Source organism: Cynocephalus volans, chromosome 14 (genome assembly GCF_027409185.1).
Source record: "Cynocephalus volans isolate mCynVol1 chromosome 14, mCynVol1.pri, whole genome shotgun sequence".
NCBI classification, from domain to species: domain Eukaryota; kingdom Metazoa; phylum Chordata; class Mammalia; order Dermoptera; family Cynocephalidae; genus Cynocephalus; species Cynocephalus volans.
In genome coordinates this window covers 70,645,065-70,706,012 of record NC_084473.1, presented here as the reverse complement: position 1 = coordinate 70,706,012, position 60,948 = coordinate 70,645,065, and the positions used below count along the sequence as shown (strand labels likewise).

The 60,948-nt window shown below is 40.7% G+C and overlaps 2 protein-coding genes across 4 annotated transcripts; both read right to left on the bottom strand.

Annotated features, from left to right (window-relative positions):
- Positions 1-1,403: 1,403 nt before the first annotated feature.
- On the bottom strand, positions 1,404-35,697 carry STAMBP (STAM binding protein). Of its 3 annotated transcripts, none has more exons than XM_063078201.1 (10): positions 35,643-35,697; positions 33,486-33,703; positions 17,895-17,970; positions 17,518-17,613; positions 15,950-16,316; positions 13,400-13,524; positions 12,336-12,473; positions 5,031-5,143; positions 4,343-4,442; positions 1,404-2,641 (listed from the first exon to the last, which is right to left on the bottom strand). In XM_063078201.1, exons 2-10 carry the CDS (start codon positions 33,686-33,688, stop codon positions 2,585-2,587), a joined length of 1,275 nt encoding a protein of 424 aa, XP_062934271.1. In that variant the 5' UTR covers positions 33,689-33,703; positions 35,643-35,697; the 3' UTR covers positions 1,404-2,584. The 3 variants fall into 3 exon arrangements, with proteins under 3 accessions (XP_062934271.1, XP_062934269.1, XP_062934270.1); XM_063078199.1 differs by lacking the exon at positions 35,643-35,697 and adding an exon at positions 34,502-34,927; XM_063078200.1 differs by lacking the exon at positions 35,643-35,697 and adding an exon at positions 33,801-33,932.
- Positions 35,698-52,893: 17,196 nt separating this feature from the next.
- On the bottom strand, positions 52,894-59,202 carry LOC134362756 (uncharacterized protein C2orf78-like; the record flags this gene model as incomplete). Its single annotated transcript, XM_063077999.1, has 3 exons — positions 59,106-59,202; positions 55,468-56,232; positions 52,894-54,626 (listed from the first exon to the last, which is right to left on the bottom strand). Coding segments are annotated over exons 1-3 (2,595 nt in total), but the record flags the coding sequence as incomplete, so codon positions are not given.
- Between the last annotated feature and the right edge of the window lie 1,746 nt (positions 59,203-60,948).

Genomic DNA, 60,948 nt, shown 5'->3' with positions numbered 1-60,948 from the left:
TATTCAGTTCACTTTGGTTCAACAAACATTTGCTGAATGCTATGATGTACAGAGATTGATGAAAGCTCACAATTATTAGGTACAAAATGGCTGGTGCAGTGGTTTTCAACTCTGGCTGAGAGAATTTTCTGGCTGCAAACTTGAGAATCCTAGCAGCTTAAAAGACAAAATCAAAAACAAAACAAAAGCAATGTCTGGAGCCCCACCCCAGAGATTCAGATTTAATTGGTGTAGGGTGGGGTCTGGGTATTAGTATTTTTTTAAAACCTCTCTGGGTATTTGAATGTGTAGCCACGGGTGAGAACTTTACGTGTCCATAGGTGGAAAGTTCTGAATAAAGGCTGTATTAGTCAGGGTTCTCAAAAGAGAATCAATAGGACATGTTATAAATATATGAGAGGGGATTTATTAAGGGAATTAGCTCACACAATTGTGAAGTCCCACAATAGGCCATCTGCAAACTGGATGCTGGTAGCATGGCTCAGTCCAAGTCCAAAGGCCTCAAAACCAGGGATGTAGATGGTGTCCTTGGTCTAAGTCCTGGAACCCAAAAGCTGAAGAGTCTTGAGCTCTGATCCCCACGGACAGGAGAGAAGAATATATCCCAGATCCAGTAGTTACAGAGAGAGATTCACCTTTTTTTCTGTTTTTTGTTCTCTCCGGGCCCCCAATGGATTAGATGGCTCTCACCCATATTGAGGGCGGGTCTTTCCCACCCAGTCCACTCAGACTCTCATACTAATCTCTGCTGGAAACACCCTCATGGACACACCTAAAAAGATAGCTTTACCAGGTCTCTTGGCATTCCTTAATCTAATCAAGTTGACACTTAGAATGAACATTCGCAAAAGCTAAATCTAGAATTTAGCCAATGGAAAGCTATTGTAGGTTTCTGAGCAAGAGAAGAAACATGAGGATGGCTGTAAAGTGGGAAGTATCTCTTCAGAGTAGTGTGCAGAATGGAGTGAAGAAACAGTGAAAACAAAGAGACCTGGTAAAAACCTATTGCAATAGTCCAGGTAAAAGGTAATAAAGACCTAAACTAAGTGGTAGCCTGGAGAATGGAAAGGAGACAGATTTCTGGGAAAAGTAAAGAAATGGGCAATTTTACAACTGTTTAAGGAAAGGTGGAAAAGCCAGGCTGCCTCTGGGCCACAGTGGGGAAAGGAGGAAGTGACTGGGCCACAGCAGGGAAAGGAGGCACCCTTCCCCTTGCCAAACCCACTTGGCCTCCTATTCTGATCTATACCAAAAACTGCAAGAAGAAATAATTTCTGCTATATAGGAAGTTTAAAAACCCAAGAGAAGAAAAAGAATATAGAGGCTTGGCTCTTTCAGGGGTAAGGTTCAAGGACCACTAACCTAAGCATTAAAGCATATTCAGGACACAATATTTTAAAATGAAGCAAAACTTTATACATTCACAGATTTTTCCCCCACAGAATTTTGATATAGAAAGAAATCATTCTTCTCCTATCCAAGGTATTTACTCTTACCCTAAACTGAGGTGTCACCAATAAAACCATTACTTCTAGGCTATCTTAGAATAATACTAGGCTAAGTTCATACAAAGAAAAATACAGTATCAACTGCAGCTTCAAACACCTTCCTAGGTATTGCCTATGTCAGAAAAGAATAGCCAACACAATGAAATTGGTAGGGAGGGGTGGCTAGGGACTGTAATCATTTATTTGGAGTGTAACATGGTACTCCAAACAAAGGCTCGATTATCCTCAGCTGAAAGCTTGTAGGACAAAATGAGGAAGTGAACAGGATGACCCACTTGAGACAGTGCCAAAAGAACAGAGGTGACTTCACACCCCTGAAAACAGCAACAGGTAGAGAAAAAACATTGGATAATTAAAAGTGAACTGGGACACACCTTCAGTGTTGGAACATCTCAAATTCCATTTCCCCCTCACCTTTCTCAAAACAACCAGACCTTTCACTTAACCTGTTTTTACAATGCTTCATCAAACGAATCACTCTAGAGCACAAAAAATAAGTCAACTGTTATTTTATTGCAGAGGAAAAATATCCTGAAATATGTGTTAAATAATTCCTGACAAAATTATTCTTCAGGACATGTAAGTCTCACCATATGGTCAGATGCAGTGAACTGTCCCCTCACCCTTGAAATAAGCTCCATTAATATTGCCGTAAACCACAGGAAAACCCAAAAGATTTTCTAAATGGCTTCCAAATTTCTACGTAGATGCCCTTATTTAGTCCAAAGGTAAATAATAAACAAGTTGGCAGGAAATTAGAATAGTTGAGAGGAAAAAATGTTAACAATTGGTGAATCTAGAATGAAGGGTATATGGGAGTTCATTATACCATTCTTTCAACTTAATTTTTGAGTTACAGTTGCTTTAGTGTGATCATGCTCTTTTCCAGCTTGCCTAAAAAATGTATTCAATTATTTCTTTTCAAACCAGACACAGAGTATCAGCTCTTCTCCAGATGATGCCCCTTTTCTATTCTGTTTAAGAAACCTTCCAAAGCTTTCTGGGAAGCTTAATTTAAGGGGCTACAGTACACTGATACAGTTTTATAGTTCTTGCAAGGTGTTCAAGTCAAATTTTCATCGAAGGTCTGTGATGGTCACTGCTCTGTCCACAACAGTCACATGGCTGCAGTTCTGCAATAGGGAAAAAGAAAGAAAGGTAAAATCCTAGAAAATTCTCAAGTCATTTTTTAGAACCCCTTTTTATTTTTATTTTATTTTTTAAAAGATGATCGGTAAAGGGATCTTAACCCTTGACTTGGTGTTGTCAGCACCACGCTCACCCAGTGAGCTAACCGGCCATCTCTATATGGGATCCGAACCCGTGGCCTTGGTGTTATCAGCACCACACTCTCCTGAGTGAGCCATGGGCCGGCCCCTGAAACCCCTTTTTAAAAATATTCATTCTAGGCCAGTGGTTCTCAGTCTGGAAGCCACACTGCTACTTAAGTGGCAGTTATGGGGTCTGGGAATCATTACTTCCACCTATCCCTACCTGAAGACTGAATCAATGTCTGCCCATATATTTTCATTTATTTTTCAAATGTATGTATATTCTAGAGTCATTCTTTTGTTTGTTTGGTTTTGGTTTTTGGTGCCAAAATCCAGGAATGAATACAGTCATTCTTAAAATATACATTTATTTAAAAGAATTACTGAATTCATTGCAATTTCTTGGGTCATGATGCCAACCTGATAATAAATTATACCTATCACATGCAGGAATGCTCACTTTTGGCACACAAAAGAGGTCTTTATAACTGAGAGTCTGGGCATTGGTGTCCCAGACTTTTTTCTGATTATGTAGTTTCTGTTTCACATCTTGGTACGTAAATATTTATTAGAATCCAAGGCAGACCACTTTATATTTGAACAGATCTGCCTGAAAGTTCTTCCTCATACTCAGCTGAATACTGTCATTCCATGAGATCTTAGTTGTAGTGCTGGCAGTGATATGAAATATACCTAGCACCTTTTTTATATATCACTTCTTTAACACTTAAAGTCAGTTCTCAGATCCGTCCTGGGGTTTCTCTTCTAAACATCCCCAGTTCCTTTTATGTGACAAGGTTCTGAGTCCCTTTCCCATATTGGTCACTTTTCTCTGAACCCAAAAAGAAATAATAATACTCCACTGCCAGCATGGAATAGAGACTATCCACATTAGATTTGAGGAGTGAATTAAAACATACTGATCTTATTATCAACTAATAATTCACAGATCATAACTCAGGAAAAAAACAACTTCCTAGGAAGTTCATAAAATCCCCATTAACTAAGCAAAATTCCAGAATCAAATATACAAGGGTACTTCAAAAAGTTCGTGGAAAAATGGAATTAAAAGATAACATGAATCTTCCCATGAATTTTTTGAAGTACCCTTGTATTTAATTTACCTATCTTAAGAGGACTTTTCCCTTTGCATTCAAACCTCTTATTGAAGTACAGGCTTAGCAACTGACACTGATGCAGAAAAAACTAACATTTAATAAGCCAGTAACTACATTAGGTACTTTTTGCACATCACTACATTTAATCATCTCCCTAACCCTATAAAGTAGGTGTTATTATGATTATTCTCATTTTACACATGTGAAAGTTGAGGCCCAGGAAGGGTAAGTCATCTAATCAAAGACACACCATCATTAAGTGGCAGAGCTAACATTCAAATCTGTTCCCATCCCACACTGCTTCCCATGTATGTTCTCATTATGGAGATCTGGAAAGATAAGTGACAAGGCCGGTCCTCTATATGAGTCAGAAAGGATGAGGCACTGCATCAGCTTTGATTGTCCTCCCTGCTTGAAGCACAATTCCTTCTACATAAACACATACACAGAACAGAGGTGGGTCCTTGCTGTGTGGATGAAATCCTTTCTGGCGACAGGAAGAAATCTCTTCTAGTCCATGGTCAGTTAGTTTAAAGAATCCAGTTCTGAAGTAAGAAAAGGCAGACTCAGAGTCAAGCAAAGGTGTCCCCCCATCCCTACACATGCACACACAGGCATGCACACTCACACAGCTGGGCAGAGGGCATTTTGAGACAGCTTCCGTAGGATGCTGGCTCATAGGTCTCTTCTCTGGTGAATGAATCATAGTTAGAGAATGATTCATCATTGCCACCACACTGGTTTTGCTGGGAGAATTCATAGTAAATAACAGGATTTGGAATGAAAAAGAAGTAACGCTTTGAGACAATCTGTTTGATTTTGAAATTCTCTAATCTAACAGCGTACTCTTGAAATTCCTATTGCTTCGAGTCAGGCACTTCAAATCCCTTGCAGATGTTCTTAGAAAAGCAACTAAGTCCTTGCTCAAACATCTTTTTAAACAAGCATAGTAGGTTTATCAGGATACGGGGCTTAAAAGAATGCCTTTTATAATAGCCAATTAATACTACAATCTAAAATAGTACAATTATATTTTAAAAAGAACAAGTTCTAAAGAATAGAGAACTTTTCCTCTGAGGCCTTCTTCCCTACTACCTTCTTGTAACACCCAGAACCATGTTCTGTGTACTCACTCCTGGAACTTGGGGGAGCAAACAATGGCTATTGATTCTGGCAACATCATTTGGTAGGAGCAGTGAGTGTGTAGGTCAACACTGGAGAGAAAGGCGGTCTGCGTGGGATGAGTCTGAAAAGAGGGGAAAAAAAGAGAACTCTCAGTGAGGATGTACAGCCACGCCTGGTCCGTGAAGGAAGGTAGAGCCCCAAAACTGGCCACAATTTCCTTTTCAAGCACAAAGCCATGTAACCATGAGAGGTACACGTGAAGTTCATATTAAGTAAGGATGTTCCTTTCCAGCATCGTAAACAAGTACAGTTTAACATAAATATGTGAAGAGACTCAACATTTCAAGTTCAAGAGATTTATTGTACAACATGGTGACTACAGTTCATAACAATATTTATATACTTGAAAATTGCTGAGAGTAGATTTTAAGTGTTCTCATCAACAAAAAATAAGTATATGAAGTAATGCATATATTAGTTTGATTTAGCCATTCCACAATGTATACATATTTTAAGACATCGTGTTATGCAACATACATATACGATTTTTATTTGTCAATAAAAAGAGAAAAAAATGGATGTGTCTATTATAAAGTCCTAGAAAACAATGAATAAAATGAATAAAAGAGCTCAAGGAAATAGGGGGAATAAGCAATTTTTGGAACTTGAAAGAGTTGTCTGTGGTGAGGAATACAAAGAGAGAGGGGAAGGGGATGAAAGTGATTAAGAAAATAAAATAATTTAGATGGATTCAGCCCCAGTAGAACAAAAGCTAAATAGTTGGGGATTTTGTTTTACACATTGTGGGGAAATGTCACAGTGGATGGGAGATTCACACTTCAGTTTCTGGGTAGCTGAATGTATGAGATGCCCTAACACACACTCTGCAGAACCATGATTCTGGGATTCCGTAGAGGGTCTGACTGACTGGGTGATTTCCGTCTAACAGAAAGCAATGCAGTGTTAAGCCCAGGCAACTGCATACCATCCTACCTCACAGTTATAGACTACATGCAAAATAACCCACCATATTTCACTTAATTCACTCATATGACTTCTCAGAGAGAGGGCTGGGTGGCAAGGCTGTGTTGAGTAAGAGTAAACTGAGCACAAAGAGGCTTGAAACTTCCTGACTTCCCATGTCTGAAAACAGTGGAAGAGGTTAGGCAGCCTGGGAGGGTATGCAGACAAAAAGAGGGGAGCAAATGGAAGGAGGAAAACCTTTCTCTCTGGCCCTCATAAGGGGAACTCTGATACTGCTGGTTCCCGAGGGTAGGCCTGATGGGTTCTGGAATTCCTGGTTGGATGGAAAGCTGTAGGCTGCAGAGCTTTGAGGGTAGAGGGGTATCAAGGCAGTGGGCAAATGGGAAACCATTAACTAGTGGAGTGTGGAGAGGGCCTGAAGACAGAACTCAAACCTTCCATCTGGGGCATCATGGGGGAAAGATACTGATATCAGTGCTGAAACTCAAAGACCTCTGCAGAGGGGGCGATGGGCTGCATTCCAAGGTCAGAATAGACAAGAGAGAAGAATTTGACATTGTGTCATATTCCAATTAAACTAGTTGTGACCTCTAGAAGGGAAATCAAGCTCTAGGTTCAAGGTGTCCAGAAAAGGTTTCCCTGGGGTTGGTGTGTGCAGGCCAGGAGAACAGCGTGGTGGGCCTTGAGAGGTGGGGGGACGGGCATGGTGATCAGCATCGGGGACAATGTTGCATGGAAACTGGCTAAGACACCTAGGTCAGAACCGCTCTGGGGGCTGCATGGAACTGAAGACTAGACTTCCATTCAGGGCATGCAGGAGTCAGGGCTGTGGAGACGTATGACGACACTGGTGTCATCCAGGGTGTGGAAACTGACATCAGGGGCACGTAAATGTGCAAGACCTGCCTTGGAGGCCTAGCAGGCAAGGAGATGGGTGAGGAGCTGTACCTCAGGCTCTGCGGGTACAGAGACAGGACAGGAGCCCTCTCTTGTGGCAACTGCAGGCAAGAAGACTGATGTTGCAGGAGTTGGGGGTGTGGAGACAAGGAGAGCACACCAGTGTCTCAGCTGTGCAATGGAGACACCTGCGTCCCAGGTGTCACAGGTGAGAAGATAAGTGAGCATACCTGCCTCTCTTGGGCAGGCCTGGAGACAAGAGGGGAGACCAGTGCCCGTGGGCACTGGGGGAATGGGGATGGTCGAGGCTACCTGCCATGCAGAGATCACAGGCATAGTGGGAGCAGAGGCAGGCAGAGACATCTGCATCTCAGGCTTGGAGACAGGAGAGGAGACTGTTTGCTGATGTTTACTGCTCTGGCTCTCCTGCTCTTGAACCAAACTGGAAGAATTTAAGGACTTTGAGGTTGGGTCCACCCTAGGATCCATAGAACCAAAGGTGTTAGTGGGGTGATCATGACGGGTATCTATGGACAAGGTAGGTGGGTGTCCTCAACAACTGTGGCATGACAGTGGCCCTAGGAACTTCCTCTGGAAATTTTTCCTTTTTATCTTCTCTAAGAAGTGTGAGTATCTCTGGATGATTCAGGCTTTTGTTGTTCAAGAGACTCATAATTTCTAGTTGATTGTCAAGACTTATCTGACTCTCTGTACATCATGGAGAGTCACCCATTCTGGAACAGATGATACATGCTTCCCAATACTGCAACATGGTAGAAGTCAAGGACTTAATAAACCACAATCAGATGAATGATTCTTCTTCTCAACAGAGGTGTTAAAAAGGTCAAGTATGAGTCTGGGGCTCTACACGCAAATGCTGTCCTGTGGTTACAGCATCATCTAAGGAAGATATGGGAGGTAGGGGGCTACTCCAATTTTAGTGGATGGTTACATCATACAGAAGAGCCTTTCTTGTTTAGAAGTAGAAGATGATGTTGAAATTTGACAGTAATCAGTTAAAGCACTATCTAAATGTGCGTTCAGTTTATTTCATTTGTTTCCAATTACTTTACATATTATTAAGCACATTTTTTTGTATACAAAACAGACAACTATATAATGACTTATGTTCATCTTAGAGAGGGTGTGATCTTAGGCCACAAAAATGGAAAAAGAAAGATCCGATATGACTCAAAAGACCACCAGTCACTGACAGAAAAGCACAGAAAAGAAACAAATGCAATTAACTAGTGTTTTCAAACCTGCTGTGCAAAAAACATGTCTCCTGAGGAGCTTGTCAAAAGAACAGACTCTTGTGCCCCACCCTTGGAATTATCCATCCTGAGAGGGAACTTTTTTTTAAAGCTCACTAAATGATTCTTATATGCAACGTCATCTGAGAAGCACCACTCCACTGAATGCCGTGACAAGCTCACTGTGGAAGAGGTCTTCAGGGCAGAAACACGTTAGCTGAGTGCTGGCAGCAAATCCACACCCAGATCCTCATTGGGCATGTGACAACTTTAATGACCACAAGGAAAAATCAGTTTCTTTTTTTTTTTTTTTTAAAGATGACCAGTAAGGGGATCTTAACCCTTGACTTGGTGTTGTCAGCACAACGCTCACCATCCCTATATAGGGATCCCTTTTTTTTTTTTTTCCTCTGACCAGTAAGGGGAGTGTAACCCTTGGCGTGGTGTCGCCCGCACTGCACTCAGCCAGTGAGTGCACCAGCCATCCCTATATAGGATCCGAACCCGTAGCCTCAGCGCTCCCAGCACCACTGCACTCCCAGCACTGCACTCTCCCGAGTGAGCCATGGGCCGGCCCTAGGAAAAATCAGTTTCTACATGATGACAACATAATCCTTTAGAATATTAGGGAGCAATGGCCTGTGCCAGCACCTTTCATCCCACAGTTAGAGCCTAGAATTCTAACTGACAGCCAACTAGGCCTGCAATCTAAAGTTGGGTGGCTAGAAAAACAAAAAGACACACAGCAGGGGCTCAGTAAATAATTGTTAAATGGAACCAAAAAGCCTTGCCTTGATCCCCTGCTCCGGTATAAACTACTGTGTCTTCTCTCCCTCCTTCCTTTCACAGTCAAGTTTCTTGAATGAATAGTTTTGCTCACTATGTCCACCCTGCTGGGGATAGAAGAAAGCACTTTCATGAAGAGAAAACAATATGCCAAAGGAGCAGAACTGAGTGAGGAGAATGAATGCTGAGGGCAGCCTGGGTGCCCAGATGGGAGCAGGAGGGCCACCTGAGAGAGCAATGAGGGCTAGGACAAGGCTGAGACAAGGTGAGTTCCTGGAACACTGGGTTGGGGGTTTGACAGTAGTTGGTGATCAATACATGACCACTCTCAGATTTTTTGCTCAGATTTTAACATCTGAGCAAACCTTATGGTCTGCTTTTTGTTTGTTATTAATCCAAAATTAGGAAGGAATGGTGCAGAAATATCATGAGAGGAAAGAAAGCTGAACTATTATCAATTCAGGCTGTAAATATGTTCCTAGATGGGCCTTCATTGATATTTAGGAATCCCTTTATTCATTTGTGGCTAAGTTCTACCTGAAGTCTAAACAGTAACTATTCCAAACTTTCCCCATCTCTTCCAGTTTCTAAATCCACCTTTTTCTCCCTCTTGTTTGACAGCAAGATTGTCTAAAATGAGTTCTCCCAACCCCTCTAAACATCATTTTAAAAATCTGTCTGTATCTTCCATCTCTCTTTCTTTAATCCTGTCTTGGAGGAATGGGCGTTTTTCCGCCCCCATGAAGATGAGCCCGCTTTTGCACTTCTGATTTAATACTTTCCTACAGCCACATTATCTTGTTTCTCTTGCCCTTTTACATCTCCTCCACTGGCTAATTGTGCATAAAAACACATTCAGACAACAATACACACAATGTGGATAAACTTTCAAAATGTTAAGTAAAAGAAGCTAGATACAAAAGATACATATTGCATAATTCCACTTACAAAAATGGTGAAAACCAGGCAAAACTAAATTATAACATTTAGGAATACACATTTAGGTGGTAAATCTGTAAGGATAGCAAGGAAAGGATGACCAGAAAAGTCAGGAGAGGGGTTATCTTTACCAGGGAGGAAGTATGACTGGGGGTGGGAGTGTGCTTCTGGCAGTATTTGATTTCCTGATCTAGCTAGTGTGTGTACATAGATGTTTTGCTTAATGATTCATTAAAATGTTCATTTCATTAATGTATGAGAGGTCTTCAAAAAGTTCATGGAAAGATGTGCATTATCTTTTAATTCCATTTTTCTACGAATTTTTTGGAGTACCCTTGTACTTATATATGGGTTATATTTCAAAATATAAAGCTTTTGAAAAAACAAAATCAAAACAAAACTCACGTTCAAGTCTTCTCACATCAAGTAAACATCTTTCAACACAGCTACTCCTCAAGCCACCATCCTGTCTCTCTCCTTTCTTCTACAGTGAAGCTCCTCGGAATGGTAGCATACTCTTAACTATCGCCACCACCTCAATCCCCATGACTTCCTAAACCCTTACAATCTACTCCCACCACTGCCTAAAACCCACTAAATTGAGGTCCTCAATGACCTCACCAAATCCAACAGGCTAATCCAAGTCTTCTCCATTCTGGGGCTCTCTATAGCATGTGACATGGTTAATACCCTGCAATTCCTTTTTAAAACATTCCTCCTTCTGTGGCTTCTGTGCTGTAACACTACCCTTGCCTTTCTCATTTGTCTCTTTGCTTCCTTACTGTCTACTTTCTGTGCTCTCCTAGGTCACCTGTCCCTCAAGTTGCCAGTGAATCTCTTCTTGCTCTTGACACTCCCCCCAACTTCCAAGGCTTCCAAGGTCAGCTCTATGCAGAGAACTCCTAGATCTCTCTCTCCTGCTTTGACCTTGCTCCCAAGTTCTAGCCTAACATTTCTAACTGCCTGATAACTACCTCCAACAATTTGATGTCTCATCAGTACCTTAAATTCAACATGCTCAGAACTGAATCCCACCTACAAAGCAAGTCCTCCTGGATCCCGTCTCTGCTTATGAGATGATCACTGCCACCTCCCTGAGCCAGGCTTGAAATCTCTGAGTCAGCATGGACTCTTACTCATCATCCTTTGTTACTCATTCCCTAAATCCTTTAAAATCCTATATTTATCCCCTCCCTCCCCAAAACACTACCATCACCCTAGCCCTCATTATTATCAGATTTTAGTAAGTTCTTCACTTACTAAAAAGCAGAACTATTCTGCCTGTCCGCTCAAGACCCTGCAGAACATGGCTCCAACATATCATGTTTACAACATATCTTCCACCATTTACTGGTATGAATCATAAATCCCAGCACACTGGACCCTCAATGCTCCAGGAACACAGACTGCTTATTCCTGAAGCTGTCCCCTCCATATGGAACTCTCCCTTGGCCCATCTTATCAAAATTCTAGTAAATCATACCAGGTATGATCCCTCCTTCCTCTGAATTTCTTGAGGCCCTTAGCATATCCTGCCTCACATGAAGAGTTATTAAATGTCTATTTGTTTAATCTCCACTATGAGACTAAAATTATACCTTACTCAAATTTGTATACTTTGGCAAACAGGGAACAAGTTTTCTATCCCCCATCTACTGCAATGGGAGGATACACAGTAGCAAGCAAATCAGTCAATATTTATGTAATTGAACCAAAGAAAGGACAGAAGGCACATGGGACTGCCTCCCAGGCCAGTATTTCCCAAATTCTGACATACAAGTATGTGTCATCTTCCCAAATCCAATAAAACACCGATTTATTTGTACCTCTGTCACACAACATGAAAAGCAGCTTGGTCTGTGAGAGTGAGAGGTTGAAAAGAAATAAAAAAAGAAATTAAGAAATAATCTTTAGGGAAGGAATATATATTACCTGAACATTACCAGAAGACTACACAAGATATGTAGACACTTAAAAACCAGATATATTGGTGGCCCTTCTTTATTGGTACATAAAGTTACACGCTGATTTAAGAAAGACCAAATGCAAGCATCTGAATTAACTTCCTTGGCTCACTTAAAAAAATTTGATTTATGTACCTTTTAGGAACAACATCTGTATAAAGCAGACACAGTCTCTATGGTCAATATCCACATATATTCCAGCATACCATAACCATTCAGACTCACAGGGAAACTGGAACTTTAGGGAAACTTTAGTCTATTTTTACTAAAAAAAAAAAAAAAAAAAAAGTTAAAAAATTAAAAAGTCCTAAGTACTCAGAAATCAATACTGGAGTACAAGCAGTCAAGTATGCTAAGGACTACATCCAAAGGAGGGAAAAGCAATAGATAATTTGGATATAATTTACTTTGTTCGAAGAATGAAATAAGCAGTGTATTTATAACACCATGAGAGAAGAGGCTAATCCTCAGAGGGCTCAGAATTGCTTACATGGATCCAGCCCAGTGTGATGAGACCCTGCTGATCCTGTATGAGGAAAAGTTCTTCTTCGTTCTCTGTGTTGCAATAATCAGACCCAGCGCTTTGCTTGGGGATGAGAACATGGGTAACGGTAAATTCATTCCTCATCTGCCAAAGGAGAAAACAGCTTGTCACAATTCCCTGGCACTCATGCAGCCCCACTCTGTCATAACAGTGAAAAGTCATTTAACATCTACACAGGGGAAGGCCCTTTCCACCCCAGCATGAGTCTCTCTCGAGCTCCCCAAGTCCCTTACGGCAGTGGTTCACCACCTTAGCTGCTCATGCACATTGCATGAGTGCCTGTAACACAACAGATGCTGCAACCAACCTCAGAACTTTGTGTTCAGCCTCAGCAATTACCAGCACCCTGTGGGAATTTCCTGCTGCCACCAAAAGAACTCAGGGTTCTTGAGAAGCTCTGGGTAGGGTACCATTTCTCTTCCTCTACTCATGTCTAGTTTCCCTTTCACTGTTCCATTAAGTCCTTCTCATTCTGTAAGGCTCAGGTTAAGTCTATTCTACTTCATTCATTTATTCATTCAGCAGTTAGCAATGGGTTCTTTAAGTACCTCCACTTGGTGATCTTTCTTTCCTCAAAATTCCTAGTGCTCATATTGTACATTCTATTCCACATGCTATTTTTCTTTTGGTGTATGTCTCCCATATCTCCAAAGTGATTGGGCACTTTTTTTTAAAGGTAATATTTGCCTTATATATTATATTCTGAGGTCCCACCATAATATATTCAAAAATGATATATAGGTGATGACTGGATCTTCCTACCAAGTATAAATTAGGTATTTCTTACTACTAGCATTAAAATAATCAGTTCAATTCAGGGGACTCTGAAAATCAATCAAATAATTCCGTTGGGTCACCAAATTCAAAGTGACACTACACACTATATTATGCAGTCCATTGTTCCTTCAGTGGTGCAGAGTAACAGATATCTTTTCTGAGAGTCACGGGAGGCCAAGGGGTAAGAAACAGCCTCAGCTCAGGAAAGAGTTTTTTTTTTTTTTTTTTTTTACCAGTTTTCCACAGAGAATTCCACAGGTCTCTACTCCCCGGGCAGTGTTGGCACTGGCTAACTGGAGAAACTGTGGACACAGCCTCCCAGGCACCACCACATGGCGCAATCCATCGATTGTAGGAACTGTAGTAGAGAAAGGGAAGAAGTCTGAGACCATGGGGCTGAGCCTTCCCCAAGCAGACCTCACAGCTGGTAGACCCGAGAGAGCAATGCTAAGTCAATGGGATCCCCCCACGTTCAGGCAGAGTGGGAATCTCATCCTAATGGCACCAAAAAAGGGTTGTAAAGTATCTTCTCCAACTTCTGGCCACAGCTATCGGGAGCACATTACATCGAGAAAAGAGTAAGATTTAAATTTTTACTTAAGAAAAAATTCCTGAGATATTTGGGAATTCTCTGTTAGAATCTAATACAAAGGATTAAAAAAATTACAATAACCTAATAATAATAACCTCCCTGCTATGGTTTGAATGTGTTCTTTTTGAAGTTTTTCCAAATACCCCTTCAATCAGATTGATTCTGTTCTCCTTAAAACTCCCAGAGCTTTTTTTTTTTTTATATCAAGTTTGTGTTTACCTTCAAGTTCATGTGTGAAAACTTAATCCCCGGTGAAACAGTGTTGAGAATTGGAACATTTAAGAGGTGAAGCCCTCACGAATGGATTGATGCTGTTATCACAAGAATGGGTTAGTTATCATGGGAGCAGGTTCCTGATAAAAGGATGAGTCCCCCCCTCCTCCCATGGTTTTTTTGCCCTTCTGCAATGGATCATACAAGCAAGAAGGGCATCGTCAGATGCAGCCCCTCAATCATGAATTTCCCAGCTTTTGGAACTGTGAGCCAAATAAATTTCTGTTCACTATAAATTACCCAGTCTCAGGTATTCTGTTATAGCAATGCAAAATAGGCTAAAATACTCCCCGTTCAACTGAACTTTTATTTTTATCTCAAATCTCTCTTTTACCTCAGATAAGAATATCAGAGAGTATGCCTTTTAAAGAAATATACAGGATATATTCTTGATAATGGAAAATAATTTGGGTATTTACTTCTGAACTTAGTATTTCAGAAGAAAGTTAAAATGCCAAAACAACAAAATAACAAAAAACATAGTCTGGCTTCCCCAAAAAGGCATAAACAAAGTGGCTCATAAAACCTGCTTCAGGAGCCAAGAATGGACCCCGTTCTGGAACACTACGGAGGAACTCTGAGACAGCCAGCAATAAGGGTAGGAAGCACCTTTCACAGCCATATTTTCAGATTGGGGGTAAAAAACGTGAAGAAAAATGTTCTGCTTCTGCACATTCAACAGCAAGATCTGGACTGCTGGAGAGGTAACAAAGTCAGACCAGGAGACACACAGTCACACAAAGTCTGACGACAGCACCTTATGAATTAAGGTTTGGCACAGTCCTTTCCTTTCAATTCAATAATCACTACCAAGTACATACCAAGGAGAACTGTGCTCAGCCCACAGGGAACACAAATATGAATGAGACTCAAGCCCTAACCTGCAAGATGTTAAAATCTAGTTATTGACAAAAGACTACACTATCAGGTGAGTGATTTAAATTGCATTAGAGATAACAAAAAACTCTGGGAGTTTTAAGGAGAACGGAATCAATCTGATTGAAGGGGTACTTGGAAAAACTTCAAGAAAAGCAGGGAAGGCAGAAATAGAGAAAAGAGATTCCAGGTAGAAGGCAAATGTTAACAAACCTCTTTGGGTAAGATAGTCCAGGGAATGTTCTGGGAACATGATAGTCCAATTTCACCAGAGCAAAGGATATGTGCGAAGGAACAGGAGTGGGAAATAAGCCTGCCAAGTAAATGCGGAAAAGCTCTAAAGGCCAGGTTCAGAGTCCAGCCCTCCTTATCCATTCTTACAGTGTACTTTTAAATAGATCTTCTGCAAAGCTGACTTCTTTAAATGACTACTTGAAAGTCGATTCCTACCCCCCAAAATTTATTCTAATGATCAAGGTATACTCATCATTTTGCCTCTATTGTTATTTTCTCGGATTGCCAATTGTTGTTTAGAGGAGGAAAGATTCTCTATAGTTTTTATGGCTAGACTGAGTCATGACCGACTATACAATGTTTATCTTGATTAAGCTCCTTAAATATTACGAATGCTTTCAGGGCAAGCACAATTTAGTAGCCCTTTTTTTATTTTTTAGAAGTCAGTTGTTGAATTGCTCAGTGGCACAATAAATTTCAAACTTATGTTTACGAAAGGCAAACTGTGGTCTCTAATTCACTGAGCATTTCTAATCTCTGTATAACCCTTAAAATTTGAGGGTCTGACTTTGAAGGATAATATTAGCTCTCCAGAAAACCAACCTGGCCCCAGATAAATTATGCTTTAAGCAAAGGCCACTTTTATCACATAGATGGTGTGATAGGACACAGTATGGCAATACTTATCAGATGGGTTGCTGTAACCACAACCTAGTAAGTAGGATTGTAGAGGTGCTCTCAGGCTGAACCCCCAGAAGGCTACTCTGTTTTGGCTACGCTGGAGATGGGAGAAGACAAATGGACTCACTACTTTCTGAGTTGCTCAGTGCTCCAGGTTTCAAGGACCTGTCCACCACAGGTGGCTTAGCTGGCCTTACTGTTGTGTTACAATCTGAAGGCTGTGTGGACGAGACAGGTGAGGTGGGGAACACATCTAAGGAGGGCTTCTCCAAGTCAGGCACCAGCGGGCCACTTAGGCCAGGATCCACCTTCCCAAACTCCTGTACAATTTTCAGTCGTTCTTTTTCGAGCTCCTGATTCCGGATCATCTCCTCAAAGGCATGGAACTGTTCCTGTTCCAATTGCTGCTGCTTCTGTTGTACTACCCTCTGTCTTTCCTTTTCCAGCTCTTGCTGGATGGCCATGTTCCGTGCAAACTCTTCAGCTTCCTTCTTCTACAAAGAAAGAAAAGGATTTAGGCTAGCACTTCACACCTCAGGTGACTTCACACCTCAGGAGCACAAGGCTCCTCAGTAGGAAGATTTCCAAAATGTACTTCTGCTTTGGCCTGATTTCCCAGCACAGAATTCAGGCTTCCCTTGGTACCTCTATATCCATGGAATATAGCCACCACCGATTTCTATCTAGCCACTTTATACCTATCTTCAAGAACAGCAAGAGTCCCAATCATTTTGGCACCCTCCCCCAATGACTTTACTTTATGTGTTTTCTTCTTTATTGAAATCTTTTTTTTTTTTTTGGTGGCTGGCTGGTATGGAGATCTGAACCCTTGACCTTGGTATTATAACACCACTCTCTAATCAACTGAACTAACCTTAGGCCAGCCTTAAGATCTTGAGGTAATTTACTGTCTGTATATTCTGTATCCCAAGTAAGGTTATAAAATAGAACCAAATCCAAACTTGTACCTGCTATGTTGGGGATCTCTATTGAATGAATTTTAACCCAAAAAGAAGCCTCCATAATTTCTCTGATGATCAGTTCAAGACAGAGTGACATTTTAAACTAACAGAAGTATCAAGTAATTACTAAACTCTTTCATTAAAGCATTAATATGCCTCATAGATGTTCCCACTTCTGCTGATTTGCAACAACAACAGAGTCCAGAATAGAGCCCAGCAGACAGCTGCACAATAAAATGTAAGGGCTTGCAGTAAGCATTCACATCTGCCACAAGACCACCTGCAGTGCCCTAGGAGTTTCTCTACATGCTTTAATGGATTCTTTCTAATGGGAATCATTTGAAAATAGCTGGAAAAATCAATTATTATAAATAGTTTCAGGTATAACAAAATATGAATCAACCCCCCAAATTCTCTGATCTAAAAACCTGTGTTTAGGTGAGAATTTTCATTGTTCTTGATACAGAGCAATGAATTTCCTCACTCTAGGTACAGCAGACAGGAATAGATTTTCTCTCAAGTCACAATCTTGGACAAGTAAGCTAAATCTGTGCTGGAATAGTCAGGCTAACCACTGGTGTAATACTGTTTGGAGTTTCTGGCCTTTGCTCCCAAAAAGTGAAATGTTACATTAAAATCACAGGATCTGTTGAAATATCATATTATAATCCCAGGGCATGGCCTAAGAAACCAAAATAATTTCCTTTCTTTTTCCTTGCTGTTATATACTGACCTTTTCTTCATTATATTCTCTATATTCTTTGGTATATCGTTTCAACAGCTCTGCCTTCAGCTCTTCTGCTTTGGGAAATGCAATCTCCTTTAATTTCTGAGACACAAAACAGAAAACTAAGAATTAGAATGACACCAGCTAATTAAGTAGAGAAGTAAAAAGAAGACTTAAGTCAAGTTGGCAATGGCAACAATGTTTCCAAAAATGATTTTAAATGCCCCCTACGGTACTATACCTGCCACTCATAACTATTCTGTTGAAATGGCCTTATCTACTATTGCAGGACTTGATGCTCAGATGCAAAAACTACTATTTTATCTTGAAGTCTGTGCTGCTTTGAAGCTTTTAGATGGGCAAAAATGAAAGTGAAGACCCACCTTTACTGTGTCTTTCTTTTCAGGAATGACAGCTGATTTGTAATCTCGATGCTTTGGTAGTTTCTCAATAAAAAGCCTAAGGGAACAGATCAGAATGATTATGATGCAAAGAAAATGTCCAAATATCCATAAGACCCTGAAGCAATACAACTCCCTTCTTTTGCAGCCACTGCATGAAGAGTTCCCAGAGGTGCAAGAGAGGGAGAACAGGCACACCCAGACAGGCCATGTTCCCTACCCACCTTATCACTGTACAGAACCACAGAGTTTTCGCCCTTTCTCCCAAACCAGGCATGTGGCAGCAAGGCACCAGACTCCTATAACAAAAAGGATGGCCAAAACAGAGCCTATCTTGTGGCCAAAAATGTACATCCAAGGAAAGAAACCCTTTTCTTGTTGCAACATGACAGGCTTTCGAAGGAAAGGTCTCTGTCACAAAATGTTCTTCAGAGAACAGTCTGGCACCCATGGGCAGGAGGCTAAGAGAAAACCGTGTTCCATTACTACTCCTAGCCCTTATGTGATCTTTAACTTAGGCTTTTTTCTTTGAGATTCATGTCCCTTCAAAGAAGAATGTTCCTTTGCATCATACACATGGAACTTAGTGAATGGTTTATACACATGTAATATATTACATTTATAGTTTGCATTATAATCTTTGATGAAAAGTGCTTAGACAAAAATAACATGCTAGATTTTCTCTTTCAATTCTTACCCTTGGCTATATATCTCAGTAGAGAAAATAAACTGAATTAATTCACAGACCTCTAACATTTATAGCATCTACTTAGGGACAGTGAAAACAAATAGAAGTCCAGTAATTTGTCACAGCAAGAAAGTGGCAGACTCAGAATTTTAACACTAGTAGGCTGGCTCCAGAGTCCACTCTTTTAACTACTACACCACACTGCTTCTACATGGCTCCTGGAATGTCTGGAACTGCTGGAGGGGTTCTGAACAAAATGCCTTTTTACAGAATTAAGTTGTAATACATTGAAACTGAGGTCCAAAACAAATAAATTGAGAGTATCTTGCCCATAGCCCTAAAATACTGTAGTTGGAATAAATTACTCTTTTCCACTTTCTGCACATGGCATAGAAGAAAACGGAGGAGGAAGCCTCGATAAGGGAAAAAGATCTCCACCAATACAAACCCTCTAAAAATAAGCCCTCCTCCTTCGGTTCTATATTAGCCACATGAAAATTTCATTTCAATCCAACTTGACATGGCTCCTCAGGCCAGGATGAATTCTAACATCAAAGTGGTTCTAAAAATCTTCCCTTTTACTTCATGGAAAGAGACATAAAATAGTTCCTTGAAATCTATATTTAATACAAGTACAGATTCATTTGTTCAAACCATTAAGTCCTGTCAAGATAAATGACATAGTTTTTGTATTCTAGAAACGTATAATTCAGTAGATCTCTCACCTTGGCCTCAAAGACCAAGGTACATATTTACTACTTCCAGCAGGCTGAAGGTGCTTTGTATTGAGGCCAGAATGAGCCAAGAAAGCACTATGTCACATAAACACCATGCTTTATGTTCACTTATGCTCTCATTACAGAACTAGACTGCAAACTTCCTGAAGCCAGAGATTTGTGTTGCATGCTTCTTTGAATACTCCTCTAAAGACAACAAGGTACCCTGGATAAAGAGGCACTCAATAAATAACTGATGAAATGGTCTTATAACTTTTGGATGAGTTGAGTGAAAAAAGTAAAGTGTAAAAACATGTATATAGTATGCTACTTTTTTATGTGTAAGAAATGGAACATTATATACGTATATATGTATATGCATGTATATTTATTTATTTATTTTGTTTGTAAGTATATAAAGAAACACAAAAAGTATACACACAAACTAATAAAAGTAGAAGGCAGGGGAAATAGAGTGGATGAGGTAAGAGTAGGAATGAAACTTTTTACCGTATATATTTTTATACCATTTTGACTTTGAACTATGTAATGGAATCCAGTTTATAAGTAAAGATAAAATTCACAGACTTGTACATGAATACTTTCCCTTGTTTCAGCAACTGTAGTCAATTTTCTGAACAGGGATATAAGGGCAGAAAGGCGTCTTGAAAACAGACAATGGGCAACATAATCCATGCCTCGTAGTGGAAGTAACAGAGCTTAGTGGTTAGGGCAGGCTCTGGAGCTACTCTGCCTGGGCTGATAATCCTGGCTTTGCCGCTTACTAGCTGTGTGCTTTGGGCAAGTCACTTAATCTCACCATCCCTCAGTTTCTTTATACAGTTGACCCCTGAATAATGTGGGGGTTATAATAATCCAAATTTATATGTGGATTTTCAACTGCTCTCCCCTCTACCCCAGCGCAGTCGAAAATCCATGTATAAATTTGACTCCCCAAAAACTAAACTAATAGCCTACTATTGACCAGAAGCCTTCCTGATAACATAAACAGTTGATTAACACATATTTTATGCATTATTATGTATGTATTTATACTGTATTCTTTCAATAAAGTAAGCCAGAGAAAAGAAAATGTTAAAAAAAAAAAAACCGTAAGGAAGAGAAAATACACTTACAGTATTTATTAGAAAAAAAATCAGCAATAAGTGGACCTATGCAGTTCAAACCTGTGTTGTTCAAAGGTCAACTGTATATAAACATTATATAGATGGGGACAAACTAGTACTTCCGGATAGGGTTGCTGTGACATTTAAAGAGATAATAAAAATAAAGTGATAAGCACAGTTCCTAGCATATAGCCAACATCTGCTATGTGCTTATATGATTGTTTTTACTAATTAATAAGCAAAAAAAAAAAAATGTGAGCAAGAATAAGACATGAAGATGCTCACATCAACACTAGAAACTTTTCAGGCATAGAATAGCAGTGGCCCAGATGTATATTGTTCTCTGGGGTTATATCTGGTTGCAGCCTAGGGAGAGGAAATGTACCAAAGCAAACAAAGATGCACTGGCAAAAACACAAGCAAAACAACCTAACAGAACAATGGAAAAAAAAGAGATAGCAGAAAAGTAAACACAAAAGGTGAATAAATATATGAAATAGTGCTCAACTTCACTCATAATGAAAGAAATTCAAATTAAGATGAGATACCATTTTCACCCAGCAGACTGGCAAAGCCTTAAAGGTTGATTATACCTGACTTAGGCAAAGGTGTAGGGAGATGGCTGTCCTCATACCCTGTTAGTAGGGTTGTAAATTAACATAACCTTTTTTCTAAGGGGATGGAAAAGATGATAGACAATTATTCAAAATTTAAAATGTATATATCCTTTAAACTCACAATTCCACCTCTAGGATAAATTATAAGATATAAAATAATACAAAGACATACATATAATCGGTTAGAGCATGGTGTTATAACACTAAGGTCAAGGGTTTGGATCCTCTTACCAGATAACTGTCTCCCCTGCCCAAAAGAAGATACACATATAAGACTTTTCAATATAGCATTGTTTATAAAAGCAGGAAAAACTGAAAAAAAAAAAACCCTAAATATTCATCAGTAGATTATTTAATAAATTACAGTGTACTCAAATGTGAAAACAAGGTAATCATTCATTCATTCATTCAACAAGTATTTATTGAGCATCTACTATGGTGTCAGGCATTATTCTGAAGGTTGGGGACATAGCAGTGAACAAGACAGTCAAAAATTCCTCTCCACTATACAGTGTACATCACAGTGGGGGTACAGATAACAAAACAGAAAGTATGTTAGATAATCAGTACTAGGAAAGACATTAACAGGGAAAGGAGAAAGAAAGTGATAGGGAAGGGGTAGAAATTTTAGATAGAGCAGCTAAGGAAGTCAACACTTAAAAGGTGGCATTTGAGTAAGGACTGAAAGAGAGTGAGTCCTGAAGAGGTCCAGGCAGAAGGAATAATCCTGAGGCAGAATGATATGGTTCAGTATGTCTTGATATGGAAAGATATCACTGTTAAGAAAGCAAGTTGCAGAACAGAATACATCACATGATCCCATTCATGCTTTAAGGAAAAAGAATACACAACTGAGACCCTGTGTGCTTGCTTGCATGTGTGAAAACACTGTACACACACAAAATATAACGGTGGTTGCCTCTGGTAGATGGGACTTTTCTTTTCATATTTCCCTTGTAGCATTTGAAAAAAAAATTTTTTAATCATGAATAAGTGTTAATTTTGTATGAAAACAACTAATTCAAAAAGTCAATATTGACAAAATAAAATTAAATTTAAAAAAAAAGTCAAGCAGAAATTCTTTAACATAGATGTATTAAATGCCCTCATCTCATTTCTTCCAATCTTAAAATTTAATCAGCAAAGTAAGCATGATCACAGATGAAGCCTTCTTCAGTCTACAAACCCCAACACCAGGAAACATTTTTGATGCAGGTGACAGTTCATTTTCAGAAAGAGGGTTTGTGTTATGGGAGGCTCACATAGCACACAGGAATTAGCTGAATACTCTGTAACTGTTCTGTGCAGTCTCGTCGATGACCATAAAAAGCTGTGAAAGAATCCACTGCCTGGTTTATTGTCTGTGCTCATCATGAAAATATGTACTGATTTAATATGCTGAAGATCTTTCTTCTATACTGGGGTCTGCAAAAGGCAAAGCATTCCTACAGTAGGGAAACCACTGAGGGGAGAAATATGCTTGAGATCATTAAGATGCTTGAACTGCTCCAGGAGAAAGAACAAACATGCCTTTTAAAATCCTGAATTAAAGTATCCACACAAGGTCTAGAACAATGATTTTCATAAAGGGGGAGGTAGATGCCTACCCTGCTTTCCTCTTTCCTCAGTTGTAGTAACTGGCAAAGTGAGCTGCTATTATTGATAGGAATATATCAAGTAAAATACAGTAGAAAAGCAGACAGAATCACTGAGCTAGAATGTCTTTGCAATTGCTGTACTTGTCAGTTCACAGAATCAGAATCAGAGTCTTGAAGCTATCTGCAAGAAAAATGAAGGTAGCTATGTTTATTGATTCAGGTCAAGACAACTCAACAAAATTCCAAATTAAACCCCAAATCCAACAAATCAAGTAAATGAGTTGCTAAATTCCCCCACAACATCCCCCACTTCTCCTCCAGGACTAGTTCATTATACTAAATGGTCCTATTAGTAGAACCTTATACAGAGACAGACTCCCCATATCAGTCCTGTTGTTCACACTGATATTCATGTTACTCAAAGTAATACCAAGTCACATTAAAAACATCAATTTCTTAAGCATCTATGTATTCTTAATCCTATCCCCACTTGCCTTTTTAGGAGTTTGTCACAGTTAAACTCCTTTTCTTCTGGATCATCAGCCTCTCCTCTTCCACAGGATCCCATCAGCAAAAACATGCTCTATAATATCCTGTCTTGAAATACATATACAACATTCATACATTCCTTGTCCCACTGCAACTACTTCCCCATTTTTCTGTTTTCCTTTCTATCTAAACTTCTCCAAAGAGTTGTCTACACCAGGGGTTGGCAAATTACAGTTAGTGGGCCAACTCTGGCTAGCCATCTGTCTTTGTAAATAAAGTTTTATTGGAACTGGCCACACCCATTCATTTATGTATTACCTATGGCTGCCTTCACACCACAAAGTAGAGGTTGTGACAGATGAAAATGGCCCATAAAGCCAATAATTTTACTCTCTGGCCCTTCACAGCAAAAGTTTGCCAACTTATGATCTATATTCACTGCCTCTACTTTCTTATGTTCCATTCACCTTTCCAACCACTCCAATCTAATGTCTCTTTAAGATCACTGACTGACATCATCTTACCAAACCCAAAGACCACTCTTCTATCTTCGCCCATCTGACACGGTCGGCTTCTCTCCTTCAAACACTGCCCTCCCTTGACTGCCATGACACTACTCTTTCCTGGATTTCCTCCTGCCTCTTGAACCTTTCTTCAAAGTCTCCTGTTGGTTCCCCCTTCACTAACCAACCTCAGGCTCAGTCCTAGACGCCTTCTCTTCTCATTCTGTAGTCTCAGTATCAAGAATTCTTGATCCTTTTATGTGTCATGGATCCTTCTGGCATCTGGTGAAGCCTATGGACCCCCTTCTCAGAATAATTTTTTTTTAAGGTATAAAGTATAAAGGATTACAAAAGAAGCCAATTTTACTGAAATATAGTTTTCAAGATGTAAAAGAAAATTGGTATGTGTTTCTTTATTAATGTGCTCTTTATTAATATATTTATTAATTCATGAAATAACAGAATCTAATTGTGGGCCTAATAATTCTATACTTTAATTCTGAAGTAGTGATAAGTGCAGATGCTATTTTGAGATGTCAGCAATAACTGTAATGTAATATGAAAATATCTTAATTTCTATTGGTGACAAAATTACAAATATTATTAATATCACTGTTGTTTGAGGCACACATTCAAAATTGAAGGAAATGTTAACATTTCAGTCAATGTTTAGTATAGACAAGAAAAGTTTTTCCCATCCAAGTTCATGGACCCCTTGAATTCTATCCATGAATCCCTGTGAGGTTCCTGAACCCCAGATTAGGAACCTCTGCAATAGAAAATCTCAGCCACTGCCACACCTTCAGAACCATCTGTATGCTGAGGACCCCTTCTTTTGTATTTCCAGCCCAGATCTCTCCTCTGAGTTCAGACTGGTACATTCAACCTCTTAGCTAACGTCTCTACTTGGATATCTCAAAGGCATCTCAAACTTAACGTATCAGAAAAAAACAAACCTGAACTCTTGAATTTCCCCCCTACCCAACCCCTTTTTGACACCACTTTCCAAATCTCAGTAAATGGACTACCATACCCTAAGTTGCTCATGGCAACCAAGGTTAACCTCCATACCATCTCTTTTCCCAAACTATCACTGAGTCTTTTGGACTCTGCCTCCAAAATACCAAATCCATCTGCCTCTTTCCATGCCACACTACTTCAAGCCACAGTCTCTCCTAAATTGCTGCAAGAGCTTCCTAACTAGTCTTCCTGCCTTCTCTTAATATTCCCTCTACCTTTCATCACACAACAACCAAAATTTATATTGTAAAAATATAAGTAAATTTAGGTCACAACCTAACTTAAAACTTTTCAGTGGCTTTCTGTTGCTCGCAAGATAAAATGCAAGTTCCTTCTCCCTCCTCAGGCTATACTCCAAACACATGATCTTTCAATCCTCAGAACACTCTAAAGTCTTTTCTACCTAAGAGCTTCTGAACACAGTTACCTTGCTTTAAATGCTCTGCCCCATGCTCTTGGAATGACCAATTCTACCATATCCTTCACATCTCAGCTTAAATCTTACCTTCTCAGACCTCACCCTTATTCTTTATTTAATTAGATACCCATAGTTATTCTCTGTTGCCTTCATAGCATTTTCCATATCTTATAACTTATATATTTATTTGCTTATCTGTTTGTTGTCTTCACCCATACCTAGAAAGGAACACCAATAAGGGCAGGGGTGGTTTTACTTACCACTGTTTATCCAGACCTAGTGCAGTGCCAAGTAGATAGTAGGTATACTCAATATATATTTGCTGAATGAATAAGGTCCTTGCCCTGAAAGCACTTTCTATGTGGGGCAAGAGGACCCAGAAGGCTCTTCAGAAAATACCATAATTCTACTGAACTTTCTCAATTAGTGATTCTCCAAAGGAACTGCACCCCTGGGTTTCATTCTCAGAGAACAATCTACAACATTACTAGAAACATACAAGAATACTATTTCTACCAGCAGTAAATAAAAAGGAGAGTAGTCAAAGAATCTTCTCAGGAAAATAAATTCTGTGCCTAGGAATAAAAAACTCGTAACAGTAAAGGGAAGCAGAAATGTAATTATAATTCTATGAAACATTGAGGCCACATGACAGGGCATGATGGCATTAAATGGACTACCAGATCTTTGAGGAAACAGGTATTAAATCAAATTAAGTTTGGCCTAAAGCTGCCTCCATACATAGCGAACAGTAACCTAACTTAACAGGTAAATGAACTGTAACCTAACGTAAGAATATACTCTTGTAACAAGCAGCTGAGTCTCAGCCAATCATAGCAGCCAAACCTCCAACCAACCAGAGGCGGAAGACTGCCAAAATGTGACCAAGTAAGGCAAATACTGAACTGCAAGCCAATCAGGCTGTTTCAGTATCAATAAATAAATCAGGCCATTTCCTTTTCTCTGGCTATGAATATGGCCTGCATGTGCTGTGGGGCAGAGCATTCTGAACCATTTTTGGTTCTGAGTGCTACCTGGTTCATGAAACTTTTTCTGCTCAAATAAACTTTGTTAAATTTAACTTGTCTAAGTTTTTTTCCTTTTAACAGAGTGGCATCAGAAGGGAGGCCTGAAGCAGAAGTTCCAGCAATCCCCAGGAGCACCAAGTGACCAAGCAAGGTACCCTCCAGGGCACACTATGCCCACTGATCTCTCACAGCAACTGGAGGTTGTGGGTGAGTCTCTCTTGGATTTGTGTTTTAAGCTCTCCGAGTTTATTTGAGCAATTTTTCTTTTCTTTTTCCCCCTACCTCATTGGACTGGGTCCAGGATCAAATTGGATTTGATAATTTAACTGGATTGGATCCAGTTAAGAGGACTCAGGTAGGTACTTTTTTGATAATGGGTGTGTCTGAGTCTGGTACTATACCTTCTAGGACTCCAGCTAACTTTACGTATAAGAATTATGGACCCAGAATTTGTGCATTCTTGCAAAAAATGAGTTAACCTTACTAGAAACAACTTAGAATTAAAATGGCCACAATGGAGAAGTTTTAATTTAAACAAAATTGTTTTCTTACGGGCACATTGGAAAAGAAAGAATCAAAAACCTCACTTAAACAATGTAATGCAATTTTTAGCTGGTACATAGAGATATATCAAAGATCAAACAAATCAAAATTTGCCTTGCTAAAAGATTCTTTACAAAAGGCAGATGAAAAGCTTAAGCAACAAACTGAGGATATGATGAAAGAGGACTGTACCCTAACTGAATTAACCCCGACTGCTCTTTCTCTCTATCCTTCTTTACCTCAATATCCTGAGTCCACTAACCTTCTTGCTCAATTTCCTTCCCACTTTGAGAATAATGAGAAAGGGGAAGTTAAACAAATGCTTTACAAAGTGATACCCTCTAATCAACCAGGTCTGCCTGCCATAACCACTTTCACTCCATTGTCGAAGGCTTAGCTTAGAGTTGTTGTAGAAGACTTCCCTAATCCAAGAGAAAATCCTCAAAAATTTACTGAGGAATTTAGAATCCTAGGAGCTAATGATGCAGGACTCCCTGGATTTATTCACATTATATTAGAACATAGTGAAGCTCGAAAATGGAAGGGAGCAGCAGAATGGAGTGAACCTTGCCAACCTCAATGGGATATCAATATGTTCTTACCAGAAGGAGATAGGAGAATTGCTGAAAACCTTTTAAACTTAGCCCCTAAGGTTTTTCCACAAAAAAAGTGATTGGTCAATCATATGATCTTGCAGGCAAAAGAAAGATAAACCAGTTTCAGATTGCAGAACTTGTTTAGAAATACTATTTGTGAAACATTCTGGGCTCAAAATACTACAAGGGGTATTTCCTGCAGAGACTACTCTATTTATAAATGAGCTTTGTTTCAAATTTAGCAATCTAAATAAGAAACATAAACTGGATGGAAAGTTAAAGATATGGTCACTTTAGGACTTCCAAATTATATGGAATTCTTTACCTTGTTTATTCATAAATGTATCAATCAAACCTTAGGAGTTCTTACCCAAGAACATGGGGAAGACTATAAGCCCACTGCATTGATAGCCTGCAATTTGACCCAGTAGCTAAGGCATATTCTAATTGTTTATAAAGCAGTGGCAGCAGACAGTTTAGTAGAGGTTTCATCTGAGCTGGATTTAAGGAATAAACTTTTTTTGCAAATTCAAAAAAATTTCAATTTTTTGAAAGTTCAGTCAAACTCAGTATTTTTCAGAAAGCGGACTAATATCTTATAAAATTCTTATCAAGCAGGATATATGATTATAACCCAAAGTGAGTTAATAGGAAAGGGCACTCTTTTCCAGTTTAAGTTAGTTCAACTGGCAGAGCTTTTTGCTCTCCCCTAACTTGTCATATAGCTAAAGACAAGTTAGTAAACATTTACACAGATAGCAAATATGCTTTTGGGGGAGTTCACGATTTTGGCATGTTATGGAAACAAAGGATTTCTATTAGTGGAACCCCTTTAAAAAATGGACTCCAAGTAGATGAATTCCTTTCTGTTAAACTGTTGCCATTACAAATGCCATTTTTAGGATTGTAAAACTGAACCTGAGTATGCCCTGGCAGATTTTCATGCTAAGTCAACTAGTGCTGAAGTAGTTAGGATGTGCAATTTGAATGAACTTCATAAGATTGATCCAAGTCACTTCCCCTATGGTAATAAACAGTTCAATGAACCTCATTTGGAGAAACAAAATTGGTATCTGAAAAGACATAAATTCAATATTAAGCATGAACTTAAGGAGGGCCTGGATGGCTGTATGATCCTCCCTGAGTCCTTGAAGTTTCCACTGCTGAAAGCTTTGCACCCCACAACTCATCATGCAACAGGCAAGATGTCCAAATTATGCAAAAAATATTGGTGGGGTGACTGTTCTAAAATTGCTGAGATGTCAAACCCATAATTCTGGTAAGACAATAAAAACCTTAGGGGATACATTTTTGGCACCTGCTAGATCATTTAAATACTTACAAATGGATTTCATTCAACTTCTACCTTCGATGAATGTTTTCTGGTTGCACAAAAACTTTCTCATGCAGGAAGGCCAATGCTATCACAGTAGCTAAAAGGTTATTTAAAAATGTGTTTCTCTTGTGGGGCATCCCTGGAAAAATCTTCAGCGATAGAGGAACCCATTTTATTGGGCAAATTTTAAAGCAATTGAAAAAGGTGCTTACCCAGTGGCATTTCCATCATCCCTATCACCTTAAGTCTTCTGGAAAAGTTGAAAAAACAAATGGCATTTTAAAAACTGAAATTGGCAGAGTTAATTGAATCAATTGGATTGTCTTGGCCAAAGGTATTACCATTAGCTTCTATGGCAATCAGATCCAATCCCACTGGGAAACACAGATTGACCCCTTATGAAATAGTTACTGAAAGACCTATGCCCTTAATAGTAAAACCTCATTTATCTCCCACTCTCCTAAACTCTGATATGACTAAATACTGCAAGGCTTTAATACATTATACCAATGTATATTTTTTGCCAGGTTAAAGAAGCTTTTAACTTCTTTAACAATCCACCAACTGAGGACAATCAAATCCTCCACAATCTAGATCTTAGAGATTGGGTATTCTGTAAACAACACAGAAAAGACTGCCCCTGAACCTCACTGGAAGGGACCAACCACACTAAATACTTCTCATCACCCACACTGAAGTAAAATTTCAGGGCCTCGAACTTTGGGCCATATCTCACAATTCCAAAGGGCCCCTCCAGACTTCTGGAACTGTACAGCTGGTGGAGATTTTAAGGTAAAGCTGACCAAAGAAGTTTTTCCCCAGAGGCAGACAGCATCTTAGTGTGGACAGCTTTCCCAAAATCGTGGATCAAGACTTCTCTGCCATCATGAAAACCTTATCTTTTTTCCTCTCTTTTCTGTTTCTTGCCATCCTGATCCTTTCCCTTTCCTTACAAGAAAATTCATGGGACCATAATCTGTGGATGGCTTTAGCAAAGGCTTAGGCTCTAGCAAGAAACTAGAGAAGTTGCTGGGTTTGTGGGCTAATGCCAAAAAAATCAGGAAATGATTCCATTAATGCTAATACCTCTTCATGTTCCCAATGAGAGTCACCCTAGAACCCCAAAGGAAAAGTGGAAAGCTAGTCTTGATACTTCAAACATCACTACTATTTGCTTTTCTACACTCACTGGAAACGATACCCTGACCTTTCCAATTAATAACCTAATTGCTACCAAATATAAAAAACCTGTCTGGGTGATGCCAGCACAAGATTATATTGTGCTTCCAGGCATTGCATATTTAAGACTTGGAAACTATCTATGGGTATAAGCAATTGCTTATATAATGTCACTGGATTAAATCCAGTAGGGTCCCTTTCTACCAGATGTGGTTACATACCCTTACAGCATGCTATAAAAGGACCACATAAGAGTAAGTTTCCCAATGGACCTTGTTCAGGAGCTATTCAGTATAACTGGGCCCTGCTCAAATCCCACTAGATGGCCCCCCTTTTCAGCTCCTGAGGGCCTATGTGGGTCTATGGAGAATTTGCTTACTCTTTCTGCCTCCTCACTAGTCCAGATCTTGCTTTTTGGTCTGGCTCTCTCCTGTGTTCCAAATAACTTCCCACGAAAGTTCCCATGATATTTCCCATAATCAGAGGTCAAAGTGGTCAATAACTGAAATTAGTATCAACCTTGAAATAGATGAAGATGAATTAGTTACCACTGAGGAAAGTTTCCAGTAAGGTTCCTGGGAGCTCACTCTTTTTAAAAATTTTGGTGGCTGGCCAGTACGAGGATTGAACCCTGGACCATGGTGTTATCAGCACCATGCTCTAACCAACCAAGTTAACCTGCCAGCCCTCTGGGGACTCACTCTTAGCAGTAATGAGGTGCCAGCTGTATGGAATTTAAAGCTAACTTGTAAGCTGGGAATTTTGGATTTTGTAGCCAATAAGGCCTCCCAGGGATTCAGAAAGGTACATGCCACCCTCCAACAGACGTTCATGTCCAATAAAAACACTTAACAGAAAATTATGCTGCTTTAGATCTCCTCTTTGCCTCAAGTTGGGAGATTATGTATAGCACTGAATAAAACTGAATACTGCATTTACCTTTCCCCTGATTTTAATACTACAGAGACCTTAATTAAAAAGGTAGTTGATACTGTGGTTTCTCTAGACACCGCGACTTAATACATTAAGGAAATTCCTCAGGGGAACAGCTGGTGGCTGGTTTGCAAGCATCTTGAATAGTGTATGGCAAGCTTGGCTGTTCCAGGGTTTCCTAATTTTTATGTTTCTTTTCGTGGGTTTTCAGATCACTATGTCTTATCAGGCTAACTACAATATCAAATACTTCTTTAAATCAGGCCACTTTATAGCAAACTATGGTTCTTGAATGACATCATATCCTGAATAAAGACTATAACCAATGGAACTCAAATACTGTTGAACTATCTTTATTGCCTGAACTCCGAAATTGTTTGGTTTTGATTGGTTCAGTTCATGGAGACTTCTGTTAAATGTTTTGTGGTGTTTTCCTTCTGATAGCCATCATGATGGCCTCACTGACATGTTTCATTCACTCATGAGTCTTAAATACTCATATGTAGCCATCCTTTGTACATCAAATGGTCTCAATACAACTGGTGTAAGAAAAACATAAAGAAAACATAAGAATCATCTAACTAATTTGATGTCGTGATTTGTGAATTCTGTACTGAGATCAAACAAATCCACTATGATGGTAACAGAAGGTGGTGTCATTGTCCATGGTTTTGGTTTCTTTCAAAATTGAGAGGTTGATCAAAAGGTGGTAATTGTTAAGTTGAATTAACTTTGGCCTAAAGTGAACAGTTATCTAACTTAATATGTAAACAAACTCTAAGCTGATATGAGTATACTCTTATAAAAAGTACCTGAGTCTCAATCAATTGTAGCAGCTAAACTTGCAGCCAATCAGAGGAGGAAGGCTGCCAAAACAAAACCAAATAAGGCAAATACTGAACTGTAGCCAATGAGTCTATTTGTGTATGTCACTTCCTTTTCTCTGGCTATAAATACAGTCTGCACATGCTGTGAGGCACAGCATTATTAACTGCTTTTCGTCCTGGTGCTACCGGTTCCTAAACATTTTTCTGCACAATTAACCTTTGTTAAATTTAACTCATGTAAGGTTTTTTCCTTTTTACACAGGCAATACCTCTAAACTCAAAAAAAAAAAAAAAAAAAAAAAAGAATAACAGCAGTCCCTTTTCTCCACTGTGAAATTACACTATAAATCCTAGGCAGTCCACTTTTCCACATACTTTTCTTTAGAGCACTGGTTCTCAACTAAGGAAACCAGAGAACACTAGGTAGTGTTTGGAGACATTTTTGATTGTCACAACTGCAGGGAGGGGGTACTACTGGCATCTAATGGGTAGAAACCAGGGATGCTGTTTTACATCCTACAATGCACAGGATAGTCCCACAGCAAACAATTATTTGGTCCAAAAGGTCAATAGTGCCAAAGTTGAGAAACCCTGCTTTAGAGGAGTAAGTGACTAAAAAAAACCTTAATGATATATATATATCATCTCTGGGAGGACATATAAGAAACTAATAAGAGTGATTATCTCTGGGGAGTGGAATTGAGGGTTTTGGAGGGAAAAGGAGTGGATAGGGAGATTTACTTTTTGACAATATATACTGTTATGTGCCCTCTGAATTCTGCACCATATGTATATGTTACCTATTCAAAAACCAATAATAAAAAATAACCAAAAAATAGTCACTGTGGCTCATGACTATTATCTCAAAAGACAACATTCAACTAAATGGAGAACAGAAAGAACAGGACCTATATTGTACAATGAATATGACTTAGGAGTTAGAAAACCTGAGTTTTATCATTCCAAACTGTGGAACATGTGCATATACTAAACCCTGAGCTTGTTTCCTCATATGTAGAATGGGAAGATGATTTGCCCTACTCAATGCACACAGAACTACAAAGATCAAATGAAATTATGCATGTGAAATACCCAATGAACTATTAAGAGCCATACAAATACATTTTAATTGCTGGCCAGTTAGCTCAGTTGGTTACAGCATGGTGCTGATAACACCGAGGTCCAGGGTTCAATTCCTGTACTGACTAGCTGTCAACAGAAAAATAACAAAAACAAAAATAAGTACATTGTAATTATTTTTTAAAAGGTCCTGGTATTATGAAAGAAAGACTAGAAATGATAAATTAGATCTTTAACATGATTTCTGTCATAAATTACATATCATTCCATTGTCATTGAGGCTTTAGGAGTTGTTCCTTGTTAATAGTACTGAAATCTATTTATGCTGCCTACTCTAAGATGATAAGCAACTCAAGAGAAAGGTCTTATTATGATGAGCCACACAAACTGTAGGCATTCAATAATCACTTGATCTGCATGATTATAATATGTTAAGAAGAAGAAAAATTTTTTCCTATACCATTCATTTTGCTACAGAATAAGTAGAGGTGAGGAACTTAGGCTCTGATGGGCCCCAACAATAACCCTATGATTGGCTGCCTTAATAGAGGACAGTAAAAGCAGTCATCAATACATAACATGTCTAGTTTAACCACCAACTCTTTCGTCTAACAGCTGGGCCATGTGGGCATAGGCTAAAGAAATAAGAATCTTACTCACGAAATTATTGAGTCATGAAAATGACACCTTCAGTACTCATGTCTTTGAATGGCAAGAACAGCTGATATGTAGGAACTGCCAACAAAAATGATTAATGCTGATGACATTGTAAAGTTCTCTAGTTTTAGCAATTCTGAGCAGAATAATAAACGCACAGGCAAAATAAGTAAGGCATCAGTCACCAGAAAAGAAAAAGGAAATTGTAGGTATCTTACGTGATATACTTGTTATAGAGGATGAAGGCATGTTCTATGTTGCCTTCCTCAGAGTAAATGGAGGCCATTCGGATAATTTCAACTCCAGAGCGGAAGTACCGACGAGGTGGGATGTCTTCATTCACCTCCACTGCACTACCCAGCTGGGAGAGAGCTCTCACCCGGTCTTCGGGTGGGAGGCTCACATCTCCATGCTCAGACATCAGGACCAAGGTGTTCTGAGACAGAAAAGAGAAATCAGATGGCATCAACTCTATGGCCCCCATTATCCCAGCACAGTCTAGCACTCAGGGTGTTTATCTCACAAACCTCTACCTTAAGAAGAAAATAAGAGAAAAATGCCATATGTTGTGGCTCATAACAAATATGGTCTCTTTCCTACAAGAAGGCTGAGACCTTTAAAGAAGCCCAAAACATGATGACGAGAGGACTGGCAGACTCAAAACCCCACAATCCCTGTGCCATAATTAGGTGGTACAAGGAGTATAACAATAATGGGTCACACGGGGTTCAGTTCTACCCTTCAAGTTAATCATCCCCCGTCATTAGGTGGCCCTGACGCAGCACCACAAGAATAGGAACAGTGACACATATTTTTTCCATTATTTCTCCTTCCAGCTACCCACTTCCACCCACCCCAGTACCTGTCAGAGTGCATTCAGTGAATCTGCATAAGGATTGTTAGCTGACTTCACATTTGAACATTTAGATTTAATCTGCGAGTAACTCACATTTTCTGTGGTATACTTTTTCATATTTCATAAAGGTCAGTTAGGGGAACTGGTCTGGAAATGAATGTTGACAGTCATAACTCTGTTCGCTAAACCAATATTCCAGTCAGTTTGCAACATCATTCATCATCATGGCAAAGAACTAAGATCTTGAAAACAACAATTTACTTATTTTCAAAGACTAAGCGTAATTTGAACAACAAAAGGCCACAAAGGTTAACTTGGAATGCAAAAAACCCAAAAACCAAAAACCAAAAAAACCCCACAAAAAACCAACTAACCAACCTGGGAGTTTTCTCTCCCTGGGTCCAAACTACAGTAACTGTACAATCTTTGTAGATATTGTTGCTTGTTAGGATCAGATTCAAAATTCCAATCAGATATCATCCCTCTCCATCGCTTCCAAAAGCAATCCGGGTATCTGATATACACTGAATTACAGATACCCTAAGCAGCATGCTCTAGAATATACAGGCTATAATAGAATTCATCTTGCACTTCAAGGCCGTGTGTCAACTGGCCCCACCTTGTCTTTTCCACCTTATACTTTACTCCTCCCCAACAGAGATCTTTTGCTTCGGTCAGGATTCCAATCTGCCAGTTTCATTAGTGTAGCCATTGTTTTTTTTTTTTTTCTGTTTTTCTACTCCGACCCTTCCTTCAGAGAGTCTTCTTTCAGCCAATTCTATCTTTAGGTCTCTTCAATATCCAGGTCACACTAAGCTTCCCTCCTAAAACACCCTCACTAATAGCACAAAAGCTGTGGGAACTACTAGAGATGCACAGGCGTTGCATCTCCCACGAAGCCTCTTCAGGGAGGCAGAAAGCCAAGAGCAAATTTAAAACCTCCCCAAGTTTTCTAATTAGTAAACCCAGTCCAGAAGAAGAGCCCACGAAATCTAACTGAAACAGAGGATGCTTATTGCATCTCAGTAGGTTCGGAACAGAACCCCCTCCCGAGGCCAGCAAGCGGCGCCGGGTACCACCGGGTTGAGCAACTCCAAAGGGGAGACGCAGCATATGCAAATAGGGGTGGCGTAAAGGATTGAGAGGGAAATGCAAGCAGGAGCCGAAAGGAAGTAGCAAGAATGAGCGGAGGGGACGTATACAGTGGAGAGGGGGTTATCAACAACTGCTCGCGGTGCCCTTCTTGAAGGCACTCAAGCCCAAATTGACAATCCCGGGCAAAATCATCCAACGTTTTCGCGTCTTTCAAATGCATTAGGCCGGGAAGCGCAGGGCCTGGTTGATCCGGGACCCGCCCGCAGGGGACGGGAGCCGTCAGGAGCCTCACGCGCGGCAGGCCGGGCAGAGGACGCGGGGAGGAGGAGGCTGCATGCCCCACACTCACGGCGGCCGCTCCCCTCCAGAGTCCGACCACAGTGAGAGCCCCTGCCCCCACCACATTCCAGGGACCCTTCCCCACCTTTCCCCGCGGATGACACTCGGAGCTTCCGGAAACGTCACATCCGACGCCCGCCCCGCCCACTCCCCCTTGTTTGTCAAATTACTCCTCGGAATCTAGGACCGACGGGGAGGGGGTGGGGCTAGAATCGTCACCTGCGGAAAATCCTACCAATGAGGGGAGCGCTCTGCAGCCGCCCTCTTGGTGAAGGAAAATGTACGGGGGCGAAGGCGGAATCAAGTGTGTAGTTAAAGGAACCAATGACCTAGCTAACTTTTGTTTTTATTTTGATTTGGGGTAGGGGTTTCCTGCTAGATAGCCCCTATATCACATTCACATAAATCCCGCATTCAAAGAGGGAATGTTGATCCGAATACAACTACAGACTTGGCTAACTTAAGGATGATTTATAAATCGGGGGACAGGAAAACTTTTGAATTTATTTTTCAGCTTGTGTTACTTTCTATAAATAATTGGTAGCCTGAGATATTAGCAAATACCCTTTATCGCTTAGAAAAAAACATAAGACTGGCTTTTAAAATGTCAGAACACCTGTCAAATTTATTGAAAATGAGTGTTTAATCTCTAAAGGTCTCTGTACAAAAGCAATGGGGACACAAAGACCTGTATGACACAGTTCCTGCCCCTGAGGCCAGGACAAGGTGGTTCTATACACTGAATACAAACATAGTGGTACATTTTGCATGGAGGTGTGTGTATGTGTGGATATATACACACCCTCTTTCCAAAAAGGTCCTGCAAGCCTGCTAGTCATTCTGTCTCAGGTGGCCTTGTATATCATCACTCTGAAACTTTGTGCTTTGGTTTAAAAGTTTAACTCTCTGGGGACACTTTTGCAAAATTTATTTGGGAGCCTCCCCCTGAGTTTATTATGTGATGACATGACCTATCCTTTATTTATTTATGTGATGACATGGCCTATACTATAAGGTCTAGCTTAAAGCCCCAGCTCTGATGTTACGTCCTTCACCAAGCCAGCGTCCAGATCTCTCATTTCTCCACTGTTGTGTTGGGAGAAATATTGAGCATCTACTATGTGTCAGGTTCTGTTCTAGGTGTTAGTGATACAGCAGCAAACAAATCCAGCAGGTGGATACTGTTATTGTGGAAGTAGGGGCAGAAGCAGAGCCGGTGGGTAGGGAGCAGGGCATCTGCTCCCACTGAGCACAGTCTCTAAAGGAGCTCCGTTTTGTAATGTTTAACTGAACAAGTTAACACAATTTATACACACTCTAGATGTTAAGATTATCCTGAGAAGACTTTAAGAAACTACAACTGAGACACACATAGAAGAGGGGTGTGCATAATCATAAACACAGCGATCACCACACGCAGGCTGTTCCTGATATTAGAAAGTAAATATGCTCAGTTGCTAGCAGTTCTTAAGATCAATGGCTAAGAGGATATAGGAAGCAAGATCTAGTTCTTTTAGGAAGGAGATTTGTAAATGTTTAATAAAGTTTTTGGCATCTGGGGTGAGGGTCAGCACTCTTGGCTTTCTAAGGACCAGAAACAACAAGCAAGAAGCCCTTGACCAAGGAGAACATTTGACATTATTTCTTGCTTAACTTGAAAAGTTGAAAACTGGACAACATTGTACATGCAACCAGGAAATTATGGCAACAAAAAAGTCTGATAGGTTCTTGGCATAACTGAGAATATTCTACTTACCTCTGCCCCAAAGGTTGGAGGCTAAGCATTGACGATATTGCGTCAGCAAATAGGCTTCAGCAGCTCACCTGGGAGAAAAAGACCAGGCTAAGAATTGAGATGCTCTTTCCTCTGGTGCCCACACCTGGCCATAAACACTTTTCTTGAATATTGCAGCCTCCATCTGACCTCTTGCATACTCTAATGTCACAGCTTCCTGCACTCCTGCACGTTCATTCCTACCTGTTCATTCCTGGACAGCCGCAAGAGATTCCTAGAAGATGAAATTCTTAACTTGTAATGTAGTATTGGGGTATAGAAAATCTAGGCCCAGAGGAGCTTTCTGGGGTACTGAAAACAAGGAAGACTCCAGGCAGATGTCACTTCTCTACTTGTTACTCCTGTGATAAGTGCCATACCTAGAGGGGCAGTCTCATTCATTCAGGAAAGGCATCCATTCTTATCTACTACAATGCATTCTTACAACAACTAATGACCTTTTTGAAAACAAAAAGCAGATTTCATAACTTCTGGGCTTAAAACCCTCCAATGACCATGGCACTTGGAATAAAATCTGAACTCCTTACACTGGATTACAGAGTGATTTTTCCCCTGCTGCCTCTCTGACTTCATCTACTGCTCCTTGCTTACTACTCCCCAGCCACACCATCTGAACATCTGGTGTTCCTCTCAAGACCTTTGTACAGCTGTTTCCTCTTCCTCTTCCTGGGGCATTTTTGCCCTGATCTACACTTGGCTGGCTCCACCTTGCCTGTTCATGTCTCCTCAAAGAGAACTTCTCTGACCACCCATTCTAAGTAGCTACGCATTCACCCTCTATCACTTGGTTCTGTTTTAATTTTCTTCATTGTCCTTACTGTTGTCTGATATGGCTTGGGTTGTTTATTGTCTTTCAGTCCCAACTAGAATATAATTCCCAGGAAGACAGGAGCTTTTTCTGACTTGCTCACAGCTCTATCCCCAGTACCTAGAACAGCTTGTGACCCCAGATTGACACTCAGTAAATATTGTTGAATGTTCAAATGTTGTTTAGATGAATGGTGTTGCGCTGTTCCCAAGATGAATTACAGGGACCGGACTAGGCAATTATGATGATAGCTGAGATGAACAATGGAAAACAATGACCATTATGCTTTTGGGACCAAGTCTTCTCTCTAAAGCAGTTAGTGCTAGAAACAGAAGGCCTCAAGGCTAGATACCTTAATTAGTTGAGCAAATATTTGTTGAGTATCTGTCATGCTCATGCATATCCAATGTCAGGTGATGGATTTACAACAGTGATAAAAAAACTCAGTTTCTGTCGTTGTAAGGTTTTCATGGATGAGGGCTTAGAGCCATCAGAAGGAAAAAAAAAATCTTTAAAAGATAAGCAAGATTCTCAAGGGAATGCTAGGTGAGCTCCATGCATTGAAAAACCAAAACAGCCTATCTTGAACATTGCTGGGGAACGGGGTGCTCTGAAAGCAGAAATGGAATGTGTACTAAAGGCAACTTGCTCTCATTGTTAATATTTTGGCTGTGAACTAATTGGGAATATAAAATGACAAATAGAATTTTAAAAGTAAGTACTTGGGCAGGAAAAGATGTGGGACGAGCTGGTTCAAATAAAGGGCAATGTAGCAGATGCACTGGGGTCTTTTAATTTTGTGCATTATGAATGCATGCCAATTATGTCCCTTTTCAGTTGGAGCTGGGATGATAATGAAGTTGTCCCTTGAGACGAAGGCTACAGTAAAACCAGTAACATTAAGGTGAATCTGTGGTTTGGGGCTCCACCTATAGTTTGTTTGAAAACGGGTATCTTCTGTCACCAAAGAAATGACTAGTTTGGAAAATGAGTTCTTATGCGTTCTGGGAAAGATCTTTGATGTGATAGATGCTTAAATGTGCACATGAAGAATCAGCTTTATTTTAGACATATTTTCTTCTTTTGTTACCTGCTAGTTAGTTGTGAGTTATATAATTTATTTCCTAATAATTCAAAGCCTTTGTTTTAGGTGAGCACCATTCTCAAGGTTACAAATTTCAACAAGAGTTAAATGACATAAGAAACTTTAGGGCTATTTGAATTGGACACTTTGGGTGAGGGATTTTATCATTTTATATTTGGGTTACATATTTCTTTTCAAAAATATTGGCTTAGGGACCAGCACTACAACTTTTGATGAGGAATAAAGAATTGCATGCCACTTTATTTATACTCTTTGAAAAGCATTCATTTAGTCAGTCATTAGATAAATACCATGTGTCAGATACTGTTTAAGGCATTGGTCACATATCAGTGAACAGGGCAGCAAGAATCTTACGTTTTGGTGATGGTTGAGGGAGTGATGGATTATAAACAATTATCGTGGGGTAGGGGTAGGCAGGAGGAGGAACACTGGTGGACTAATGGGTACAAAACTATGCCGTTTACACTAAGAGAATCATTGTGCAGTATATGCGTGTATTGAAACAACATACTGTACCTCACGAATATGTACAAGTAAATGTTAAAATATTTTGAATAAAAAAAGAAAACTGGGGGGAAAAAAGAATTAAATTACATAGTATATTAGAAGGTTCAAAGTGCTATGGGAGAAATAGGCCCTGGTAAACGGAATCAGACTGAGGGAAGGGAGAAGCACAGGGAAGCAACTGCAATTTCTAATAGTGCGGGTGGGAAACCCTCATTGAAAAGATAAAACTTGAGAAAAGACTTGAAGGAGGTGAGAAGAGCATTCAGGCAGGGAATAGCAAGTGCAAAGTCTCTGAGTCAGGAGCTTGCTGGTATGTTCAGGGAATACCAAGAGGGCTCTCTATGACTGGAGTGGAGCAAGTGAAAGGGACAACAGCAGTAGATCATGTAGGGCAAGAGTCAGCAACTAGTGCAGCCTGTTTTTGTAAATAGTTTCATTGGAACATAGCCATGCCCATTTGTTTACATATTTTTTGTGGCTATTTTCATGCTACAACTGCAGAGTGGAGTAGTTGAGAGAGAGACAAACTGGCCCACAAAGACTAACGCAATTATTGTTTAGCTCTTTATAGAAAATATTTGCTGACTCCTGATGTAGTTAGGTAGGTAGGGCCTTATAGGCCACTGTAAGGATGTTGCTTTCACTGTGAGAGAAATGAGAAGTCATGGGAAGATTTGAGCAAAAGCATGATAGGATCTGACATGTCTTGAAAGGCTCATTATGGCTGCTGTGCTCACAAATTTAGTGGGTAAGAGTGGAAGCAGGGGAACCAGTTAGGACTGGGGTTCAGAAGGTGCAACAAGGAGCCCCAGGGTGCCACAGCAGATTCACTGGAGTATAGCAGCGTATTTTATTTTTTTTATTTTTTTATTTTTAGATGATATTTATTTATTTATTTATTTATTTATTAAATTTTATATTGCTGATATACATTGTGGCTGATTATTGCTCCCAATCACCAAAACCTCCCTCCCTTCTCCCTCCCCCCTTCCCCACCAACAATGTCCTTTCTTTTTTTTTTTTTTTTTTTTTAACAATGTCCTTTCTGTTTGCTTGTCGTATCAACTTCAAGTAATTGTGGTTGTTATATCTTCTTCCCCCTCCCCCCCCGGTTTGTTTTTTTTTTTGTGTGTGTGTGTGTGTGTGTGTGAATTTATATATTAATTTTTAGCTCCCACCAATAAGTGAGAACATGTGGTATTTCTCTTTCTGTGCCTGACTTGTTTCACTTAATATAATTCTCTCAAGGTCCATCCATGTTGTTGCAAATGGCAGTATTTCATTTGTTTTTATAGCTGAGTAGTATTCCATTGTGTAGATGTACCACATTTTCCGTATCCACTCATCCGATGATGGGCATTTGGGCTGGTTCCAACTCTTGGCTATTGTAAAGAGTGCTGCGATAAACATTGGGAAACAGGTATACCTTCGACTTGATGATTTCCATTCCTCTGCGTATATTCCCAACAGTGGGATAGCTGGGTCGTATGGTAGATCTATCTGCAATTGTTTGAGGAACCTCCATACCATTTTCCATAGAGGCTGCACCATTTTGCAGTCCCACCAACAATGTATGAGAGTTCCTTTTTCTCCGCAACCTCGCCAGCATTTATCGTTCATAGTCTTTTGGATTTTAGCCATCCTAACTGGGGTTAGATGGTATCTCAATGTGGTTTTGATTTGCATTTCCCGGATGCTGAGTGATGTTGAGCACTTTTTCATATGTCTGTTGGCCATTTGTATATCTTCCTTAGAGAAATGCCTACTTAGCTCTTTTGCCCATTTTTTAATTGGGTTGCTTGTTTTCTTCTTGTACAGTTGTTTGAGTTCCTTATATATTCTGGATATTAATCCTTTGTCAGATGTATATTTTGCAAATATTTTCTCCCACTCTGTTGGTTGTCTTTTAACTCTGTTAATTGTTTCTTTTGCTGTGCAGAAGCTTTTTAGTTTGATATAATCCCATTTGTTTATTTTTCCTTTGGTTGCCCGTGCTTTTGGGGTCGTATTCATGAAGTCTGTGCCCAGTCCTATTTCCTGAAGTGTTTCTCCTATGTTTTCTTTAAGAAGTTTTATTGTTTCAGGGTGTATATTTAAATCCTTAATCCATTTTGAGTTGATTTTAGTATACGGCGAGAGGTATGGATCTAGTTTCATTCTCCTGCATATGGATATCCAGTTATCCCAGCACCATTTGCTGAAGAGGCAGTCCCTTCGCCACTGAATAGGCTTGGTGCCTTTGTCAAAGATCAGCTGACAGTAAGTGTGTGGGTTGATTTCTGGATTCTCTATTCTATTCCATTGGTCAGTGTGTCTGTTTTTATGCCAGTACCATACTGTTTTGGTTATTATAGCTTTGTAGTATAGCTTAAAGTCAGGTAGTGTTATGCCTCCAGCTTTATTTTTTTTGCTCAGCATTGCTTTGGCTATGCGTGGTCTTTTATTGTTCCATATAAATGTCTGGATAGTTTTTTCCATTTCTGAGAAAAATGTCTTTGGAATTTTGATGGGGATTGCATTGAATTTGTATATCACTTTGGGTAGTATGGACATTTTCACTATGTTGATTCTTCCAATCCAAGAGCATGGGATATCTTTCCATCTTCTTGTATCCTCTCTAATTTCCCTCAGCAGTGGTTTGTAGTTCTCATTATAGAGATTTTTCACCTCCTTGGTTAACTCAATTCCTAAGTATTTTATTTTTTTGGTGGCTATTGTAAATGGGCAGGCTTTCTTGATTTCTCATTCTGCATGTTCACTATTGGAGAAAAGAAATGCTACTGATTTTTGTGTGTTGATTTTGTATCCTGCTACTGTGCTGAAATCATTTATCAATTCCAGCAGTTTTTTGGTAGAGGTTTTAGGCTGTTCGATATATAGGATCATGTCATCTACAAACAGGGACAGTTTGACTTCATCTTTTCCAATCTGAATGCCCTTTATTTCCTTCTCTTCTCTGATTGCTCTGGCTAGTACTTCCAACACTATGTTGAATAGGAGTGGTGAGAGTGGGCATCCTTGTCTAGTTCCTGTTCTTAAAGGAAAAGCTTTCAGCTTTTCCCCATTCAGGATGATATTGGCTGTGGGTTTGGCATATATGGCTTTAATTATGTTGAGATACTTTCCCTCTATACCTAACTTATAGAGGGTCTTTGTCATGAATGAGTGCTGAACTTTATCAAATGCTTTTTCAGCATCTATAGAGATGATCATATGGTCCTTGTGTTTGAGTTTATTAATATGGTGTATCACATTTATTGATTTGCGTATGTTGAACCAACCTTGCATCCCTGGGATGAATCCCACTTGATCGTGATGAATAATTTTTCGTATGTGTTGCTGTATTCTGTTTGCTAGTAATTTAGTGAGGATTTTTGCATCTATATTCATCAAGGATATCGGCCTGTAGTTTTCTTTTTTGGTTATATCTTTACCTGGTTTTGGTATCAGGATGATATTTGCTTCATAGAATAAGTTTGGGAGATTTGCGTCCGTTTCAATCTTTTGGAATAGTTTGTAAAGAATCGGTGTCAATTCCTCTTTGAATGTTTGGTAAAATTCTGCTGTGAATCCATCTGGTCCTGGGCTTTTCTTTGTTGGGAGCCTTCTGATAACAGCTTCAATCTCCTTTATTGTTATTGGTCTGTTCAAATTTTCTACGTCTTCACGGTTCAGTTTTGGGAGCTTGTGTGTGTCCAGAAATTCATCCATTTCCTCCAGATTTTCAAATTTGTTGGCGTATAGTTGTTTATAGTAGTCTCGAATGATTCCTTGTATTTCAGATGAATCAGTTGTAATATCGCCTTTTTCATTTCTAATTTTTGTTATTTGAGTCTTCTCTCTTCTTTTTTTTGTTATCCATGCTAATGGTTTGTCAATTTTATTTATCTTTTCAAAAAACCAACTTTTTGATTCGTTGATCTTTTGAATTGTTTTTTGGTTTTCAATTTCATTCAGTTCTGCTCTGATCTTAATGATTTCTTTCCGTCTGCTAACTTTAGGTTTGGATTGTTCTTGTTTTTCTAGTTCTTTAAGGTGAAGTGTTAGGTTGTTCACTTGCCATCTTTCCATTCTTCTGAAGTGAGCGTTTAATGCAATAAATTTCCCCCTCAATACTGCTTTTGCAGTATCCCACAGGTTTTGGTATGATGTATCATTGTTTTCTTTAGTTTCAAGAAATTTTTTGATTTCCTGTTTGATTTCTTCTTGGACCCATATGTCATTAAGTAGAATGCTGTTTAATTTCCATGTGTTTGTATAGTTTCCAGAGTTTCATTTGTTATTAATTTCTAGTTTTAATCCATTGTGGTCTGAGAAGATACATGGGATAATTCCAATTTTTTTGAATTTATTGAGACTCGATTTGTGACCTAATATGTGATCTATCCTGGAGAATGATCCATGTGCTGCTGAGAAGAATGAATATTCTGAGGTTGTTGGGTGGAATGTTCTGTAGATATCTGCCAAATTCCAATTGGTCTAGAGTCTTGTTTAGATCTTGTGTTTCTCTACTGATTCTTTGCCTAGATGATCTGTCTAATATTGACAGTGGGGTGTTCAGGTCCCCTGCTATTATGATATTAGTGTCTATTTCCTTCTTTAGGTCTAATAGAGTTTGTTTTATAAATCTGGCTGCTCCAACATTGGGTGCGTACATATTTATGATTGTTATGTCTTCTTGATGGATCAGTCCTTTTATCATTAAGTAGTGTCCCTCATTGTCTCTTTTTATGGTTTTTAGTTTAAAGTCTATTTTGTCAGATATAAGAATAGCTACTCCAGCTCGTTTTTCTTTTCTGTTTGCATGGTAAATCTTTTTCCATCCTTTCACTCTTAGTCTGTGTGAATCTTTATGGGTGAGGTGGGTCTCTTGCAGGCAGCATATAGTTGGGTCCTCCTTTTTGATCCAGTCAGTCAGTCTGTGTCTTTTGATTGGGGAATTTAAGTCTTTTACATTAAGAGTTGTTATTGAAAGGTGTTGATTTATTCCTAGAATTTTATTGGTTGTTTGGTTGTCTTAGGTGTCTTTTGTTCCTTGCTTTCTGATTTACTGTTTGGTTTCTGTGTTTGTTGGTTCCTTAGGTTGTAGATAGTGTTTTTGTTTGCTTGTTTTCTCTTCATGAATGCCATTTTTATTATACTAGTGGGTATTGATTTTTCTTGGGTTTTTTATGGCAGTGGTAGTTATTTTTCAGGAACCAAACCCAGTACTCCCTTGAGAATTTCTTGTATGGGTGGTCGTGTGGTAGTGAACTCCCGCAGTTTTTGTTTGTCTGAGAAATATACTATTTGCCCTTCATTTCGGAAGGATAGCCTTCCAGGGTAGAGTATTCTTGGCTGGCAATCTTTGTCTTTTAGTATTTTGAAAATATCATCCCATTCCTTTCTAGGGTTTGTGATGAAAAGTCTGATGTTATCCTGATTGGGGGTCGTTTATAGGTGATTTGACGCTTCTCTCTTGCAGCTTTTAAGATTCTCTCTTTGTCTCTGAGTTTTGCCAATTTGACTATGACATGTCTTGGAGAAGGCCTTTTTGGGTTGAATATGTTTGGAGATCGTTGAGCTTCCTGGATCTGAAGATCTGTGACTTTTCCTATACCTGGGAAGATTTCTGCCACTATTTTTTTGAATATGTTTTCAATGGAATCCCCATTTTCCTCCCCTTTTGGAATACCCATGACTCGGATATTTGAGTGCTTAAGGTTGTCTGATATCTCTTTCAGATTTTCTTCAATGTCCTTGATTCTTTTTTCTTTCTTTTTGTCTGCTTGTGTTATTTCAAACAGCCCATCTTCAAGTTCAGAGGTTCTCTCTTCAACTTCGACAAGCCTGCTGGTTAAACTCTCCGTTGTGTTTTTTATTTCGCTGAATAACTTCTTCAGTTCAGCAAGTTCTGCTACATTTTTTTTCAGGACACTGACTTCTTTGTACATTTCCTCTTTCAGATCCTGTATACTTTTCCTCATTTCATCATGATGTCTAGCTGTGTTTTCTTGTATCTCATTCAGTTTCCTTAGAATTATCACTCGAAATTCCTTGTCAGTCATTTCAAGGGCTTCTTGTTCTATAGGATCTAGAGTTTGAGATTTATTAACTTTTGGTGGTGTACTTTCTTGATTTTTTGTATTTCTGGTATCTTTTTTTTGATGTTTATTCATTGTGGCAGGGGGTTTCACAGTCCACTGGTTTGAGACTAATGACTAACTAGGATGTTGCTGTGGTTGCCAATTTCATATGGCTACCTCCGTGGCTGCTCAGTTGGCCTCTAGTGCCTTGTGTTTGTGGTTGCCTCGGGTCTTGGGCTTCTCCAGGGAGCCACCTTTCTGGTCAGCTTGGACTCTGCTGGGCTGGTGGATCACGTACCACAGGGTGTGTGATCTCTGTTGAGCTTTCACTTCCTGTGCAGGACTTCTCCCTCTTCCTGTGCTCTGGCCCAGGCTGTTGGATCATGTATTGGCGACCCCACAGGGTGTGTGGTTTCTGTCGAGTCTCCGCCTCCCTGGCCGCACGTCTGCCCACTCTGTGCGCACTGTGCTGGGCTGGGGCATGTCTTCTGCAACCCTCATCTATCAGCTGGGCCTTCAAGACCCTGCTCGGCACCGCCTCGCCCAGGAAGTTTCTGCTAGGCACAGACGACCGGTCACTCTGGGTGCCTTTGTAGCACTGTGTAGATCTTTCTTGGGACTTGTTCACCTTTGTATCCCCCTGGTATAAACCGATTCTAGCGCCCGCCTTCAGCCTGCTCTCCAGCAGGTTCAAGCGGACCTGGGAACTCTCCTACCACACTATTCCCAACCAGAAATTGGTTTGGCTTTTTTCCGAACTGGTGGCCGCAGAGATGGTATCTGCCTCCCAGTAACAGGAAGTTTACCGGGGGCCGGAGTCCAGGGTGTGGTGGAGTGACAGTCGGCCTGCCCGTACACCTTGCCCTCCCAACACTGGCCAGGGACACCCCACACCACCAACCCGCCAGAGAACCGCGGAGGGAGTGGGAGGGGAGGCTGGCCCGCAGGCTCCGGAAAGCCCTGCGCCGGGCCAAGCAAGTGGGAAGGCTCAGTGACGGCCGAGCTGGGCGGAGCTGCCAGCACCTGGGAAAATGGAGGCAGCTCCGGAGCGGTGAGTGGCCTGGTGATGCAGGCGGGAGCCGGGTGGGCGTCAGCCCCCCAAACAGGGCTGGTCCAGGGATCACTCACAGGGTTGTGCCAGGTCGGGCGCGCACTCTCTGCCTCTGGTTTGCCGCCTTCCCCGTTCTCGGCCGCTGCCGCCTCAGGCTGTTCAGTCGTGGTGCGGCTCGGGCGCTCCCAGGAATCTTCTTTAATGCCGGCCTGAAACCTCGAATCCTGAATAGGGCCGCTGGCCGCCTTCAGTGTGGCCCCGGCCTCCGGGATCCTGTCTGCATCCACAGCAACCCTGGCGCCGTGTTCCCTGTTTAGAGACTCGCTTTTGCAGCTAAGAAACAGTTCTTTTCCTGCTCCACACTTCAAAGCTGTTGCCTGTAAATGAGGCATCCTCTCCTGCCGGGGGCAAAGTGGTGTTCAGCCCCCACGACTGGCCACCAGCAGTGGTCCTCCCTTAAGAGATGGCAAGAGGAAGGTCCACAAGTTTCCCAGCTGCCTGAGGCCCAGTGGCCGCCTTTTCCACCTCAGCTACTCCACGCCAACCACCGCAGCCACCGCCATCTTGAAAACCCTCCACCGATTTAGCAGGGTATTTTAAATTTGTAAAGGATTCATAGCAACACTTGACATCTGTTAGCTACTGTGTGAGCTTCTAGCTAGTAGGTAGTTCACAATTTCAACATCAAGTCATGCTACATTCCTTTCAATGATGCCATATCTTTGGGAAACTGGGTTTTCAGTAGCAGCTGTGGTAAAAAGCAAATACCCTGTGAAAATCAAGGTGGAACGGGAAATGAGGTTGGCAGCATCCAAATTGACTTCAAAGTTTGAGATGCTGTACAGTGCCCAACAGGCACACATATCCCATAAGCAAGAAATTGTGGTTGAGAGGGAAATAGAATTGCGTTCTTTTAATTTATATGTGTTATTTTTCAACTGGCTACTTAGTTGTTGGAGCATTGTATTAGTTTCCTGTGGCTGTTCTAACAAATCACCACAAACTTGGTGGCTTAAAAAAACCTAGAAATTTATTCTCACAGTTCTAGAGGCCAGAAGTGTGAAATCAGTATCACTGAGACAAAATCAAGGTGTTGACAGGGCCACATTCTCTCAAAGCTCTTGGAGAGATTTTGTTCTTTGCCTCTTCTGGCTTCTGGTGGCTGCTGGCATTCCTTGGCTGCTGGCTGCATCACTGCAGTCTTTGCCTCTGTTGCCACATTGCCTTCTCCTCATCTGTCTGTATTAAATCTCTGTCTGCCTCCATTTTATAAAGACACATGTGATTGCATTTACGGCTCACCCTGATAATGCAAGATAATTTCCCCATCTAAGATCTTTAATTTAATCACATCTGAAAGATCCTTTTTCCAAATAAGGTACCATTTACAGGTTCCAGGAATTATGGCCTAATCTTTTGGGGTAGCTATTATCCAGACTACTAGAGGCATAAGTCCTCATTGAATTGTTGGCCCCTAACTACTCAATGGGACTGTTGAGGGTTTTTGTTTTTGTTTTTGGTTTTGGTTTTGGCCTAGGAGTGATACACCAAGATCTTGGTGAATCTAGAAAGCTTGGGAACCTCTGGGTTAGAAAGCTGTTGTAATAATCCAAGAAGGAAATGATGGGGTCTTGAACTAGAGCAGGAATAGGGAAAGTGGTTAGAAGAGGACAGGTTCTAGATGCAAATTGAAGATAAGGCAGATGGAATTTGCTGATGTTCTGCGTATACAGGTGAGAGGGCAAGACAGAGGTCAAATGACTTCAAAGTTTTCTGGCCCAGGTACACAGAAAGATGGCATTACCATTAACTGAGATGAAAACTGTGCGTGGACCAGGGTTTTTTTTGCAGGGGGGAGGAGGGCAGATTGGAGATTCAGTTTTGCACGTGTTTAGAAAAGTAGATACAAATAGAAGAAAAAGAGGGAAGGAAAAGACACATTTCTCACCAGGGTCTGCCTCCAGATTCTCCACCAGCTCAACTCATTCTACCTCTCATAATGGCCAAATATCCCTTCCCCTATGAACCCTTTAGGCTGTTGTGTTTTGACTTCTTATTCAAAACATTGACTGAGCAAGTATAGACATGAGGTGCCATGTTAGACAGAGGAAACTCAGAAAGCCTCATCTGACTCAGAATCTTTGTCAGTTTGTGGCATATGGAGCTCTGCTTCAGAGAACTGAAAGCTACAGGGCCCCCAAATTTAAAGTAATGGTGTGACAAGATTGAGCAAGAGGGCCGGCTTGTGACTCACTTGGGAGAGCGTAGTACCGATAACACCAAAGCAGGTGTTAAGATACCCTACCACTCATCTTTTAGAAAAAATTATTTTAAAAAAGATTGAGCAGGATTTCAGAAAGATGGAGGCAACAGTGTAGTTGTTGAGTCTCCCCAAACTCTCTCACGGAAATAGACCAAAAAACCTCAAAAACCTATGAGTAATATTTACACACAAAACTAGAGGACAAAGTTTTCCCTATGATCCCCAGAACAAGGGGGTGGGAAAAACCACCACCGATAGGCACCAGACCTACCTGGTATCAGCATCTGCGAAAGAGGCGGTGGCAGGGCCGAGCCCCTGGCGCACTCGGGAGAGTGCGGCGCTGGGAGCGCGGCGACGCTCCCGCCGCGGGTTCGGGTCCTATATAGGAATGGCCGGTGCACTCACTGGCTGAGTACTGGTCACGAAAAAGACAAAAAAAAAAAAAAAAAAAAAAAAGAGGCGGTGGCAGACAGGAGGCCTCCAAGCTGCCAGCAGATGTTACTGGAAAGCACATGGACCAATTCGAGCACAGCAGACTGAAAGTGCAGGGCTTTTTGCCCAGACCTGATGTGAGTAAGTGTAAAGCGGCCCTTGATAGAATCTGAAGGGCTGATGCAGTCTAGCCCTTCTACTGCAGCCAGGCCCCTTTACAGGATGTGGCCCAACACAGAGGAGAAACTGCTAAGAGGAACAACAGACACAAAGGATGAAAGTTGAGGAGGGGGACAGAGTCCAGACATCTCAGAATGCAAGCCGCCATGTTTTTGAATACTGTTTAAGTAAGAAAGAGAAGTTAGGAAGTTAGAAAACTTATCCACAACCACACTTCCTTTTCAAAGTGCAGAAAACCTAACTTCGCCTAAAAATGAATAACGGAAAAGGATTGAGATCAAATTCCATACAAAACTATTCAGGAAAAAAGAGAATAAGGGCCAGAATAGCATTCTCTCATACAATGCAAGTCAGAAAAGACATGCCCCCAAGACAGGTCACAACGGTAACCCGCTCTTTGAAACTAGGTAAAAGACATTAGGAAAAGCGTCCAAAAGATGAAAGAACATGGAGGGGATAGGGGGAAATATTATTTAGTGGGTGCAGAGTTTCTCTTCCGGATCATGAAAATGTTCTGGAGATGGACAGCGGTAATGGTGGAACAAAATTATAAATCTACTTGTCACTGAATTGTACACTTAAAAATAGTTAAAATGGTAAATTTTACATTATGTGTATTGTATCACAATAAAGAATATGAAGGAATGACATAAATCAGAATTAAAAGACCTGAGAGAACTCAGAACAGAATTAAAAATAAAAAGATTTTTAGAACTAAAGACCAAACTAAAAGAAACATAAGAGTAAATGAAAAAACAAGAAATACATTAAAATGAAAAAGAAGATGATAGGAATGATTCTAGAGAAATGGAAAATATAAAAGGCAAAAAAAGCCAGGACAATTCTGAAAAGGGTAGTGCAAATAAACATAAGCATTTAGGATAACACAGAAATGACATTTCAAATCAGTGGGACGGATTATTCAATGAATTGGGATACGTACATCATGTTAAGATACAAATAAATAAGTTCTTTGGAAGGATCCAAAAAGTAGCAAAAGTAGATGTCTCTGAGGCAGGGGGGAACTGGGTGGTTGAGAAATGGGGAAAATGGTGAATTTCCACTGAATACCCTTGTGCATCTTTCTAATGTTCTCTCATGTCAATCTATTACCTCCCAAGTCTGAATGCCTGGGTTAAAGTTGCTCCCCCAATTGCTAGCACATGATTTTGGGCAAATCCTTGACACTATCGCTTTATCTGTGACATGCGGTGAGTACCTTAGCCAGGTGCTGCCTGGCAAAGAATAAACTCTCTCTACATGTAAATGACTAAAGAAACAACCCAGTGTCCAGCAGCTCTTGAATAGATGAACTGAGGTGGTATGTCCAGACAATAGAACATTCTGCAGTCGTGAAAAGGAATGACACACTGACAGTCTACAACATGGATGAACCTTGCAAACATTATGCTGAGTGAAAGAAACCAGATACAAAGGCCACACTGTGTGATTCCATTTACAGCATGTATATGAAATGTCCCCAAAAGGCAAATCGGTAGAAATTACTGCTTGCCTGGAGCAGGGGAAGGAGGGACGGGGTGGAGAGGTCTCCTTTTCGGATGATGAAAATGGTATGGCTTAGACAGTGGTGATGGGTGCACAACCTTGTGAATGTACTATGTGCCACCGAACTATATACACTTTTAAATGGTCGATTTTGCGTTGCGCGAATTATACCTCAAAGACCAGTTTTACTGCTGTAAAGTACTAACTCTCCCGTGGTGACGATCGGCTGCCGCATTTCTCCCTTGCCCCCCTCCCTGCCTTTCCTGCGCTCCCCCCGCCGTCTCCCACCTGGTCTCCCTCCCGCGCGCGCCACCAGGACGCCCGACGAGCGCTCTGGACCCTTGGGCGCCCGCGTCCGGGCTGTCCGACGGCCGCCAAGTGCGCACGCGCACCCCCGCTCTCACCTAGAAATGGACGCTCCGGGACGAGTTTTCTCGAGCGCTTCGGTTGATGGTGAAGGTCCGGGAAGGCAGCACGCGCTCGGGTCTTTGGAGAACTTGGTGGGCTTTTCACCTTAATATTCAGGCCCCTCCAGAAGCTGATCTCGTCCCCCCGAAACCTCCAGATGCTGTGCTCTGAAAGCCAGGTTGACCGCCTGTGGGCGCTTGCAAACACTGAGGACTTGGGGGGCTTCGTAGGCTTCCAATGGAGGCCTTGCTCCTTTGCGTGCAATGCGACCCCAGCCCCAGCTGAACCTAGTACCAAAGTGGCAGGGTGATAAATGATATTGGCCTTGCACGTTGCAAAGGTTAACTGAAGTAATGCATCTTGCCGGCCCGGTTCATAGGCGTTGAGTGCGTAGAGATTTATATTCCAGGCCCTGTTTTGGGTGAGCCTCATGCTGCTGCGGGTCACTTTGCTAGGCCCCGAGTTATAACCTGTCCCAGGATAACTTTGAGCTCTTGCCACTCCCCTGGTTGATTCCCCTATGTTTAGTATTCACCTTTCCCAGCTCTACTCACACATGCAGAAGGTAACCCAAACCTGTTGGAGATATGTCCTGACCGTGTTTTCTAAAAAGCTGTCTGGTAGGTCATGAGACATAAAGCCATCCTCTGTGAGAGATTTTTTACATTTCTTCTGGTCAGCCCAGACTGATCTCCAGCCATCTTCAACTTTATTCAAATTTTATTCTTTTAACCTAACCTCAGACTCTGCGTCTTACTTTTGCCATTTCCCCATTTCTGATTCCTTTTATGAGCCATAAAACCTCCCCCCTTATGGCCTTCCTAGTCCTGAACCGGGCTGCCTCCTCTTTCTTCAGTTCTTATCCCTTTATTCCCTGTTCTTCCACCCAAGTTTCATTTCCTTCTCTCTAATGCAGCCTTTGATCCCCACCACCACCACCAAAGAAAAACCACAGTTAAGAGCATCGGAAAACTCAAGAGGCTTTTTTATTACTCATCTATTAATTCTATTACATGTCTTTATTCAGTTTAATTCAGTTTTAAAAAGTATATCGGAATAGAGCAATTTGTATCTATCTATCTATATGCATATTGTATCTACCTATATTCGTATCTATCTATCTACATCTATGTTGTGTCTATCTGTATATATGTGGAAAACCAGCTGGTACCCAAAGTGGCACCAACAATCTTAGAAGCTCTTATTTTGCATAGCCATAGTATCTAGCAATTTCCATCTCTTTTTCCCTCTCGATGAAATACTGCACTTTCCCCAAAGATGTATATTTGGCAGCATTCTCACGCTCTTGCTGAGCCTGCTTCTTCATGGCCTCACGCTCTGGTCTCTGCTCTTTTGTAATGGGCGTTGACATTACCGGCTCAGGAACATTTGGATTCCTCCATGGAATTCGTTGGTAGCGCAAGTCTTGGAGTGGATATTGGGTTTGAGGCTTGGGTGGAGACTGGAGCTTGGTCACAGCAGTGGAAATGGGCCCCTGCTGGAGAGAAGTGCAGGATGATGTTTTGTCGGGTGCGGGCCCAGGAGCAGCCGTCTGAGGGACACTGGGCAACCTAGGGTTGGTCAAACCTGGTTGGGTTGTGTTGATTGGAATTGGCTGAGCTGGCCTGGCAGGACCTGTCAAGGCTGCATTGGCAGGAGCTGGTTGGGATGGATTGACTGAGTTAGCAGCAGCAGGCTGGGCAGAGCAAGCCATAGCAGGCCTATGTGAAGCCAGACACTGTGGCCTCCGAGGAGCAGGTCGAGGTCGAGGCCTGTCCAGGGTCGGAAAAGGCAAAGGTATCAACCTGACCTTCCCAGGAGGTGGCAGCTCATACTGGGATGGAGATGGAGACTCCTCTTCAGCACTGCCATCTCGTTTCTGGGCTTTGACTTGAGTTTTCTCAGGACTTTTACCCTTCCATGGGGTATCCAGCTGTCGTTTGATAGCTCGGGCTGGCTGGGGTTCTCTGGTGTTGCTAGAGTTTCCTAGGGCCCGAGAGGAAGAGAGCCCAGCTTTCTTGTCATTCTTCCTCCCCAGTGCATGAAAAACCTGCACAGACTCCAGCATGTGCATGCCTAGGCTGCTTCGAGGCTTTTTAAAGACCTCTTGACCAAGGTCAGGTTGATTTTTCTTCCTCTTCTTCCTGGGAATGGTTGGCTTCTCCTCTGCCTGGACTTTGTTCCCTGGCTGCTTACTCTCACCAGCTTTCTTGGTGTGATTTTCTCTGGTTCTTCTCTTTTTTTCCTGCCCGTGGCTCTCAGTTTTGCTCATCCTGCTGGATGCAGCTTTCTGAGGTTTGCTGTCAGGATGCTTGGCCCCATTCACAGGAGCCCCGTCACTGGCTGCAGCACTGCAAACAACCACTTCTCCCCCTAACAGGCACTCTGGGTTCTTTGGCTGGCTTTTGGCTCTGGGAGCACCACTGATAGGCTCAGAGGCTTTCCGCCTATTCTTCCTGACCTGATTGGAGGGACCCTTTATGACACTCGGCTTGTCCTGCACCTGATTCATCTTGATGGCTCCGGTGTCTTTGGCTTTGATGGCTGTGAGATCTTTGGATTGGTCAAGATATTTCAAGGAATTCAAGAGCTGGGGAAGGTGGGTATCGTCCACCAGTTCAGTGGTGTCTGCAAAACCACTACTGGACTCAATCCCATTTTCAAGTGTCCCTTGGTCCTCAAGACTCAGGCTGTTCTTTCCCAGATTGGCATTGTCAGGACCAGGGTGCTCCGTTTGACCAGGAGGATCAATGCACGCCAGAATCTGGAGAATATCAGGGATTTCTAAAGGGAGTAGTGGAAGATCTTGGTTTTCTATTGGGATCTGGTAGGCATCCAGAGGCTTCGAAAGCTTGGTTTCTGTCTCTTCTGAATTCTTATTCTCTGCTTGTTCCTGGCTTGAAGGTTGCAACCCCAGGGGAGTCTCCATCCCTAGGGAAGATTCCATCACTACAAAGGAATCAAGGAAAAAGTCAGTCCTGGGTAAGTGAGATACTCCCCCTATGTACAAATACAGCGATCAGGTACCTTCCAGCAGTGGGCAAGGCATTTCCACTAGCTCTTCTTAAGGACCATGGACAGGACGGTGTGTTAAAAGATAGTCAGTGACTGTAATACTTTACTGGTCATCATTTGATGTCATTGTTTCTTGGTTTTCTTTGTATTTCATAGGGTTCTTGTAAGTTACAAAAAAGTGAACGTGATTTTTGAACTATGAAATGTTTTTTAAAGCCTAGCATTCTCATATAGGGTCCTTTCAATTCTCTCCAGTCTTCTGAGAGAATAAGAACACTTCATGTCATGGACGAGGAGAGAGATTGGAACTCTTCCTCATGAAATACACAAGCAAGGACGCATTCTGAGCCGGCTTGCTTTGGGCAGGATCTCTGAACACAAGGTCTGAAATCCTGCTGTAAATTAAGGAAAATTAAACTCTCACTACCACGTAAGAATTCTGAAGTGCCTTCCAAAGAGACTAAAGCAGTAGATCAGGGAAGGTAGTTAATTACAGTGTGGTGGTGTAGGGAGACTGAGGAGCAGGACAGCAAAAAGTGAGGCATCTCTTGGTGTGTTCTTGAGGTCCTCTTGTATGTAGCATAGATGGCATTGTAGTATCCCACCTTCCCACCTATATGGAGTCTGAAAATGGAGAGCACTGAGCAATGGTGGTGGTTAAACTCTCAGGACTTAAACTCTACCTATCTGTGGACTCACCACTTCTGAGCTGCAGATTTGACCCTCCTTTGGAATGCTGACTGCATTCCTCTCCCTTCTTGCTGTTTGTACTCACCTTGAAAACCTGTTTCGGTGGTGGATTGAGCGGACACAGAGTAGTAGGTTCCAGACGTGGAGACTGGCGTGAGGACATTTGTGGGCTGAACCTCCTCCAGCACCATCACTATCTCTGGTTGAGGGGCAGAGGCCCTACTTCCCATGTACAACACAGAGCCATAGGATTGCAGGCAGGAGCCAAGCTCTCCACACAGTAGAGGCCCCAATGTGCCTTGATTATAGTGATACATCTGGCTTCCCTCCTGGTAGGGAAGTGACAGACTATGTCCCTGATTTGGAATCTGAGATGGTGTCCCCTGAACAAGGCTGGCAGACAGTGATGGATACAGAGGGACCACAGTATGGGCAACTGAAGTTTTATCATACTGGGCTGCCATAGATGTAGAAGAAATATCTTTGTCTTGGTCAATGACCGTGACAGTGCAGTCTTCAAGTGAAGAGGACTTTGTTTCAGTGCTTCCTGTGATATCCCACTTCAGAATACCTGGATAGGAGGCAGCTGAAGTGGAGATCTGGCTCTGGCCAGTAACCCCAGACAACATAGCTGTGTTAGAATGTTGGTAAGGGTAGGCACTACCTATGAGTGGCTGGAAAGAAGTGCCAGAGGCTGATGGCAGTAGCCATGCCGAATTGGCAGCTGGAGCAGGGGTGCTGGCAAAGTTGCAGACACTTCCAGCTGTTATAGAAGCTGCATGGCTCACCACAGGAAGAGAGAGCTGAAGAGATTTTGCAGTTCCAAGTATAGATGAATTTTGGAAATTTTCTGCAGGAAACAAAAGGGTGATGAGAAAATGGTGAGAGTGATAAACTTTCACTAGGTTTAAGGAACAGCATTATCTCAAGGTTTTTGCAACCAGGAATTCTCTAATACCAATACTCACTGAGATGCCAAAAGTCAAAGTTTATGATGTCTGTAAGTGCTGGAGCACTTTGATACTCTTCTGAGGAACTGCCTCTGCTCCAACTTGGACACAGATGTGCAGAAGACCCAAGTAGTCTGGTTCATGTATTGTTCCCCAGGTTAGAAGCAAACTTCTCCCTACCCTGTCTTTCCCTTGAGTTTGTACTAGCATTGTCTCATAACTTTTTCCTAGAATTGAAGCATTTTAGAAGTAGTAGGCCCTTAGCAAACTTCTGTTTTAACATTCTCACATTACAATTGAGGAAACCGAGGGTCAGGGAGGTCAGATTGTCTTATTCAAGTTCTCTCATTATGTTCATATCATTACCAGGTTACAGACCCTGACTCCATTGCTAGTACTCTTGCTCTGAGCAAATGCCAGAAACTGGGAGAAATAAAACTTATATTCAGGCAAATTTTTTTGTGTGTGCATTAGTAAACTGTACAGCTACTACTATTGCAATCTTTGGTCTCCTTTTGCTTGGGTAGTTCACATGCCATTCCCAAGAGGTCACATTTAAGCCAGTCCAGTAGGTAAATATAAAGTACCATTCTTTACCCTCTTCAAGCCTAGCTTCTGATCCAAAGTCAAAATGACTACCTGAGTGTTTCTCAAGAAATGCCTTTTGAAAAAAAATAGTTATTTAAACCCTCTGAGCTTTAGGTTACTCCTCTAAATAGTGATTAGAATAATAATAACAATTATCATTCATACATGAATGAAAGTAATACATATGACTTGTATGAAGGGAGATCATTAAGTTCTGGAAAGACAATGAGACAAAAGTCATGAAAAACACGTAACATCACAGTACTAAATGGAATACATAGGTATAAATGAAAATTGAGGTATAATGAATATAGCAAGAGTCAAAGCTTAGTAAGTTTACTCATAAATGAAGTTCTGTTATCATAGATGTAATATTATGAAAGCGAATATTATCTACTCTGTGTGAATATTATTAACCAAAAACAGACCACGATAGAAGGTGATTTTCAATGAACCTATACACATAGACCGAGAAACTGTTTTAACAAAAAATGTGTAATAAACAGAAAAATGCAGTAAATGTGAATGTATAGGTACCCATAATATATACCGGCAAACATTTTAGTAAAAACTGGTAAAAGCGGAGAGCAAAACAATAACCATAAAGGAATTCCATTATTGTGCTCATTCCTATTTCTCTGAATATTACCCAGCAAGTGACAGGTATTAATCCTAGTTCAAATAGATATTTCAATTAATATAGTCACATAACAAGCAGAAAATAAAGTATCATGAAGGTTTTTATATTTATCCTGAAAACATAGATTATAATCATCTTCAACATCTAAAAAAATGTGATCCCCAAAGCCTAAAAGAATCACCTCTAGAATCCATTTTAAAAAACAACCCAAAGGACTCCACGAAGTTGTTTTGATAAACGTGGAATTACAGATGTGATGCTTGACTTTTTCTTTTTATTCTTATGTAGGTCTTTCTTTTTATTCTTAGATATAAAAATGGTTATTGACTGTTATTCACTACGCACTGTGATTTAGGAAGAAAATAATTGTAAAGATGAAAAGCAGCCTTGACTTGAAAGCTACTTATCACGCAAAGGAATTGGTCCTTCTGATGCAAGGTAGGATACATCATTTTTTGAAAACACAATTTTATTTTTAATAGGACAAAAATCCATATAGTTTAAAAATCAGGAAAAAAAACCCACTTAAAATTCTGTTTCATCCTGGCCCCTAGATAACCACTTTTATTAATTTCTTGTTCATGGGAAGCATCATTTCTAAAACATTTCTTCACTGTTCATTTTTAAAACTGTCAAGTGTCATCTGCGTTCAAGAAGCAACAGAAAAAACCGAGCAACCAGATATGACTTTTCTGACTAGCTGCTTTTCCTAGTGACACCCTATTGTAGCCTTAGTTTCCTTCTCAGTCCGGTCATCTAAGCACTTGCTGACTTCATTTTGCCCTGCTCTGAGGAGATTTCCCTCTATGCTCGTGCCGCTTTAATTTAGAATCTTGAGTCCCCTTCAACATTCCATCACAAACTGCCTTTGTTTTTTCTTGAGAATTCCCCCATGCTCTCCACCTCTTTCATCTATTTTGTCCTTCCTCATTTTTATATTTTCTTGTCCCTCTCAGTTCCTGGTGGCTGGTCCTTGATGAAATCACTGCCAAACTTCCTTGCCCGAAGAATATGTGGGTCCTTCTGGCCCACTACTCTCCATCCCCTCTCCCTCTTTTTTTTTCACCTAGGTTACAAAGAAAATGTCACAACATGTGAATGTTACTTTTTGAACAGCACTGAATTTGAAATACTAAACTGAAAATATTAGTAGAGGGAGACAATTATAGTTGAAACATCTTGGCATATGGTGCTAGTTTTCTACACCACCGAGGTTTTTTCTCTGTTTCTGTTGAAACAGTCTCAAGAAGTCTCTAATTTCATTTTCTGTACACAAGCCATTTAAGATTTAACATTAGAAAAGAAAGGGACCAGAAAGAATAACCAATCTATTATCCTAATATAACATATGAGGAAACAGATTTTGTGAGAGAGTAAATGATTTGTCCAAAGTTACACAGCTAGTAAATGTCAGAGCCAAAACTGAAATGAGGTTTGCAGATTCCTGGTTCAGTACTTTCCCCCATTATTCTAAACCGTCTTGACTGTACTACTAAATTTAGGCGGGAAAAATCTAATGAAACACTAGAAAGTTTCTGTCCTTACCTGACATGGTGAGAGAAGAGGAAACGTCAGCTGAGGATACAAAGGATGAGGAGACGATACTGGAGGATGTCTGGGTGGCAGAAGCCAAAGGGCTCATGTGTCCAGTACAGAGGTTACTGATCACTGGCCACTGGCCACTGGTGATGATTCGAGTTTATTTGCACACAATTCCATGGAAACCCCAAGATTCTACCAGGTGGCGGTAGGTTGGTGGGCGAATGATGTCACGAGACAGTCAGTTTAAAGGTATGCAATAGCCAATAGGGAGGTCAAATTTCCAACAGGAAGGTGAGATTGGACGGAGAGAGTGGCAGGAGCAGCATCTAAATGTCTGAACTCTGGGGAGGTTAAAAACTGCAAGGCAGACATGATAGTTCCACGTTCCCCTAGATCATCTCAGTGCTTCTTATAGATGTTCATTAATATAATAAACTAATAGTCATTTATATTTTGTATATTATTTTTAATGTAATATACAATATTATACATTTATAAGTATATTTATATATACAGTTAATTAATATCCTTGGGGAGGAAGGAAAGGGACACATAGGGTGAGCAATAGTAGTTGTTCTGAAACTATTTCAGTTATTTTGCTTAGTGAAATTACTGCAACTTTCAGGGAGCAAAGGAAGGGATTAAAGGGCTCTTTTTGTGCGTTGGTTGAAGACTAGGGTGAAGTTGGTTGAGTGTGCCTTGTAGGGAATGATGTAATCCAAGGCTCTGCTCTTAGTTTCTTCTCCTTGAATCCTACCTTCCTTGGGCTGGGCTGGGCTGGGCCGGGCCAGGTGGCGCCAGAACGGACTTGCATCTCTCTTCTGCTCTCCTTCCTTCCCCTTCATTTTAGGCATTGTTTCTGAGATGAGCCTTGATGTTGCATTCTTATACTCGTGGATGTTACTTCCTGTAAACTTCAAGAAGCAGCGGTCTTCTCTTCAGTGCCCCGATGCTTTGAAAAATGGACTCTGCCTATTCAAAGCCAACACCAGAGAGGTAGAAGATACGGGTAATTGCAGACGTTCCCTCATCTGGTCTGTGGTCACAATTCCTTTGCCCATAATTTGCTACCTCTGGCTCCTTGCACCTCTTCATAGACATTTTGCCATCCTGCTCTTTTATACGTCGGAAGCATTTGGGATATTTTCTCTCTTCTCACACGAGAGAATCCAGTGTGGCAGTTACTGTAGCCTCCTCTCCCTTGTAAACAGCCACCGTAGAATCTTGGGCATCTAGGATTCCTTGTATGCCATGCTTGGGTGCAATGCCAGGCAAAATGAAGAGAAGAATAGTTAGAGAAAGAAGACATCACTGGAAAATAGGGAACATGTAAGGCAAGGGCACAGGAAAAAAGAGACTGGTGTATTTTTTGGTTTCTGTAAGAAACAAGTGGACATTCTTTGGCCTCATTTTCTACTGTCAGAACAGATAATTCAGTGTGTGTGTGTGTAGATATATTTTTTCAACGTGTATTTTTTTTATGTAGTGAGAGTCCAGAAGCTGTCATGAATTTGTACACTGAAGAGAATAGTCATAAATGTCTTGGCTTTTTTTGTTTTATGTCATATTACCTTATTTATGCCATGCATTATTATGTTTGTAGAATATAGATTGCTTTTAAATGCTTTGGTTTTTCTACATGTTTTTTTCACCCATAGTCCTATTTTTCAAGAATCCAACCGTGTAGGACATATTGCATGTTCTTTTCTCTTGATTTTTTATTTTGAAACATCACAAACTAACTTGATCTGATGGATTTTGTGGAGAAAATTAAAGAGGGGTCCATAAAAAAGGCATTGTGGTGAGTTATACCACATTAAGTGTAGTGTAACTTACGTTCCCGAGC

Excerpts from the sequence above, each read along its gene's own strand:
- STAMBP (XM_063078199.1), bottom strand. The coding sequence starts at position 34,603 with ATGATATCTGATTGGAATTTTGAATCTGATCCTAACAAGCAACAATAT. Across the intron at positions 17,971-33,485 it reads CTCTATAACAAGTATATCAC|GCTTTTTATTGAGAAACTAC; the intron begins GTAAGATACCTA and ends CTGTTCCCTTAG. Across the intron at positions 13,525-15,949 it reads ACTGAGCAACTCAGAAAGTA|TTCCTACAATCGATGGATTG; the intron begins GTGAGTCCATTT and ends TCTCTACTACAG.